Source organism: Mytilus californianus, unplaced genomic scaffold, assembly GCF_021869535.1.
Source record: "Mytilus californianus isolate M0D057914Y unplaced genomic scaffold, xbMytCali1.0.p SCAF_49, whole genome shotgun sequence".
Taxonomy (NCBI): Eukaryota; Metazoa; Mollusca; class Bivalvia; order Mytilida; family Mytilidae; genus Mytilus; species Mytilus californianus.
Window position 1 is genome coordinate 121,443 of NW_026262700.1, and position 72,089 is coordinate 193,531.

At 34.3% G+C, this 72,089-nt stretch overlaps 1 long non-coding RNA gene across 1 annotated transcript; it reads right to left on the reverse strand.

The window, feature by feature from the left end:
* Positions 1–41,758: 41,758 nt before the first annotated feature.
* On the reverse strand, positions 41,759–52,023 carry LOC127700146 (uncharacterized). The gene is made up of 3 exons (XR_007981473.1): positions 51,354–52,023; positions 46,910–47,407; positions 41,759–44,289 (listed from the first exon to the last, which is right to left on the reverse strand). It is a non-coding gene; the product is annotated as an uncharacterized LOC127700146 (long non-coding RNA).
* Between the last annotated feature and the right edge of the window lie 20,066 nt (positions 52,024–72,089).

A 72,089-nucleotide genomic window follows, 5' to 3' on the forward strand; every position in this document is an offset into this window, starting at 1 on the left:
AGTACGTTCTGCCGCGATATCTTTTTCTAATAGGTGGCACGTTCTAAAATGTCGGACCAGTTCACACCTGTATTTAAATTTCCTGTTGCACATAGTACATATATACATTGGAAAATTTTCTAATTGTACAAGTTTCCAATGATTTATGTAACGTGAGTAGTTCCGGAAAAGTACGGTGTTACACCCGGTTACGTCGCAATGCATGCCATTTTGTGGAAATGTTTCTCTCAAACCATCATCTAGACGAAGTATTTCTCTATCTTCCATTACTATCATTTCGTCTGCTTCAGCCATTATGAGTAATGTCTGAAAAATATATTTTTTTATTCTTTATTGAATTACATGTGTGTATGTATGTATGCATGTGTATGAGTATCGATTTGTCTAAATGATATTTGTATACAGAATAAATAACTCAAGCCAACACAGGTACCGGTACTTCTTTGTGTATTTCACATTATTCACAGGTCCCGTATTTTGCTGACTGAACTAAATATTTTGTCATATGTTGCTAACAACATTTACTTCTCTAACACAACTATCAATCTAAGAAGATATGAAATATACTGGTAACCCCTAATAAATTTTCGGAAGTTCCATTTAAGTTAAAATATAACATTTATCCGTGCTCTTTTTTTTTTTTTTTTTTAATTCGTAATCATGCATGATTTCATTTATTATTTATTATCTATTTATTATAATCTCTTGCTAAACCATACACCCCTACTAAATTTCGGAAGTGCTGTTTACATCAATAATTTGATATCTAGCTTTTGATATATAATATTAATTTCAAACATATTCCATAGCAACATACGTTTATCGTGTTTTATTTTAATCTCATTCATTTTCGGAAGCTAAAATTATAGCCCCTACTATAAAATGCATTTAGACCATAGATCTACACACACGTACAAACACTCATTTTAAATATATTGTTTGTTTGTTTGTTTTATTATTTGTGATAATATAATACTTTTCTCATTCATTTCTTATCTATTAACTTATTTGTTCTTTTGCTACCATACTTTGAAACAACATATCTTTAATATGTAATTGATTAATTTCTTACTTCCTAATTTACATTTACTTAGACAAAAATACATATCTGAATTCCAAATATTTACATATATTTACAACATTATCATTTCATTTATACTGAAAATCTAGTCCCATAAATTCTAGTATCAATTCTACAGAATGTATGTTACCTTCGCAGTCAGTCAAATTAAAGATTTGGTACTAAAATCGTATTCCCAAACTTTTATACTCTACTACATGAAGTTAACAATGATAAAATATAGAATTGATAAACGCTATGTACAACTGTGAGTATTTAAGGGGAGTATTTCAGGGGCTCTTTAACTGCACGACCACAACGTGTTCTTTAAACTTCTGGAGTGATCATGAGATCAGAAGCATAACCTGCATTTATTTCATCTTCCCTATTTTCAATTTCAAATTCAATATCATCTACCGGGATTTCATCAACACTTTCATTTGCAATTGCATCACTTTCAATAGTCTGATCTAAAGCAACATTCAACTGATCATTTTCAATTTCTAATGGCAACTCATTTTGCCAAGTTTCTGGCGTATCCCTTCCGATCTGCGGTTTTAAGTGATCTATATGTACTACTAGAGTCTTAGACTTGGGATTTTTTCTTATCTTATATGATACGTCTGAAATTTTCTTTTCAATCTTGTACGGACCTGTCCACCCAAGGCCAAATTTAACATTAGCAAACGGGGGGATACCACCTCCAAACAAAATCGCCTTCTTCTAATCTACGGGGTTTTACACCCCGATCATAGTTTTTCTTTTGTCTAGATGCAGTACGTGACAAATATTTCGTTGCAAAAGAATATGTGTGTTCTAAAGTACATTTAAGCCATTCTACATATTGAACTGGACAAATTGCATTTATCTCGTCGAGCGAATTACCTGCAACGACATCTATGGGACACATCATATCTCTTCCAAACATCATTTAAATGGAGAATAACCTGTGCTATCGTGTATTGTCGCTCTATATGCCATTAGCAAAAACGGTAAATGGTCATCCCAATCGTTTCGATTTTCATTTACAAAAATTGGAAGCATTTGTTTTAGTGTTCGATTCATCCTTTCTACTAACTAAGGGGCAGTTCTAGTTTTCTCTATTTCAAGAAGTTGACATACATATTTGAAAAGATCTGATTCAAATTCTCTACCCTGATCTGAATGAATACTGGTTGGGACTCCAAATCTACACATAACCTCTGTAACCAACTTATCAGCAACAGTTAAAGCCGTATGATTTACAACTGAAAACGCCTCAACCCATTTAGTAAAATAGTCTGAAAGAACAATTATATACTCATTTCCGTCTTTTGTAACAGGACAAGGCCCCATTATGTCGACACCTATCCTGTCAAAAGGGGATCCTCCCTCCGACTGAATCAGGATTCCCTCACCCTGGATCCCCGTTCCCCCACTCCGGAATATTCCGGAGTCAACGTGGATCCCGGTTCCCTCACTCCGGAATATTCCGGAGTCGACCTGAATCCCGGTTCCCTCACTTCGGAATATTCCGGAGTCACCGTGGATCCGGAGTCACTTACCATGCCCAATTTTGAAATTGCCGTCCACTCCGGAATATTCCGGTGCACGTTTTTATGGCCTTTTTGTGTTTCAGGAGAACGTTTAAATCAAAATCAAGGACACATTCGTAAAAATAACAGATTTAAATCACTTCCCATTGCTAAAAATTAAAATTCAGTCTGATAATGAGTTCGTGCAGTGACAAATGTGTGCAGTATTTTCATGAGAATTATACGTAAAATAGATTCCAATAGCTTGTTCGTGCAATGATATATATATAAAAAGTGAGATGAATAAGAAAGAAATATTCAAGTTAAAACTTGTTTAACGATTAAATAAGAGAGATGAATATACGACTTGTCATTTTGGTATTCAAATTAAATATATCTTTCTCGTATTTGTAGACTTGTAAATTGTTTTGCCAATTCATATGAAGACATGGAAATGTATCAAAATAACCAATTATTTAATAGGTTACAATTTTACCTAAATATTTGTGATTTTTCAACCTAAATGTCTATGTAACGAAAATTCGGAAACCCATGCTCATCCCGCCACGATGGCGATTATATATAATCTAACTTCATTCCATTTCATCTACATATATATTTCTTTTTGTTTGAAATTGGATTTCCGCCGTTTGTTATTTATAGGAATTATGTATAGATTGGAACTAGTATAACAGTACTTAATGTATCATACATATATATTTTGTGGCATACGCATGAGGCACGAGAAATTTGTACAAATAAGTAATATAAAACATTGTAACGCAAGACGTCCTTTTAAACCAAAGCAAAACATCTATTTTATTTATATTTTGATTCAAAACATTTTGGAATTACAAAACAATATGGTGTACATGGCAGTTAATTAATTGGTTATTGTTTGCTCTCTGTATTATGGCATATAATTCCGACAAATTAAAAATAAGTCGGACATGTGTATTTATATATGATTTTCAACTACTACAAGTTTATATAAAAAAGAAGATGTGGTATGATTGCCAATGAGACAACTCTTCACAAGAGACCAAATAACACAGAAATTAACAACTATAAGTTATTTTTTGGCCTTCAACAATGAGCAAAGTACATACAGCATAGTCAGCTATAAAAGGCCCCGAAATGACAATGTAAAGCAATTCAAACGAGAAAACTAACGGCCTTATTTATGTCCATGAAATGAACGAAAAACAAATATGTAACACATAAACAAACGACAACCACTGAATTACAGGCTCCTGACTTGGGGCAGGCACATACATACAGAATGTGGCGGGATTAAACATGTAAGCGGGATCCCAACCCTCCCCCTAACCTGGGACAGTGGTGTAACAACACAAAATAAGAACGAACTATAAAAATCAGTTGAAAAAGGCTTAACTCATCAGATGGATAAAAATACAAATACTACAAATACAAGTGGACGTGGCCGGGTACTTATACATCCCAACAACAAAAAGACACTAAGTACAGATCGGAGAGTACTCGCAGTTACTGACAGCTAGTGCAAAGCCACTAACAACTAATGAAAATAATCATGCATCTAAGACTTAAATATCAATCAATACACATCCAACATCCAATGGATTTAGTATAAAGACGTCATAAACAGTCAGAGAAAAACATGACCTCGTGCATTGCCAAGATACAGGTATCGACTAATTGTAATTCCATGAATGTGAATATGTATATAACAATAATATTTAGTTTGCCTTTAATTGACTGATAACAAAATCAATATTAATACCAATAAAAACAATATTCAATGATCTAATTACAGTGTTGAATTGGTAACCTTTTAGAATAAGTTTATTTAAAGGATCGATACGTTTACCAGGATCGTTTCTAAATTTCCGGGCTCGGTAAACAACATTTCAGTAAAAATGAGGATGTGCTATCCCGTTTGAAATAAGTTTTCTACAGGTACAACCAAACTTCAAAACCAAATCTTTATATCTATGGAAGAATTTAGTAAAGGTTTTAAGTAATGTGTGGTAACGAAATCCCTGGCTTAATAATTTACCAGTAATACATAGATTACGTTCGTTAAAATCGAAAGCATCACAACCGACACAGGCATAGCGAACGAGTTGTGAAATATAAACGCCGTAAGATGGTACCAAAGGAACATCACCATCCAAATAGGGGAAAATTAACAATGGGGAACGAAAAATCGTCCCTTTTGTCGTAAATTTAAGGGTGGAGTTTCCCGTTTAAAACCGAAGTATCTAAATCTAGGAAAGGACAGTTATTACCGTTTAAATTTGATTTCTTAAAAGTAAGTTCCTTTGGGTAAATGTCAGCAGTATATTGAGAAAAATCTTGATTATTTAAAGAAAAAATATCATCAAGATAACGGTTTACTTTGTTTTTTCTCTCTCACAGAAACAAACAGAAACAACTCTTGATATAATAAAGTACTAGTTTTACAACAACAAAATATGAAAGATTGTTACTATATTAAATCAAGTACTGAAGTACTGAACATCGGATGACCGTAAGTTCTTGTGGATGGTCACAAATACTTGTCTCAGAAAAAAAAATCACATCTCTATACCTGAAAGTGAGGTTAATGTACAGATATAATTTTTTTCTAAGACAACTTCGTGCGTGGATGATAAATAAATGACATGGAATTCAACCTCACCGTAATAACTATTATATTGTAGTGATACAAATCAGTATGCTCTGGTTTGTTGTTATATATTATATCAATATTTGTTTATTACAGTTACATGTATATATAATTTTATTCCATTTGTATATCATTCTATTCTACTATATTGATAATAGTGCAGTGCAAGTGCATTGTGGACACTCTTCTGTAATCATTCGATTTTTCTAATAGATTGGATTTGAGTAGGCATTCATATTTTCCCGCACAAAATTCAATATCTCATGCAGAGTTCTCGGTCCTTGAGAGAGAGTAAGGACTGATAACTCTGCATGGGAGATTGCAAACGTTCTTGAGATATTCTTCCGCACGCGCTAACACAATTTTTCTGTACGTGTGCATAGATATTGATGATTTTTTTACTTCTATATATATATATATATATAACAAAACATTTTCATATTATTAATTTATCTTTAAAAAAATATTTTATGAGTATTCATTGAAGAAATGAATTTATAACAAGCGATAAGGACTGTTTATTTTGCACTCGATGATGTCCACGTATTTATAGATTATAGATCGGTTATCAGTCAAACACGAAAGTTACGTAATGGACATTTCTCTTGCAACAATACACCGGAATGCCCTCACGGTCATCCGCTGTAAAAACCGTTAAGTCCAGAACAATACGATTTTACCTGTTATGTCAATTTCTAGAGCACATCACTAAGTTTCGTCATTACTTGAAAACACAACTTGTTTATTTGCAAAAATGTCAGTCATACATTCTTATTCATATGAACATTTAATTTTTTTAGGAATTGTTTCAATTATATTGACATATAATTCCGAAATTTCAATTCAATCTTCATTGATGGTTAAAAGAGTAAAAAAAGTTCCAAGCATAGTTATAACTAAGCAACCTCTCGATAAGGTGATAATTAGTCTTTAATTTTTGCCAGGGTGTCTTGGGCTTGGGTGAAGAAGCCATTTCTTTGTAAGCAATCATGGAATGGCTTCTTCGCAATCTTGCCTACAACAAAAGACTAATTAACACATAATCAATAGGTTGCTTAGTAATAATTACGTTTTGAAGTTGTATTGAATAATAAATTTGTAATTGATTGTGAAACAAACATACAATGTAAATTTAGTATGCAGCTTTTTTATAATTGAGGTGAAACATTTACAATAACGGAAATTAAGAAAAAAAGTATATACACAAGAATGTTAAAATTTACAGTAGCGCCACACACTTTAATAAAATAATATAATCTTTCTTTCTGTTTAGATTATCTCGCAATGTATAACGTTATTTCGCAAACATAGGGGAAACAGTTTGTGCAAGATCAAATACGCTTGATAACCGAGCGCAAACTTTACGGTAAAATTTATCAGTATATCTAAACAAATTCATACCGAAATAATAAGATACTATAGAGAAAAGTGGTTTCTGGTTGTGTATACTTTTTTATTAATCTCAGATGGTCTGCAATATGTATTAGTATTCATATTTACGTTGCTTTACTGGGAATCAACTTTAATTCAAACAAAGAATATTAATCGTGTGTGCCTTAACAGCAAATATAGAAATAACAGATTTTCCAAAAACAAACAAATTTATTGAAATAGCTTAAATATGATTTAATTTAATATCAATCAATCAATTTAATGTCATTTTATTTTATTTTGGGTGTTAAATCTTAAGAGTGAAAAAAGTATAAGTGGTTGGGTCTATAAGAAATTTATTAGAATATTGCTCAAACATATTTTATTGATAAAGAAGTACTAGGATATCAAATAAAAGATCGAAGTGTTTTAAAAAGAATGGGTTTAGCTTTTATAAGATTTTGATCTAATGTACAACAATTCGATTCTTTTTTAACAATATTGGTGGCCCCTAAAAGGGTCGTTTTTTAATCAAGAAGACTCTATCTTCTGGCTCTGCGAAGCCTCCTGCTTGTTCCAATGGCCCTGATTTTTAGAATTGCAGCTTTAATGGCAAAGTAATATTTTGCCATACCAAAGTGTGTAAAATGGATGCCATCAGGACAGAACAGGTCTTTGTTCGTAATCCACGACGGAAATTCGTAGATGTAGATTTTTTCTCGCCGTAGATTTTCCCTTGCCAGTAACCGAAGGCGATTATTTATTAGATCTCGTCTTTGATTATAGGATTCTGTCGATGTTCTGTTAGTAGCCTTTCTCGGAAGGATATTGCAGAGAACTATTCTTTGAACACCAGCTTCGTTGAACGTGTCAAGGATGCGCTTAAGCAGTGTCATGTAGCCAGTCTCGTCGAAGTCAGTTGTATCGATATCGTTGCCACCTATCGATAAAACAACGCCAAATGGCGATGTTCTGTGTTGCCTATAAATTTGTTGTAATCTGCTGGCATACTGTTGTACCTGGTTAAGAGTCGACAAGTTACGGCCATTAAACGTCCCGACGCATTCTATCCTGGATGATAGAGCAAATGTTCTGTGAAATGGTCTTGTCCCGAAATTGCTGAGAAGCCTTCTCACAAATGAGTGACCGACCATTACAATTTCTTTTTGCGATAAGTCTGTAAAGTAATAATGTATAATGTACTACTATATAAAACTTTTATATTTATATCATTATACGTTCCGCTAAGTTTTTTCTATTGGATAAAACAAAATTTGCATTTATTGGTCTGAATCGAAGCCACCAGCTATCAATTGGTCAATACAAAAATCAGGACAGATCACGTTATCGTCTCATTAATGATTGGTCAATTAGTTTTGTTTTGTTTTCGTATTTTTTCCCTTTTTTAGGGGTACACAATGGGAAAATGTTATGATTTTATGATGTTTAAATAAAATAGTTGTTTAGTTTTTACAAATAAATTACAAATGTAACACCATTAAAACTGTATTATTTGTTTATAATTTCTATGCACTATATATATATCCAGATTCAACGCCAATAATATGAAGCAATATAGTCTTAGTTAATATTCGGCAGAACAAAAATCATTTTATCAAATGCAAACATAAAAGATTAAGATAATTTATGAAAATAAACTAATATAGGAACTAAAAGATTTGATGTGATGTAAATCTGACAACTAGCAACCAAACAGAACACCCGCGACTTTATTTATTTACATACATTAAAAAAGCATATATGACAAACAGCAATAAACGACCACAAATGACATGCCCCTGACAGACACAAAAAATATCTTACAGAGTCTGTTCCTTGAACTAAAATTAATAAATAGACTAAGCCTTTCTTTATAGCACACTTCGACATGAATATTCTGTTAATATGGGACATCATTTATGTATATTAACACCTTGTATTAATAAAGAGCACAAGCTGTATTTCATCATTTATTTTTTGGCCTTTGGTTTGGTTTGTCTTGCAGGATGGACGCATGGATTAGAAAGGTTCTAATAGCGAGCATACATTTGTGATTATATTGACACCTTGTATAGACCTATAAGAGGCTTCGATTGGTCTGAAGGGTAAAAAGATCCTGGATCGGTATGGTTAATATTAGCGGTCGACTACCCGATAGACGGGGAGGGGTCGAATTAAAAAAAATATTCGGATAACAATCGTACAATTGATAATAACTTTATAACAAGGCATAAAGCAGGGACCTTTAGCATTAGTTGGAGCTATAATATACCCCTATGACATGTCCGAGCGATAACCAGGGAATATTTTGCCCCTACGATATCTTGCATATAGGCTGATTTTTTGGCCTTTGGTTTGGTTTACCGTGCATGTCTGCCTTAAGACGGGCCAGCTTCATAAGTAAAAGACGTATTATAGTTAGACAACCCCATTGCAATTATATTGCGCCTCATATGGACCTAAAGTAGCACTCGATGGGTCTGTAGTGTAAAAAGATCCGGGGTCGGTATGGATATTGGACAATGCCAATTACCTCCCTTTTTATGTTAAAGGTTTTTTTCTATTGCACGGTTTCAATATGAAATTATATAAACATTGCAATGGTCTGTACTCTCAAGTCATGTCTGACCTAACTTATGATTTCAAGTAATAAATTTCAGGTAATGCACAGAACAATAATTTGCTAGCCATTTAGATATTTAATACCAGTCGTCTCAAAGTGACGTATTGTGCCTGCTTTATATACAAATATAAACATATCTCAAGTGTGGAGTTATTTGAGTTTCTTCAAAGCATCATCCTCTTCCTCTTCTCTGCAATCACATCAGACAGTCCGGGGAAACTCAATTTCTTCTTTTTATTATTCATTTGGCTTCCTTACATGCAGAAAGTGAAAGTGTACATAAAAAGAAACGTTTTGTTTTATGTTACGATTGAGATGTGGGGTAGCATCCTGTTTAATTGATAATGGAAGTTATGAAAGAAAGTAGTCAATGAGAGGAAATCTTTTACCATATCTCTATTATTGAAGATGAACTTCATGTCATTTTAAAATGCCCATTATATATATGTAAGTAAATCATGACACATGCAGTTATACTTTTTTTTAAACTTTAAACATACTGTCAGAAAGTGCAAATAATCATATATTTTAATTAATAATGAAAATGTTGCTACTGTAGTTGCCAAAACCTGTAACGTTTAAATGAGGAAAACGGTATTTCGTCTCACTGTAGTTTCCAAAGAACGTATATATTGTGTCTCTCATAATTATTTTTAGATTGGCGCATACATTGCAAATGTTTTAACTGTTTTATGTGTTAATGATCGAATCTAATTTATGATTGAATATAGAGAGACTAAATAAAATATAGAATCTGAATCTTTTGAATATGTTATACTAATGGTAAGACATTACTAAAATATTAATTCATTCTTGAATCAACAAAATTCCAAGCGGCGTAATAAATACTAAGCAACCTCTTGATTAGGTGATAATTAGTCTTTGATTTTTGCCAGGGTGTCTTGCGCTTGGGTTAAGAAGCCATTTTTTTTGTAATCAACAATAAAAACAAATAAATTGAGTATTTATTTTAAATAATAAAATAATATATAAATAAATACTAAGCAACCTCTTGATTAGGTGATAATTAGTCTTTGATTTTTGCCAGGGTGATTTGCGCTTGGGTGAAGAAGCCATTTCTTCGTAACCAATTATAAAAACCAAATAAATTGAGTATTTATTTCAAAGAGCTTTGTAATCGCAGCATTTTCAATCTGTATAAACGTGTTGTTTTTGTGTACAATCTGCAACATCAAAGGGAATTTTCATTCATTAATAAATACTTGGTTAATTGTGATACAAACATAACTTTGAATTGCAGTCATTTTATTTTATTTGAGATTTAAATTACACAAACGGAAATATAGAATATAGAATCTGAATCTTTTGAATATGTTATACTAAAGGTAAGACATTAATAAAATATTAATTCATTCTAGAATCAACAAAATTCAAAGTGGCGTAATAATTACTAAGCAACCTCTTGATTAGGTGATAATTAGTCTTTGATTTTTGCCAGGGTGTCTTGCGCTTGGGTTAAGAAGCCAATTTTCTTATAGCCAATAATAAAAACAAATAAATTGAGTATTTAATTTATAGAGTTTTGTGATCGCAGCATTTTCAATCTGTATAAACGTGTTGTTTTTGTGTACAATCTGCAACATCAAAGGGAATTTTCATTCATTAATAAATAGTTGGTTAATTGTGATACAAACATAACTCTGAATTGCAGTCATTTTATTTTATTTGAGATTCAAATTACACAAACGGAAATAAAAAAAAGAATTCATAAATAATGTTGACATAAACTCATTCCTATATAAAAATGCTTCTGGTTCCCGTCTCACCATATTAAGCTAAAAAGCAAAAAAAAAAAAACACGTAAGTTTATGACATTTGCAAGACCTGTCACAATTTTTTTTAGGAAACTCTTTTGTCTTAGTTATCCCAAATATAGTTGACTTCTGTGACGTAGTTTAAGTCTTTTTGCATGCCGGGAGTGGAATTAATCTCATTTAAGTCTTGTTCGTTAATCATCTAATAACGCGATTTAAAGCGCATCGACGACTTTTGGCGTAGCTATTAACCAACTAATAATTAAGAAAGTAAAGTGATCAGCCGTGCAACTTTTAAAAATAAAATGTACGATTTATATTTTAAGGATTTCTGATATGATTATAGTCATTATAGTAATAAAAGTAAATCATACAATAGAATTTTTTTATGAATTTTTTTCCGACGGATATTTTCAACAAACATATATAACTGATAGTGTATTAAAAATGCATGTTTGTATTCTCACCTTTTACTTCAGTCTAGCAAACATTTCTCGCTAGTACTGTGTAATATTAATACAATGTGTATTGTAGTGTGACACTTAGTGACTACCTGTTGAATGCGTGGTTAAACTAAGGTATTTAAAGGTTTGCATTCTGTAATTCTAATCTTTTGATCTTCACTCAGTGAATTTTAGCCGTCACGGTTCACCGTTCCAGGTGTGAACATCATTTCGTATGAATGATAAACGGGAGTGATAGTTTAAGATAGAAAATAAAAAAAGAAATATAATTATTTTGGGGGAGTAATATGGTGGCACAATAACTGGATAGCCGTGGTATATTTTTATATTTTCCGTAAGCTCAGTTTAAAATGAATTATGACTGCTGAATATTTTTGTAACAATGAAATACTGAATTAATTTAATTGAATAAATAATAATGACATTCTAAACACGAGTGTATGAACTAAAAATTGTACCTTTTTTAAATTAGAATTGGTAACCTTGAATATTTGAAATAGATAATTACCAATTGCAATTATATAATTTGGTCCGTCCAAAGCCGATCTTTATTTACATATTCAGGAATTAATGTCCTTATCAAAATATTTTAAATCTCACAACGTATAAATACTTCAGCCATTTGAAGAAAGATGTTTAAAAAATTGACAGGAAATTTAAGGTCAACTTTGTCTTATTGGAATGAGATCGAATAATTACGAACAAAAATTATTTTCCGGTTTGAAAAAGATAAAAAAAAAAATGATAAAGAGAAATGTGGATTTGAGACGGAAAAAAATAATTATTTGGGGAGGAATATGGTGGCAAAATACCTGAATCGCCGTTATATATATTTTTTATATTTTGCGTTAGCTCAGTTTTTAAATAGATGGGTGAGTATTTTGTTGTAACATCGGAATTCTGAATAACTTTTAATGAAATAATTTTATAAATAAAAATGGCCCACGAAAACTGTGCTATCTTGAATTATCATCGGTAACCTTGCATATTTAAATGTGCAGAGAAAATTATCAGTTACATTAATATTGTTTGGTCCGTCCAAAGCGATCTACATTTAACTTATCGGGAATGTCCTTATTAAAATATTCTACATCTCACAACAAATACTTTAGCTATTTGACCAACGATGTTTAAATTTTTTTTACAGAATCAATCTAACGTCAACTTTCCTTTATTGAATGGAGACAGACCGGCGGAATCAATTTTTAATGTGCTTTATATCTTGTACCTTTGCAAGACTTATTCATTCATAAACCATGTCTATACCGCAGACATATATATACATATAATTATATGTCTGTCTTAACTGACAAGAATACTCCTGGTTTTACACTAGTAATTTGTTGGGTCCCTTTATAGCTTGCTGTTCGGTGTGAGCCAAGGCTCCGTGTTGAAGACCGTACTTTGACCTATAATGGTTTACTTTTATAAATTGTGACTTGGATGGAGAGTTGTCTCATTTGCACTCATACCACATCTTCTTATATCTATAAGCAGTATATTCTTTAAATTTCTGTGATTTAATACCAAGAAAGAAAAAAATCCCGAAATTAATTTGATACTTTGATACTCAATATTTTTCCTGGAAAATATTCACATCCTCATTCGGTCTGAAAATAAGATAAGAAACTGGTATACAGAACGTGCAGAAGTGTGAATGTCATAAAACCTTGTTATATCAGAAACCATTATAAATGTGAACCTGTATACGTAAGACCTCATGGGACGATGTACCTAACCACATACAGGTAATATACAAGTAGCTCTGTTATACCCGGAAATGTCAAGGTTAATCACTACCGATACAGAATGTACCAATGCAAAGTAAATTCTGATGATTGTGAAGCATGACCATTCATGATTTTAGAGGAGTCTTAGGTGGGGGATTGCCGGAACGATTTAAATTCTGACTAGATTTATTCTCAATTTAAATCACTGAACTAAAAAAAAAAAAGAAGAAAACTACGTCCAAGAACATAATTCTTCTTGTAAATTCATAAATACAACGTTCTTATTTTGTAACTTTCGATAGACTTGACCTCCAACCCCCCTCAAACCTGGGAACATTATATCTAACAATGTTTATGTTCCTGCCCAAATAAAAAAAAAAGAAAAAAAAAGACGAAAGAGATGAACCACTAGATATGAACGGTAAGTCACATCAGATTCAGTTATCTATATAGTTGATTGTCGTTAACTAGAGATGTATAGTTACATGTCTCTGCGTTAACTGATAAGAATAACAGGAAAGTATAAACTTGAAATAGATTTATGATGAATAATATGCAACTGCGGCACCCCTTTTTATCAAAGCGTACATGCACGTATTCTAATGACTGTCCGTTATTTCGATTATAATGACAATTGTACGTGAAATCCTATAGTTGGTGCAGGGACAGTTTATACTAACGTTAGTATAGAAAGTCCCTAGTTGGTGAGACTTTTTTTTTTACCAGATATGCGACATTCGTATTTATATTTTCTCTTATATTACTCTTATTTAATATTTTATGCATAAGTGCAATATTGGGAATGGTTTATTCCCCCACAAGCTAACGTAATAAATTAATCAACCCTCAAGCTGATCAGACGTTAATACAACTACTATCAGTCTATCCGGATTGAAGTTTCTTTATTTCTTCAAATAAACTTTTTGGGGATCATTAGTGTACGTCCAGTGGCATATATATTACATGCATGTCGGAACAGGAAAATTGGCATACGGTTCTATTAGAACCATGTTCACATTAATATACATTATACCCAACTATTAAGGTGATGACGAATTTCTTCAACTGTTCGAAAACAATCTAATTGAAATATAAATCTGTGATTTTACTATGTCCATAACTTCGATGAACCAAAGCAAGTTAGATATCGACCTGTATTTAAATCAAATTGGTTCTGGATGTTCTTTCTTATATTCAATATACAATTTTAAATTGCGACTATCTATAGTTCCGTAACTTTCTATCTAGGCGTATAAATCAATGATCGACAAGTGCGTACATTTTGTTAAATCAATAGTCTTTCATGTGTCCATCATTATTGACAACGAGTATATAGTTACATTTTCCCAAATTTACACTTGGAAAAAATATGTAAATAGATTTTTATTTTATCAAATCTTTTTTTGGAATTATTAAGATTTTCATAAATATCATTCTTTACACCAGAAATGTTATTTATAAACAAGCGTATGAGTTTAGTAATGACTAGTATATCACTATCGGACACGCAAGACAGAGATGTATATTATACACCTGATAGTTTCAAAATGGAAAGTTACAAGTTATCGGCTGTGTACACTGATCAATACCCTCAGAAGTGAAGCGATGCATGAACATGCTTTATGTAATTGTGTAATAAGAGTTTTTAAGCCCGACAGGAAATCGCTTGAATACCTGGACGTGTCACCTCACAATACCTCAGGGAATAATTCCTTTAGCCATGCTGGTGATCAGATAAGAGAAGGTCCGAATTTATTTAAATAAGTTTATTACATAAAAAAATTATGAACAAATTAGATTTTCGAAAACGATTTTACACAAAACACTTATTTATGACTTTGAACTTTTGACTTTTTAACTAATTCCCATATAATTTCTTGTTTCAAAAACTTCGTAAAGAAAAAAACAGTTTAAAAACGACAGACCATAGTTATTTAAAAAAATAATTACATTTTCCGTAGCAAGTTTGTTAGTCGGATAAATGCGACTACGTTAGGTTACTGCTGGTTTTGGTCCTTTGTGGTTTATAGATATATCGTGGTTTCTAAACCGAGAAGATGTCAAAATGGCCGCACGCAGAGAATTGATACTCTAAATTTAAAATCGATGGTGATCTCTTATCTAGCAGAATAAAACTTTAATATTTATGAATTTGTGCTTTTTTATACAGAATGGACATAATATCAATTTTTTATTTTTTTGCGAAGTTTCCCTTTAAGAACATCCGTTGTTCGACCTGTTAGTCAAATGCGTTTTGTTTAAATATACCTTTTCACTATTTTGGTCTTTTGGAAAATGTTGTTTGTGCTGTATATAGACCCCTCTACCAAGAAATGTATTTTGCATGCACATGTGTAAAAAAAAATTATCTAACGCAATCATAGGTTTGAACGTTGTTTAGACTTGTATAATATATATATATATGTACAACCTTTAAACCTATGTAACATCAATTATTATTAGAAAAAAATATCGTTATTGCTATTTGATAAATTTTGAAACATAAACGAGACAAATGTGTTGCAAACAGAATCATTTGCCAATTGCACTTCAATTTATTCATTTTGACAGAATCCGTGAATTTTTCAGTTTTAGTACGCGTATAATTTTAAAATACTGATAGTAAATGTAGGTTCAGTGAGAATTTATATAATAAGACATTTCTAGAATTTGAAACCATGCAGTAAATGCTATAGGCTGGTCTTCTATCTTGCAATATACGGGTATCTTAGATATCCTTTAAAGGACAGGGAACAAGTCTTTAAATGTAAGTATTTTGATTGGTTAATCAAAATACTTTGGTTAAAAACAAGTACCGTCATATGTAGTTTTTCAATTGAACTTCAACAGTGCGACAGTTTTTCATCCAGCAAAAAGAAAATTAGTAATGGCATATCGTCAAAGAGAGAATAGAATACGGTACGTATATTTTGGTACTTGTTTTGGTTTTAACAGTTATAATTAATCAAATTAAATGATATTCTAATTTAAGATAATTTTTCGTTTATAAACAAAAACTCAGTTCTTTAATGACCATTTTTTTCATAAATAATTATTGGACATGTTACAACTTAGTAAACAAAATGTATTTCTAATACTTTTAGTAATGGAAGTTAAATAAAAGTATCTATCTAACCTAAATATATGTATTCTATTTTCAGAAAAAAATTTCACCTTTTCCTTAATTATTTGATCATTGTTGATTTTGATTTAAAATGAATTGTGTTCACAATTTTGCTTTATATATTAAAGTTTAAGAACAATACACAAATGTTTTTTTTTTTAAATAAGTGTTTCTAATCTAAAGAAAAAAAATTCAAAGCTAAATTGTGATCTTTTTTAACCTGTGTTTTTTTCAACTATTAGAGTGGTGATGAAAGAGGTTTATAACTACCTTGACCTCCCATGGTGGCAAGGTCGGTAAGCATACATAATCATTTCCAAATTTGTTAAAAGTACAAAAACCGGAAATCTCAAGTTAAAAATTCGAACAGTTTAATACAAAACAAGACATCCATTATATCAATTTTCTTTAATAGTAATTTAGAAAACGTAACCATTAACTTCTAGTCGAATTTTGAAGAAGGAGAACATAGAAAGGGTATTTCTTTTTTGCACTCTAGACATTGAGGATGAATTTCATGTCATTATAAATTGTTCACATTTTATAGAAGAGAGAAATAATTTTATAAAATAAAATTTACATAGAAGGCGAAAAATTATTCTATTGACTGAAATTATGTCTACTACAGATAAGACAGGTATCATAAATGTTTGTAAGTTTAAAAGAATTATAAACAAACGAGTGTGTCCTCCTGGGTAAAATGAAATAGTTTGTGTTGCTATTTCATTTATATGTTGATGTACTTAATGTATAAATGTATTACATGTTGTCTCTTTATCTTATAGATGAATTTGGTGGTGAGAACAAAAAAATATGTATATTTGCACAACTTTGTTTTTAAGGAAAAAAATATTTAACTCCAATATTTACTTAATTTATACTAAAACAAAAATAACAGAGCACGACTATTAAAGAAAAAAAGACAATCTTAATGTGAATCATAATATTTAGAAGAAAATTGAAAAACTAATCTGTTGCTTCTATTTAAATAAGGGAAACCAATAAAAACGATAAGTCTTGATAAGTATAATCATTAAAGTCTGGAAAGGTGTAGAAGCATATCCATATAATCAAGGATTTAAAAGATATTCATCTATATATCTTTATTCTCAATAAACCATATACAGGTACATAGGTATAGAGAAGACATTTATGTACAATATTTACAATAAGACAGAACAAACAAAACAATTGCTAAGACAATATATGAGGTACATTTTAGCCAGGAGCACATATACCTGTGTTGATAATCTTTATAAATTTACAAAGTTTAATCAGTTCTGATTTGTGTTTTGAAGACATAATCTGCTTGTATTTAACAGTATTTGCATTTTTAAAATAATAATGTGACATGCAATGTTTCCTGTTTTCTTCAAAGTATTTGCATTCTAATATGTAATGAAACTCATCACCAATGTCATGTCATTTTTATTACAAAGAAGACACAGTCTATTATTTCTAACTATATTATTCAATCTATCATCTATCCTGCTCAATAGGGAGCTTGTGATTTGTGGTCCTAAATCTACAAAAATCAATAGACAGTTTGTTCCCAAGAATTTCAAAATAATCTTCTTTTCCAAAAAATTCTTTAAAAAGTTTACAATTAAGTGCTTTTGGTGAGTTTTCAAGCAAAGAATGCCAGACTTGTACAAACTGATCTTTAAGTCTGAGCTTGATGATTGCGTTTCCCACACATTGGGGATACCACATTCATTTAAAATAGTCTATTCTCTGTTTAACCATGAAAAGTGCACATTGTCATTAATAGACATGTGATAACACAATTTATATAAAGAATATGATAGTTCAAGTCTATAGGATATCTTCCAAGCTCCCCATAAATCATGTAAGAGGGAGTTGATGTAATCAGATCTAATAATAATTTACAAAATTTTAAGTTGTACCCTTTCAATTATCTCATTATTTCCAATACCCCATAATTCACAACCGTACAGTAATATTGGTTTCACCATTTTATCAAATAAGTCCAACTGACTACATATAGAAAGATTATGTAGACGTTCTAGACTTAACACTTCGTAAAGAGCCTTAGTAGCCTTCTCTACATTAAATTGCTTCGTTTAATTAAAATGACCTGTTCTTGTTAGAATTATGCCCAAATAGTTAAATTCATCAACGATATCCAGTTATTTTTTCGTAAAAGAAAAATTGAAAATTACATGATGGTTGTCTCCTTGAAAAAACCACGACCTTTGTTTTATCAACATTTACTTTTTGCCTCCATACATCTGTGTCATCTAGAAAACAATCAAATAGTTTTTGGAGTTCAGTTGCGGATTCGGCCATCAACACAGTAACATCAGCATACAGAATAATAAAAAGTTTTAAAAATATGTCAAGTTTTTCTTCAAGCTCTGTTAAGACTGATTTTAGGCCCTCTATATTACAGGTTTGCAAAAATAAATCAATATCATTCAAAAATAGAGAAAAAAGAAAAGGCGATGAATTTTCGCCTTGTCTAACCCCGTTGTTACATGGGAAAAAATCAAACATGGAATTGTTATATGAAATCCATGACTTAGTACCTTGATACATATTTACAATAACATTATACATACATCCATTTATATTATTCAAAAGCATTTTATACCACAGTGCGTATCGCCAAATCGTGTCAAACGCTTTTTCAAAGTCGACAAATACACAAAATATTTTTTTCTTTTTTTATTTTAAAATTTCAAACAATGAATGAATTACAAATAAATTATCAATTGTTGAATAACCCTTTCTAAAACCACATTGGTTTTCGTTTAAAATCACAAATTCTTCAGAGAAAAGATTTAGTCGCTCGCATAAAATTGCGGTAAAAAGTTTCCCCATACAACTCAAAATGGTAATAGGTCTAAAAAATTTGGGGTCCAACTTGCTACCTTTATATTTTTAAACAGGCTTAATGTAACCAATTTACCAACTATCATCGATAGTAGATACACGTAAATATATTTATTTTTAGTTGCTTTATCATATAGAAATACATGTCACAATGATGACACATAATTGATATAATTAAGTTGAAGGGTGTGATTTTTTTTTATTTACCTTTTAATCTAAGTTGTCATTTCAATTTTTTTTTTATAAAGTTTAAAATTGTAAAAATAAATATACGAATTTACACCATAATCCTGATATGGCCGGACTTTCATCTCGGGTCAAATGGAACCTAGCAAAATTGCTATTTATGTAAGTCCGGAATACCCGGATTAGGGTTGGGAATCTCAATAGGTTCCATAAAGACCGGTGAAAGAAGTCTGGAAATATTCGGAGTGGTATTTTAACAATTTCGTTAATTTCCCTTTCACCGGAGATGGAAGTTCCGGAAATATCCGGAGTAAAGATGGAAATCTCATTAGGTTCCCTCAGACCGGTGAAAGAAGTCCGGAAATATCCGGAGTGGATTTATAACAATTTCGTTAATTTCCATTTAACCGGAGATGAAGCTCCGGAAATATCCAGAGTATAGATGGAAATCTCATTAGGTTCCCTCGGACCGGTGAAAGAAGTCCGGAGATATCCGGAGTGGATTTATACAATTTCGTTAATTTCCCTTTAACCGGAGATGAAGCTCCGGAAATATCCGGAGTATAGATTGAAATCTCATTAGGTTCCCTCGGACCGGTGGACTTCGTGTTTCACGAAAAGATGACACTACAAATTCATCTCTGATTTCAAAACAAATTGTTTTCCAGTTTGAAATACAATCCTTTTTTATATTATTTTATAATTATATTTGAAATCCTGCATTTAATTATAAACATGTAGTTATAAGATTCGTAAACAATTTTATTGATTTTTATCGTCATTAATAAATGTTTTATCAAAAAAATACTTTAACAATCTAAATTTCGCACTTAGGATGTGTTTAGGACGTCTTAACATAAGATGCATCTGAGATTGCTTCGAGACGCAACTTGAGAGTGTCCTAAGATGATACTAAGTCCATATGTCTTAAGACGAATCTTATGATACTTTCGAGAACACCACCCCTGCTGTCAAATTTCGTATATATAGGTTCCATAGCATAGCTTAACCTTATTAAAAAACGAACACGAAAGTTTGATCAAACGGAGTTTTTTGCCGAATATAAGTAACATATGCATAACATTAAAACAAAACAAAAAATGCAGATAAAATATAAAATCAGCAATTATTATTTCAAATGAACAGATACAGCATAGGCATCTGGAAATACATTCACAGCACTGATTAAACTACACAATTAGACATGCTCAAACTAAGGCACAACTAAAATTTAAGCACAACTGAAAATTAAGCACTCATGGAGAACTAGAGCATAATGTAAACATTTAGAGCAAAGAAGTTTATCCATATGCAGAATACACCATTCCAGATCATCCAATAAGAACCGTTAAATTTGCTAGTCGCTCGTGTAAGCTTTCATTTCATATAGAAAAATGGTAAACTTGCATGGCGATTGGTCTGTCAAGTTTGTTTGGAATATAATGAGTTAACTGTTAATGGCTTATATTAAGGCACATACTCAGAAATAGGTTCTTCATTAAGTACGGTCGAAATATAGTCACTTAAGAGGACTAGCTATTTAATAGTCGAAATAAATTCCATTGTACGGAAGCGTATTAATTAGCGCCACACAACTTTTTTTTTAAATATTTCTTCCTATGTTTGCGTTAAACGCAAACATTTGCGATATAACGCAAACCTTTGCGAAATAACGCAAACTTTTGCGTTATGACGCAAACATTTGTTTTATCTTATTTCTTATTTAAGATTCAAAGGAAGCAGCAGTTATTAATGGAGGAGGCTGCATATATTAAAATTAATCCCCTTTGTTCTCTTTGCAAAGTAAAATGCTTGAATATTTAGAACATATCAATGACTTATAATGAGCAGGATAACAGATATAAGAAGATGTGATGTGAGTGTCAATGAGAAAACTCTCCATCTAAGTCACAATTTGTAAAAGTAAACCATTATACGTCAAAGTAAGGTCTTCAACACGGAGCATTGGCTGACACCAAACAGCAACCTATAAAAGGCCCCCAAAATGATATACATGATAATACATATATATATATAATACAAAGAAAATTGAGTAGATTAAAGTTATACCGAAGAAAATAAAAAATATCAACCTTGCTTACATAGCTATAGCCTTATATAAATATACTTCAAAGTAAGCTTTCGTTTAAGGATTGTGTAAGGTTGGTTAGATTCAAACAAGCTATCTTTTTGCAATAAATGTATAAAATGAAGATTTTTTATTAATAAAATTATGTTTTCTCCATTCAAATTTTCTACCCAAGCATCTTAAAGTTACCTCATTAGATTGAAATAACAAATTTATCAAAGAATCTTTATCATATTCAATATTTAAAAAAAACGATCTCTTACATCAAAATGTAAAGAAAATATTTCTTTCTTAATAATTCACAGCAGAAAGATCATTTTGTCTATTTGACTTGACAGTTTCACAATTGTATGACATTATTTTTTGCTCTTATTTACTTAATCAAAATTTAAAAAAATTTGGCCTTTCAATTAAAATATGCCTATACCATATCTATTTTCTTGTTAAATTATATACTTTTCTGATCCTTTATTCCTATGCATATTTATTATAATGATTTGGCCTTATATTTACGGTTCTTTTCTTAACTAAATCACAACCGAAATGTAATGACAGACGGACATATATACAAAACTTTAAGAATAATTGAAATCACGATATTTGCGTTATAACGCAAATGTTTGGGTTATATCGCAAACGTTTGCGTTATATCGCAAAGGTTTGCGTTACAACGCAAAGGTTTGCGTTATTAAGCAAATGTTTGCAATGCGTTATAACGCAAAGGTTTGCGTTATTTCGCAAAGGTTTGCGTTGTAACGCAAAGATAGGAAGAAAATTGTAAAAAAAATTGTGTGGCGCTAATACGTTTGCGTACCATTGAGCAAACAACACCCTTGACTGAAACCCTTTTAAACCTTTATTTTATGTTATATAATGGAACGATGAAATTTGTTCAACATTGTTAAATTGAAAACTATGTCGTACATGTAAGAGTCCATTTGATTAATGTGATGATTCCTATGACTTTTCCAAAATTACGACATGTTTGATAAACGCACATGTTCTAAGTGAAAAGTCATATCCTACAGTCCTAAGAGCGCTTTGAAAAAAAGTCACGGGAGACTATGTTTCTGCCTCATGTTTATTTTAGCTATCATCTGCTCGAATTGATTCTATCCTATGGAGCCGTTTGGGACAGTTCTAATCTATAATAGACCACAATCCCAAGAACAGATCAGACAGCCCTATCTATTTCTTTGTCCTCGTTTAAATTATTCATGATTTTTTTTTATCTTCGATTAAGTTTTTTTTTTTTTTTTTTCATTCTAATGAATAATTTTGATTAATTACGTTATATTACATTAATTTCATTTAGTTTTTTTAATGGTCTTGTTTCTTTGAAATTGGTCTACTTAGTATTTCAAATTAAACAAAATAAGCATTGATATGGTTGTTATCTATTACTGTATATTGCATGTGACAAATATCCTCATTAATACTAAACCACATAGGTATTATTATGTAAGATTGTATAATGTCAGGTAAAGTCTGGTATCAAAAATTACATGGACAATCCAATTTAAAACATTTACCTGTAATCTTTTCGAAAGAAAATATATTATTGTTTTATGGTACGACCTCTTTACCTTTTTATGAGAGGTTTGGAGTATGAAAGCGGAGACGTTTTTTTTTTTTCTTCAAATACGTTCTTTGCTTCTAAATTTATTGGAAAACACCCCATAGTAAGGGCCGCATAGAATGCCAGGGTCTATAAAGCTTACTTTACGGTGTGGGTTTTGCACATCGTTAAAGGCCATACTGTGACACATATATATATATAGTTGCTTACATCCAAGTCTTTTGGTCGTTCGAAAATTAAAGGAAGTATATTTTTTGCCTTTTGCACGTTTTAAATATGTAATGTATTTATATGCATGTTTCTTTTTCAGTTCAACATCCAATCCAAGACAGGAAGTCTTTCTTTTTTACAAAAGAGACTCACCACTAAGTAATTTTAATGCCGCCCGATTCAAGGTGTCTGGAAAGTGGTACTCTAGTACAGAGCAATTCTACATGTACAAAAAAGCCGGTAAGTGTTTTAGTAGTTATCTTATAACATGTGGACTGTATTTCTCCACTACATAAAACTGATTTGGTAGTAATAAAATTGTGTTAGAAATTTTTTTGCTGATCTGGACTGGGGGCACGTGCCCCCGGTAAATCCTCAACTGAATAATCAAGGGCCATCGCAACGAAGCTGTCCTAGGACTAGGACGTGTCTCAGGATGGTATAGTGACACGTCTTAGTCCTTTGTAAGGATTACGAAAGTCTCCTTAAATAAGATGGTGCTAAAGTTATGATATATACATAGGTGTCATAGGATAGTCCTATTGTATACAAAATCATATGAAAGGTGCATCGATCGTGGCTCTCCAAAAAGTACGAGTGACGATGTCATATTATCACTTTTTGTTTAAATAATTCGAGCTGCCTATTTTGAAGCTTAGACATTCCATAATCATTAGCAACATGTTTGCACCTAACCGAATGGTGCAATATAAATTCAGATGTGGAAAACTTATGAATTTCGTTATCAGAAAAAAATGACTTCTTTTTAAACTAAGGCTGATTACATGTAATGCATTAGAGTGGACATAGGGACGAAACAATTAAATATATGTGTTATGATTGTCTTAGAACAATTGTAGCTAGGACTGTCCTAAGATAGCGTTGTTTTACATCCTAAGACACGTCTTAAACACGTTCTAAGACCATCCTTAGTAATGTCCTAAGACATATCTTAAAACATATACTAGGATACTTTCATTGCCACGGCCCAGGGAATTATATCCTTTTTTTTCTATCGACAGTTCATATATCAAGCAAATGCTAAAAATCTGCAAAATATATTATTAATACAATTTGGCTGATTTATTAAACCTCGTCCGTATTTTTTCTTCTTCAAGATCATTTTAATGACCAAGAAGTTAAAACTCAGATATAAAAGAAACAGACCCAGCCAAGATTAAAAGATTAGGGGAAAAAGTCAAGATAGACGCAGCTGAGTGGGAGCGCGTTTCCTATGACATTATGAAGAGAGGCATTTGGGTAAAGGTAATTAATTACAAAAATATCTTGTTATTTCTCAAGAAATAGAAAAATCTATATACAAAAAATTGACACAATATTGTTTATTTGAATAATAAATTGTCGCTACACACCTTGCGTAAAAGAGCAGATTAGGCGGCTCAAAATTATTAACATGTAATTTTCGTTTTTAATTGTTCATATCTAAAATACGGACACTGATGACATGTATTTTACTATACCTCGGTATATATGTAAAGGGATTGAGGATGCATATTTAATGGGGAAAACATTATCGTTCAATAAAAGTTTCAACATAATAAAATAGATACGTTATTATTTATGAAAATTGAACGTCAACTTCAGAAGAGTAAACACGTGATTATAGGGGCTTATGTGTAGCCGTCGATTAGAAAATTTAATTTCAATATCACGCCAGATTAGGACGTTGAATAGAGACGGGACGACAATCTGAGTCTTAATAATATATGTAGCGTAATATTCATATCGACAAATATTTTGGCACCACAAATAATTATTAAATGCCAAAAGTACGGGTTTTTTTCAACTACGTTACATTTGTTATTTGGTTAATTATATTTTTTTTGTGTTTAGAAATTCGAAAACAATTTGATAATAGCGACCTATGATAGATACTTGTTACAGTTTGACAATACCGAAATATAAAAAAAAATCTTGATGTTACAATACAATCTGCATTTTATGATAATTGTGTGTTAACAAGAACGAATTCACAGACCTGTGTTTCATATTAATAAAAAAGTATCCAGACTAAAGATTGACTGATTTCCATATATCTGTATAAACTAAACATAAAACTGGTACAATAGAAAATGAGTTCCAAAACCGAGAATCACTGAAATCTTCCGACGATCCTGCGAGCACTGGCTGTTGGCTGTTTGTTTCCAAAAACATGTGGTAAAATGCTTTTGTCACATGTTAAAATGCATGTCTTAATGCTAAACCTTCATATCACATTTTATTTGTTTGTTCAAAATAGGTGTTTGAGAAAAATGAACTGCATACATTGATTCATTCTTATTTATTGAGTGTACATTTATATATTTCTAGTTCAGCAGTGACAAGACCCTTAAACGGTATTTAAAGGCGACACACCCACAAATTCTAGCAGAATCAAGCCCTACAGACCTGAAATGGGGTACTGGGTACGGACTAACAGACCCAAATGCACATGATCCAAAGTTGTGGCGAGGACGGAACCTTCTTGGGAAAGCATTAATGAAGGTGAGAGAGGGCATAATGAAGACAGACCGAGTGAGTGTGTGAGTAAATTAGCGAAAATTATAAGAGAGATTATTGTTGGCATAAGAGAGATTGTTTGTGTTATAAGAGAGATTATTGTTGGCATAAGAGAGATTGTTGGTGTTATAAGAGAGATTATTGTTGGCATAAGAGAGATTGTTGGTGTTATAAGAGAGATTATTGTTGGCATAAGAGAGATTGTTTGTGTTATAAGAGAGATTATTGTTGGCATAAGAGAGATTGTTTGTGGTATAAGAGAGATTATTGTTGGCATAAGAGAGATTGTTTGTGGTATAAGAGAGATTATTGTTGGCATAAGAGAGATCGTGTGTGGTATAAGAGAGATTATTGTTAGCAAAAGAGAGATTGTTTGTGGTATAAGAGAGATTGTTTGTGTTATAAGAGAGATTATTGTTGGCATAAGAGATTGTTTGTGTTATAAGAGAGATTAGTGTTGGCATAAGAGAGATTGTGTTATAAGAGAGATTATTGTTGGCATAAGAGAGATTGTTTGTGGTATAAGAGAGATTATTGTTGGCATAAGAGAGATCGTGTGTGGTATAAGAGAGATTATTGTTAGCAAAAGAGAGATTGTTTGTGGTATAAGAGAGATTATTGTTTGCAAAAGAGAGATCGTGTGTGGTATAAGAGAGATTATTGTTGGCATAAGAGAGATTGTTTGTGGTATAAGAGAGATTATTGTTGGCATAAGAGAGATCGTGTGTGGTATAAGAGAGATTATTGTTAGCAAAAGAGAGATTGTTTGTGGTATAAGAGAGATTATTGTTTGCAAAAGAGAGATCGTGTGTGGTATAAGAGAGATTATTGTTGGCATAAGAGAGATTGTTTGTGGTATAAGAGAGATTATTGTTGAACAATTCAATCGAGAAACTAACCAATGCGGCCTAAGTTATACACAAAACAATCAACCAAAAAGCAAATATGTGACTTAGCAACAAACGACACTGAACAACAGGTTCCTGACTTAGTACATGTACATACATACAGAATGTGGCGGTGTTAAACATGTTAGCGGGAGCCAAACTCTCCCCTAACCATTTTCATTATGTTGTGTCCACTAAAAACTAGATGAAACCATATTTAATTACTTCCTTTTAACCTACAGTAAGCTGCGATAATTGCATTTCCAATATGTCCCTACAAAGTTATCAATTAATACCGAAAATTATTAACAAAAAAGTAATATATTAACATAAATTAGAATATATTAATTTATGTGTCATTTGGACCCTTGTAAAGCGTTGTCTCATTGGCACACATACCAAGTCTTCTTTTTAAGATTTGATTAACTTGGAACTTTCTTTGTAGTTGAAAACAGCAATTTCTATTCTGAGAATTTCTATTTCTATTTCTGTGGAAATTTCAATATGTTCTCTCACAGACCGGTTAAAGAAGTCCGGAAATATCCGTAGTGATTAAAATAACAACTAAGTTGGTCACCTTTGACCGGAGTCGAATGATTAATTTAGTTTTGGTTGTTTAACGTGCAGTGGCCAATATTTCATGCATGTTCAGGACGATAAGAGACGAAAAATCGAACCGATCAAGATGATTGGTGTAAATCTAAATAAATGATAGACCGATGAAAAAGTCCGGAAATATGCGGAGTGTCAAAATAAAAATTTTGATATGTCACCTATGACCAGAGGTAAAAGTCCGAACATATCCAGTTTGTGGGTGGAAATCTAAATAAATTCCCTCAGACTTCTGAAGTCTGTGGTAATCTTGTGAGTGTCAAAATAACAATTTCGCTAGGTTTCCCAATCATTTTGATAATAAGGAAATACTACTACTAGTATGTTAGATTTTTAAAATTTTAAAATAACCAGGTTTAGCATGCTAGTAGTTGAACATGTGTTTTTTTTTTATGTTCACCTTATTTCGGTCTATTAACTTGTGTTTTGATGTAAGCCCCTGGTCCAAAAAAACACTTGTGAATTTCTTCTATAGACTTAGACCTGTAAATGAGACTTTTGTTTAAGGCTTTTAAGATTTTGCCGAAATGCTCACAGGAGCAGATTCTGGTGGGGGCATGGCGGGAGTGCGCAGCCCCCTAAAATGCAAAACATGGGTTGTCCTCACCTCAAAAAAGTATCTGAAGAGACGACAAAAGGTATACTGTTGTCGCATCCATTTTAATGTTCAAAGTATATAAAACATTAAGTTTCACAGAATCAACGTGATTAGTAATCACTTTACGGTTTATTTAAGTTCTTTAAATATTATAAACTTCAAAGGAAGGTGTCATACGCGGTACTGCGTTTGATGCCGATTATCATAGGCTTATAGCAGTTAAAGTAAAAAACAATTGTTACATTGTAGTTGCGGTTTTTATTAACAATATCTTTGATAATCAAAGTTCCAAAACATACCTAGCTTACTTTCCCATTAAGTAGGTGAAAGTGCCCTTACCCGCGATCGGGTTGGTTATTTCATCATGGCACGGCTAAGAAAACAGCCCAGGTTATATTCTTTCTTGATGAAAGATAGAAATACTGGTTCAAGCGAAAGGTTAGTTTAATAACTTGTTTCATTTATCTCTTTGTCTATATATGTTTCTCGCTTGCAACCTATAAATTTTGCCAGAGTATGCATAAACGGTCAAGCCCCCCCGACCCGTACTACCGTATAACATTGGATTCCAAGAAAATAAACACATTTTAAGTTAACAATAGGCTGTTTATAATTCCTGAAAGTTATGACGGGTACACGTTTACGTTAAGGTGTGTTTGACAAATGGTAGGGACTGTTTAAACACTTGTTGTCAGGTATGCCCCAATAACAATTAAAAGAGTGAAAATGGTTCAATGAATAAGATCAATACGGACCATAGCACTTCGGCGTAGACTATCGCACTTCTGCGTGACCTTTGCACTTCAGCGTCCCCATCGCACCTCCGAATCCTACAAATATGTGTAGGACTGTGATGGTACTCCGAACCGCGATGGTCACGCTGAGGTGCGATAGTTTGACACGGAAGTCCGTTTTTGATCACGCTGACGTGCGATAGTGTCATTGTGATGCTAACTTGTTGCTAGCTACGCCGAAGTGCGATGGTGGTAACGCTGAAGTACGATGGTCTACACAAACTACATTTGCAAAGCTTTTCATATCGATGTTGATGTCAATTTGTATATTAAAAGTTGATAAAGAGTTTATATTCTTTTAAAACTACGGGAAACAGGAAGGATTGGTGGATATGAAGTTAATCTACTGCAGCGATTTTTTTTCTAGAATTCTACCAAATGTTTTGCTTTACGTACGATTGAGCGTGACATTCTCTAGATACATACGGATAGACTCTCTTCATTATACTACTACGTTAAACGAGGAACTCATTAGAGAAACAACGTTAAATAAAATGCTAATGCAGAATAATTTTCACATGTAGAAAATCAAATGACGATCTATAAAATCTACTTCTCATGATAATTGAACGTCTGTAAACTTCAAACAAGGAATCATGCGTCAAATAGACCATCGCACATCAGCGTACGGACCACCGCACTCGGGCATAGACCACCACACTTCAGCGTCCCCATCGCACCTCCGAGTCCTTCATATATAATTAAAAAAAAAAAAACAAGTGTAAATTTTAAAAGTAACAAATATGCTTATTCCGTTAATAGTCAATGCAAAAAAAAAAAGAATATTATCAAAATACTGACCGTGCAAGACCTTTGTGGGTAGTCAATGACTAAAGAGTTAAATCTAAAAAGTGGTCATTATTTTTCACATCATGTAAAATTCGGTATCGGAATCACATTTGTTATAACCCTCAAGATATTGTTAATGCACAAAATGTTCATTTTTCTTCGGTAGCTCAATTTATTTATTTTTGGAAATAATACTACATATATATGGATTTTTACTTGTTTATTTGAAGGAAATAGACAATTTTAAAATAAACTTGATTTCTGTAATTAAATAACGAGTGTTGATATCAAGCGATATCCAATTTTCACAAGTTGTTAAACCTATTTCTCTTATGGTCAACACTCTGAATGTGTTAAACTAAAAATTCCGCGAAATGTTGATCTTCTGCACATTCCAGTATGACGTCATATGTCAGTGTAAAACTTAAACATCAGACATTTTAAGACTGTTTGTACGCTTCAAAATATAATAAAGTTTGACAAAAAGAAGACTGTCAGGGGAAATTGGCGAGTAATTTGTATATTATTGAAGAAAGCTCATAGATGTATGTTGCAATGGGAAAAATATGCATCGTCTTAAGGTGGCTCGGAAGTCTTCCTCCATTTTGGATTTTGAAATAGCAGATGACGTTGGTCTAGATCTTTGATGAAATGTCAAATTTTTATGTAGTATGTAATTTATGTGTAAGAGTTTTGATGTAAATATAGAAAATTGTGGGTTTTATCATAATAATCTAAAACTATTATTAAATTTGTGTATCAGATATTGTATTTTCTCGATGAAACCTGCCTGCTACTTGAAAAAAAAAACGGAAATATTAAAAGAAAAATTATTCAGTCCCAAATGACAGTATTCCCCAAAATACGAGTAATTCTGTAAAATTTCTGTAAATATATGGATATTTGGATTATGTAAAAACATTTTCTTTGATTTGTAGAGATTAAAAAAAAAATTTCTTTCGAAAAGAAATGGCCAATTCACTCGGAAAAACACAATCCGAACAATATAGTGATGATTCAAGAAGCCAGAGCTGTTTGACATTGACTCGGGATTTAAATGGTGTGTAGTATATCTTAGGTAACTTAATTTATGTTGACAGCACACGAAAGCTAATAATTATTTTCACAAACCAGCTTAACTGTACTATTGCAACATTTTCAATATTTCTTACGATAGTAACTAGTGTTTCGTAGTTGGTTTCCTAATAATGAAGTCAGATCGAAAATTTATTCCTATGATACCTCCTTCTTCAAAACACGAAAATTATGCCGTTCAAAATTAATAGAAGAATATATGCCATTAATAATTTTTCAGCTATCAGCTAAAAAATCTATGACGGAGTTATCATCTTCATCTTTCGTTACTCCGTAGTCATATCGGATTTCTTCCAAAGGCTCGATGGTTTTATTGCTAATCAGCAGAATTACTAGCTTATCCTGGATGTGAACAATTTTAGCCTAAAATTAGGGGCTTTCCTCGAATGGTTTATAAGTCTACCAAATGTTTCCGTTTCAGGATGACATGAGCAAGTAAACGATGATGCATCAATACACCTCTGTTTGGATGCACGCGAATCCGTGAAAAATAGAAATAATTTCCCTCGTGCGAGTTTGGAGTATTTGTGTATTCCCGAAGTCATTTCTCACCTTCATGCTTATTTACCAAAATAACCATGACAATCGCAAAGTACTGTTCACCTTTTCAACTTTTATGTTCTTCCACTATCACACCCATTCCGACGTCTTTTACATAGCTAACTGTCAGATTCGCCCATTGCTGGTTCTTAAAATTTTCCTCAATAGCTGGGAGGTGTTCAACTGTTAATCGTGGATTGCTGCTTTTGGGTTTCCAGTGAACGAGACGGTGTTTCAGCTTCAAGATAGATCTTTCTGATAAACAGCATTTCCATCTGAATATTTCTGTAAGAGATCTTCTTTTGGAATACTCGGTACTTCCGTCAGACATGAAATTTTGGTGTTACGCCTCCTTGCCTCAGCTGTGAGAATTCTGTCTGCGACTTATGAATGCACAGCAATCCTCTTATCGTAACTCAATTTGTCATGAAACATTTTTGCCACAGTTTTCGTACATTTGTTTCCCAACTTGATATCCATGATTGTCGGCAAATTGGTTATTGTAGTTATTATACCAAGTGTATCAAGGTATTTGGAAGTTATTCCAATTGCCACTATCTGGGGGAAATGGACCCTTAAACTTTGGGCTTTTCTGTTTCGGACTTTTGACGTTTGCTGGATTGATCTCCCCAACCACTGAACCAACAGCAGTCTTAACTTTTCCAAATAAGCCCATTGATTTACACGTCTGGTGGAGAACAGTCTGTTCTTCCAGATCTAAATTGACTGAACTTAGTCCATCAACTGTATCATCCAACTGACTTACAGTGGGAACAAACAATTTTTTATCTGGCACCTCTTTGTTGTTTTTCGAGCCGATTTACGCCTTTTCCATCATGACAAAAGCTTTAATTGCATTGCCGAATTTGCACCTTTTATATCTTTCGTCGGCCATATCCGAAGAATGACACATGTAAGTTGCGATGCAATCCTTTTTGTCCTCAGGGGCTTTGCTGTAGAATGTTTCAAACGCCATACAAGCTTGTGTTGCTGTATAAAATGGCGACACGTTACATTTCTTATATAGTCTTTTTATTCCTCCTGCCATTTTGTTAAAAGGTTCCCCTCTGCCATTCACCAAGAATGTTTCGGTTGTTTGCTAAACAAATTAGCACGAATGTTTACGTAATCCGAAAGAACAATTTTGCCGAAGCCAGATTTTCCAGATTTGTGATGGGCAATGCTTATGCAATGGACAATTTTTTCATTTGAAATCCTAGTTCTGCCAATTGCAGCGGTATATTCAACAAAACGCATGTCTTCCAAAATTCTAGATCTATGATAATGGCTCATGGACATCAAAAACCAATTAAGATTGGAGTCGAGAACACCCGCACGAGCGGGGTTCGAACTCACTATCTCAGTGTTGACTGGCTAGTGATTACAGTAGTAACTACTTAGACCACTCGGCCACTGTAAAAAAAAGTTTTATTTTACTAGTTTAAACCTATAATAAAGAAACATTTGCAGAAGATTCCTGTACCAAGTCAGGAATATGACAGTTGTCCATTCGTTTGGTGTGTTTTATCATTTGATTTTGCCATTTGAGTAGGGACTTTCCGTTTTAAATTTTCCTCGGAGTACAGTATTTTGTGATTTTACTTTTTGGTCAATGAACAACAAACCAACGCCTATTGTGACCAAAAACCGCTCACATTGGTATACAAAGATATACTACTGACTCAGTTGGAAGTAATAAAGAAGAAAATTCTTATGTTGACTGTTATATTTGATCTGGATGTCATTTGCTGTAAATTACAAATGAGGTATCAGAAATCTTTATACCACTGCTTTTTTTTTAAAACTAAAACAGATAAAAGAAATCCATGAAATAGGTTTTTTTATGCTAGGATAGAGACACATGCTTGGAACAGACTTAGCCTTCAGTTGATTTCCTGGTGCAAAAGGGGGCGGAAGTAAGGTCATTATGGACAATTTTTTCATTTGAAATCCTAGTTCTGCCAATTGCAGCGGTATATTCAACAAAACGCATGTCTTCCAAAATTCCAATTTGGAGTTTTAACTGTTTTTAAATAATTCCAAAAAAGGAAAGTACAAATCTTAATATAATGATAATCAGATCAAACAAAATTCATTGTAAAACAAATATGAAAATAACTGATTTTGGATGAAAAAAGCTAAATTTGGTAAAAAATCGTCAAAAACTGGAAAAAACTGATAAAATTCATAGTTTTTCAGAAATCAATTAAGATGTTAGTGAAAATCAACTTATATTCATTTATATGAAAAAGTGCAATGCTTAAATTCGTACTATTTTAACCAACAAGAGATTTTAAGCGAAAATCAAAGATAACAAATGACAATACATAATGAGAGGTAAAAAGTCTAATTGACCAAAACGGATGATGACTAAAAAGTAGATGACTAAATACATGGAAATATTTTTTTTTTGCTATATTTTACCCCAAATCATCATTTACGCAATAAGGAATCGTTGTTAAGTTTTGGAATGATTAAAATAAAGGTTTTTGTCTTTTTTGAAAAATTAAATAAACTTCTATTACCATTTTTTATATTTTTGCTGTCTGCTTTGGTAATCAATTCACGCTTTGTGAATCTCAAATTACAACAAAAATCTGATGATTTCACCCAAAATTTCATGTTTATAAAAAAAAACATTTTTTTAATTATTTCATTTCATAAACACTGTATAAACTGTTGTAAAACTTTTGGTTTGACATGATTATCTTCAAAAATGAATGTTTAACAAGCTTTTCCCAGTTTCTCACTATTTTCGACAAATTTTGCTATTTTTCACCCAGAAAAAATCCATGTTCCCACTCAGATATCTTGCTAGACTTTTAGTATGTTACAAAGAAAGCCTTTTAGAATTGAAAAATACAAAAAAAAATTGTGTTGCAATTTTTTTTAGGTCAAATGCTATTTTGACTAGACTATTTGGCGGACATAGCGCTACTTTCAATTTTGACTTGAACCCCCTTTTCTTCAGTCAACGCCGTATTCGTTTGAGTAAAGGTATTCCGGGTGTCCGACCAGGGTTGTGAATACATGTGATCCTGTGAAATCATATAATCAGAATCGACTTATTGAGTTTCAACTGATGCCGTAGGTGGATTAACCACATTAAAATCACAAAAAGTAGTTCAGAATTTGGCGGTCCTTCAGTCAGCTGATTATTGTAATCACACGTCTCGGAACTACTGCTTTTCTTTTTCCTGGTTCTTGTCTCGACCGTTTACGTCTACCGGGGGTTGTCTGGATTTTATACCCAAGGTTTAATTTCGGGAAGGACTTTTGGTCCGTCGGAGCTCCGTCTTGAAAGTGATAGGAATACTAGCTTTGGAAGTGTTTATCTATTTAAAGCTTTAATTCACTGCAGCCGTTTTGTCTCAAAAGCGGGCATAAGGTGTAGTTTAAATGGAACCAAACAAGATCAGTCTTCGTGTATTTGTCCATGTACTTCACTAAATGATATTTCCAATCAATCAATTTACGACGATTATTACAACAAATATTAACTGCACAAGAATTACCACCCCTTATCCTATATTTTTCGTTATTTGCCATGGTCATATGTACATGAGATATGTGAAACAAAAACGTTATACTAGTCATAGAAAAATAAATAACCAATAATTATATGTGCATGTGCGTTATTATTCGCGAGTGCTATAACCGACGTACCACGTGACCTTGTAATGGAGGTGCACATGTTTTTGAGATAATACGTGGATAAACCCGGTATTACTGAAATTATAAAGGCTTGTACATATGTTTTTGAAAATGAAGTATTGTAATTTAAAAATAATTTTGTATTCAATGTCTTGAATATATTCTATCACCAAATTGGTTAAAAACATTTCTGCATTTTTAATAACTTTATTTGTTATTTATAGCCCTTTCAATTTCGTTTTTGATAGTAATGCAAGGGAAACAATCCAAATTATACATCATATACATTGCAAACTGTGGTATTTTTATTCTTATTTCACCATCCTCTGAGTTTAACATTTAAGGTATACATCTGTGTCTTGATTTTGTTTTAGAAATTTATCCTGTTTCAAGTTCATGTGACAAATGATAAATTTTCAACAACAAAAGAAGAACCCTGAAAGAAAGAAAAATTGTTTCAAAAGAAATTCGTGAAGGCATCAGAGATTGGAACCTATACTCAGAAGATTCCGATTCTATCTCGACAGAGTTTTGACAGCTGATACGATCGTACGTTAAATGCTAAGGGGAAGAGATTAAAATCAAAAAGAACAGTCGGGTAGCCATCAGATAAAGCAAGGGACTGGAGTGAATGGTTAAGGTGATATGGAGTTTTGGCCATCAGTCATTTCAAATTCTACTAATAAATATTTTGGCATATGTATATGGTCTTGTTAAACTTATAACGAAATAATTTGAACTGTATGTTGCCATCTTGTTTTATTTGGTTAAACCGTGTTTCAATTAAGTTCGGTTACACGCCATTATGCAGACAGCCCATTTAATTTTGTAAATATAATACAATTATCAATAAAGAAAGTGGCTGATTGAAGATTTCATCTGATATAACTATCTATAAAAAATGGCCGATTTGAGGTAACATCTAATACATTATCTATAAAATGTGCTTAAATCTTATCAAGTATAAACTATAAATAAGTATTTATCTATAAAATTAGTTAAATTTTGTATATATAATGGAATTATCAATAAAGTGGCCGCTTGAAGATTTCACCTGATACAATTATTTATAAATATTGTCGATTTGAGGTTACATCTAATAAATTATACATAAAAAGTTTTTGAATCTTGTAAAATATAATAAAACTATCAATAAGTAATTATCTATAAAAATTGGATGAATTTTGTAAATATAATAGAATTATCAATAAAGAAAGTGGCCGATTGAAGTTTTCATCTGATACAATTATAAAAAAATGGTCGATTTGAAGTTACATATAATACATTATTATTTTACTTATATGTAATATAAGATTTGTTTAAACAAACAAGAGTGTAAATAATATCTGGTGAAAGATGCTGACATCATTAAAATGTAACTAATCCTGATAGACAATAGGACATGCACAATCCTTCCAACTGGACTGTACAAAAATTGAGATAAGAATTAGAAAAACGAGGGATAAAGACACCTTTTATTTTAGACACGACGTTTCCCACGTGCTGCCTCATAAAAATATACGACAACGTTTGGAGCTGGGTATCTTATGCAATATCTGGAGCCGCTGCATACAGGAAATTTAGAAAGGAAAATCCTTCAAAATAGATAAGTCTAAATTTGCATCTTTGAGACCAAAAAATGTCAGACTTCTATCTGTTGTTGAATATATTTGCTGTGTAAACGGTATAAACTGTTGACACTGAGAACCCCCTTATAATTCATCACCCCAAACTCAATCCCAGCCTTCCCTTTGTGGTATGGTACCTTGCAGTACAATTTCAGAGAGATCCATACACTTGAACACAAGTTATTGTCTGGAAACTAGAAAAATGCTTATTTTGGGCCCCTTTTTCTTAAACGTTTTGGGTAATTACCCCCAAACTCAATTCTAGCTTTCCCTTTGTGACATGGAACCTTGTAGTACAATTTCATAAAGATCCATACACTTACACACAAGTTATTGTCATGAAACTAGAAAAATGCTTGTTTTTATACCCTTTTTTGGCCCCTATTTCCTAAAATTTTGAGGCAATTACCCCCAAAATCAATCCCAGCATTCTCTTTGTGATATGGAACCGGTGGTTGAGACATACTAAAGTTAGAGAACGGAAACTAAAAATTTAGCAACATACATACGTACGTACAGACGGACAAGGGTAAAACTTAATGCCCCCTCCGCTACGACAGGGGCATACAAATATTTTTAATCCTCTATAAATATTTTTATCCTCTATATAAAAAGGAATTTTCTTGTGCTTAAAATTTTTTACTAAGATATTTTTAATAAACCTTCAAAAAAATATGACAACAACTTTATAAAAAATGAGAGGAAAATTCATATTTACAAAATAATTATTCCACACTTGTAACAAATACTTTAAAACAATATTTATATCAACACCTTTATATATATTGAGGCAAAATATACCAATTAAAATAAACTCATAAAGAACCAGTGTATTAAAAAATTAACTTACCTTATCTTTCCCTCAAGAACTGCATGGTCATAATCTCAATTCAAATTTCCAATGGACTTTGCAACCATAACAACCCATTTAAATACTTCATAAACGTATTAAAATAGAAAATGACATCATAGTCATGGCTGGCAAATTTCCAATATACATAATTTAAAAGCAGTTTAGGTGAGATAAACAAAAAAGGTTCATCAGCAACATTTTATATTGGCAAATTTCATTAAACTAAAGTTATTGGCAAATTTCCAATGGAATTTATTAATAATAAAGTTTTTGGCAAATTTCCAATATACATAATTTAAAAGCAGTTTAGGTGAGATATTCAAATGAGTTTCAATTACCAACCTTACACTGCCTTTTAAATTATGTTTTGTACTTAAGTAATTGTCCATTAACCTGGAAACCCTCCCCCCCCCCTTTTTTGCACCTTATTCCTTAACGGTTTGAGCCATAACTCCCAAAGACAATTCTTACCATCCCTTTGTGATATAATTTCAGAGATCCATACACCATTCCACAATTTATTGTCTGAAAACTAGAAAAATTCTTATTTGGGCCCTTTTTTGACCCCTAATTCCTAAACTGTTAAGACCATAAATGTCAGAGTATCAAATAACCCCCATAATTCAATTTTTAATGAAATCAAACAAAGTTTCATTTTGGACCTTAAGGACCTTAATGTGGATAAATTTAAAAAAAGGCCCAAAATCCAAAAATCTATATACACAGTTAGATTCAGGATATCAAAGAACCCCATATATTCAATTTTTGTTGAAATCAAACAAAGAGTGATTTTGACCCTGATTTGTATCAACTTAATACTGGGCCCATAATCAAAAATCTAAATACATGTTTATATTCAGCATTTCAAAGAACCCCAAGAGGTCAATTTTTATTAGAATCAAAATAAGTTTAATTTTGGACCCTATTAAAATAGAAAATGACATAATAATCATGGCTCAAAATAAACAAAAAAACTTCATCAGCAACATTTTTATTGGCAAATTTCCAATGAAATTTATTAAACAAGTTATTGGCAAATTTCCAATGGAATTTATTAATAATAAAGTTTTTGGCAAATTTCCAATATACATAATTTAAAAGCAGTTTATGTGAGATAAACAAAAATCGATCCCAACAACCTTCCTTTTGTGGTCATAAACCTTATGTTTAAATTTCATAGATTTCTATTAACTTATACTAAAGTTATATTGCGAAAACCAAATGTCTTCGGACGACGACGACGACGCCAACGTCATACCAATTTACAACCGCAAAATTTTTGCGGTCGTATAAAAAGAGCTGTGTACACATCAAATGCTGAAACAGATGATCACGTTTCCGGACCTTGATGATAAGCAAATGTGTGCCCTACTGGATGAGGAGTGTCGGGATATTATAAAAGTAACTTCGTCATCACAGAAAGTGGACGCAGTAGAAAGACAGGATTTCAAACTCCTTGAAAGGTTCCGTTTACATGACGACAGGTTGTCGCTACCATCTCATGGTCTAGTTAGTATATAACTTAAATATTAAGACAGGCATTCCTTTACCTACATGGCGAAATAAAAATTAGAAAAAAAAGTGCCATTGCTGTCTTTTTCGTCTGGTAAGTACTTGACTTAAATATTAAAAAAAAAAAAACAGGTATTCCTTGACCTTTATAAGGAATTAAAGTAGAACATGAAATGACATTTCTGTCTGGTTAGGTTAATATGTCATTAAAACATTATAAAACAAAAGATGAAATCCTTTTCCTAGATACAAATTAAAAAAAAATGTTTGGGAGCATAATAAATTCTTAGTTTATTGACTGAAACTAACACAAAGACTACTCATATAGAAAACTGTTTTTATCATATCATGTTTTGGACCTTCATCCCTATACAACATCGACACAGCTAGTAGCATTAACTAGAGGCTCTTAAGAGCCTGTGTCGCTCACCTGATTCTACTTTGGTTTTGGAAATCATGTATAAATAGATTAAAATCATAACAGATACCCTAATAATGAGTGAGGCCAAATTTGGTTTAATATTGGTCCTGTAATTTAATAAAAAAAATCCTGGTGGCCATCTTGAACAAAATCGGCAACAAAGTAGCAACACTTAATCAGCACCTCATAAGGAACATTTATGCCATGTTTTGGTTTCATTCCATTCAGTGCACCTCTAGAAGAAGCATTTGTATGTATTTCCCATAGGGTCTTATGTTAAAGGAAGTCCCCCCATTGGCGGCCATCATGGATGAAGGATCAGCTTAAAAGTAACAAAACTTAGTCATCACCTCATAAGGAACATTCATGCCATGTTTGGTTTCAATCCATTCAGTATGTGGTTCTCTAAAAGAAGACATTTGTATGTATTGTGCATAGGGTCCTTTGTTAAACATTGTCCCCATCTGGTTAAAAAAAATTCTGCATTTTTAATAACTTTATTTGTTATTTATAGCGCTTTCAATTTCGTTTTTGATAGTAATGCAAGGGAAAAAATCCAAATTATACATCATATACATTGCAAACTGTGGTATTTTTATTCTTATTTCACCATCCTCTGAGTTTAACATTTAAGGTATACATCTGTGTCTTGATTTTGTTTTAGAAATTTATCCTGTTTCAAGTTCATGTGACAAATGATAAATTTTCAACAACAAAAGAAGAACCCTGAAAGAAAGAAAAATTGTTTCAAAAGAGATTCGTGAAGGCATCAGAGATTGGAACCTATACTCAGAAGATTCCGATTCTATCTCGACAGAGTTTTGACAGCTGATACGATCGTACGTTAAATGCTAAGGGGAAGAGATTAAAATCAAAAAGAACAGTCGGGTAGCCATCAGATAAAGCAAGGGACTGGAGTGAATGGTTAAGGTGATATGGAGTTTTGGCCATCAGTCATTTCAAATTCTACTAATAAATATTTTGGCATATGTATTTGGTCTTGTTAAACTTATAACGAAATATTTTGAACTGTATGTTGCCATCTTGTTTTATTTGGTTAAACCGTGTTTCAATTAAGTTCGGTTACACGCCATTATGCAGACAGCCCATTTTATTTTGTAAATATAATACAATTATCAATAAAGAAAGTGGCTGATTGAAGATTTCATCTGATATAACTATCTATAAAAAATGGCCGATTTGAGGTAACATCTAATACATTATCTATAAAATGTGCTTGAATCTTGTAAAGTATAAACTATAAATAAGTATTTATCTATAAAATTAGTTAAATTTTGTATATATAATGGAATTATCAATAAAGTGGCCGCTTGAAGATTTCAACTGATACAATTATTTATAAATATTGTCGATTTGAGGTTACATCTAATAAATTATACATAAAAAGTTTTTGAATCTTGTAAAATATAATAAAACTATCAATAAGTAATTATCTATAAAAATTGGATGAATTTTGTAAATATAATAGAATTATCAATAAAGAAAGTGGCCGATTGAAGTTTTCATCCGATACAATTATCTATAAAAAAAATGGTCGATTTGAAGTTACATCTAATACATTATTATTTTACTTATATGTAATATAAGATTTGTTTAAACAAACAAGAGTGTAAATAATATCTGGTGAAAGATGCTGACATCATTAAAATGTAACTAATCCTGATAGACAATAGGACATGCACAATCCTTCCAACTGGACTGTACAAAAATTGAGATAAGAATTAGGAAAACGATGGATAAAGACACCTTTTATTTTAGACACGACGTTTCCCAAGTGCTGCCTCATAAAAATATACGACAACGTTTGGAGCTGGGTATCTAATGCAATATCTGGAGCCGCTGCATACAGGAAATTTAGAAAGGAAAATCCTTCAAAATAGATAAGTCTAAATTTGCATCTTTGAGACCAAAAAATGTCAGACTTCTATCTGTTGTTGAATATATTTGCTGTGTAAACGTGCGGTATAAACTGTTGACACTGAGAACCCCCTTATGATTCATCACCCTAAACTCCATCCCAGCCTTCCCTTTGTGGTATGGTACCTTGCAGTACAATTTCAGAGAGATCCATACACTTGAACACAAGTTATTGTCTGGAAACTAGAAAAATGCTTATTTTTGGCCCCTTTTTCCTAAACGTTTTGGGTAATTACCCCCAAAATCAATTCCAGCTTTCCCTTTGTGACATGGAACCTTGTAGTACAATTTCATAAAGATCCATACACTTACACACAAGTTATTGTCATGAAACTAGAAAAATGCTTGTTTTTTTACCCTTTTTTGGCCCCTATTTCCTCAAATTTTTTGAGGCAATTACCCCAAAAATCAATCCCAGCATTCTCTTTGTGATATGGAACCGGTGGTTAAGACATACTAAAGTAAGAGAACGGAAACTAAAAATTTAGCAACATACATACGTACGTACAGACGGACAAGGGTAAAACTTTATGCCCCCTCCGCTACGACAGGGGCATACAAATATTTTTAATCCTCTATAAATATTTTTATCCTCTATATAAAAAGGGAATTTTCTTGTGCTTAAAATTTTTTACCAAGACAATTTTAATAAACCTTCAAAAAAATATGACAACAACTTTATAAACTAGAGGCTCTCAAGAGCCTGTGTCGCTCACCTGACTCTACTTTGGTTTTAGAAATCATGTAAAGATAGATAAAAATCATAACAGATACCCAAATAATGATTGAGGCCAAATTTTGATTAATATTGGTCCCGTTATTTAATAAAATAGCCTGGTGGCCATCTTGAACAGTAAATCGGCAACAAAGTAGCAACACTTGGTCAGCACTTCATAAGGAACATTCATGCCATGTTTGGTTTCATTCCATTCAGTGGTACTCTAAAAGAAGACATTTGTATGTATTTCCCATAGGGTCCTATGTTAAACTAAGCCCCCCCCCCCCCTAGGGGCCATCTTGGATGATGGATCGACTGCAAAGTAACAACACTTGGTCAGCAACTCATAAGGAACATTCATGCCATGTTTGGTTCAATTCCATTCAGTGGTTCTCTAAAAGAAGACAATTGTATGTATTTCCCATAGGGTCCTATGTTAAACTAAGTCCCCCGCTGTCAGCCATCTTGGATGATGGATCGGCTACAAAGTAACAACACTTGGTCAGCATCTCATAAGGAAGATTCATGCCATGTTTGGTTTCATTCCATTCAGTGGTTCTCTAAGAGATGACATTTGTATGTATTTCCCATAGGTCCTTTGTTAAACTAAGTCCCCTGCTGTCGGCCATCTTGGATGATGGACCGACTGCAAAGTAATAACACTTGGTCAGTACCTCATAAGGAACATTCATGCCATGTTTGGTTTCATTCCATTCAGTGGTTCTCTAAGAGATGACATTTGTATGTATTTCCCATAGGTCCTTTGTTAAACTAAGTCCCCTGCTGTCGGCCATCTTGGATGATGGCCCGACTGCAAAGTAACAACACTTGGTCAGCACCTCATAAGGAACATTCATGCTATGTTTGGTTTCATTCCATTCAGTGGTTCTCTAAAAGAAGACATTTGTATGTATTTCCCATAGGGTCCTATGTTAAACTAAGTCCCCCGCTGGCGGCCATCTTGGATGATGGATCAGCTACAAAGTAACAACACTTGGTCAGAACCTCATAAGGGACATTCATGCCATGTTTGGTTTCATTCCATTCAGTGGTTCTCTAAAAGAAGACATTTGTATGTATTTCCCATAGGGTCCTATGTTAAACTAAGTCCCCTGCTGGCGGCCATCTAGGATGATGGACCGACTGCAAAGTAACAACACTTGGTCAGCATCTCATAAGGAACATTCATGCCATGTTTGGTTCCATTCCATTCAGTGGTTCTCTAAAAGAAGACATTTTTATGTATTTCCCATAGGGTCCTATGTTAAACTAAGTCCCCCGCTGGCGGCCATCTTGGATGATGGATCGGCTACAAAGTAACAACACTTGGTCAGCACCTCATAAGGAACATTCATGCCATGTTTGGTTTCATTCCATTCAGTGGTTCTCTAAAAGAAGACATTTGTATGTATTTCCCATAGGGTCCTATGTTAAACTAAGTTCCCCGATGGCGGCCATCTTGGATGATGGATCGGCTACAAAGTAACAACACATGGTCAGCACCTCATAAGGAACATTCATGCCATGTTTGGTTTTATTCCATTCAGTGGTTCTCTAAAAGAAGTCATTTGTATGCATTTCCCATAGGGTCCTATGTTAAACTAAGTCCCCCGCTGGCGGCCATCTTGGATGATGGATCAGCTACAAAGTAACAACACTTGGTCAGAACCTCATAAGGGACATTCATGCCATGTTTGGTTTCATTCCATTCAGTGGTTCTCTAAAAGAAGACATTTGTATGTATTTCCCATAGGGTCCTATGTTAAACTAAGTCCCCTGCTGGCGGCCATCTTGGATGATGGACCGACTGCAAAGTAACAACACTTGGTCAGCATCTCATAAGGAACATTCATGCCATGTTTGGTTCCATTCCATTCAGTGGTTCTCTAAAAGAAGACATTTTTATGTATTTCCCATAGGGTCCTATGTTAAACTAAGTCCCCCGCTGGCGGCCATCTTGGATGATGGATCGGCTACAAAGTAACAACACTTGGTCACCACCTCATAAGGAACATTCATGCCATGTTTGGTTTCATTCCATTCAGTGGTTCTCTAAAAGAAGACATTTGTATGTATTTCCCATAGGGTCCTATGTTAAACTAAGTTCCCCGATGGCGGCCATCTTGGATGATGGATCGGCTACAAAGTAACAACACATGGTCAGCACCTCATAAGGAACATTCATGCCATGTTTGGTTTTATTCCATTCAGTGGTTCTCTAAAAGAAGTCATTTGTATGCATTTCCCATAGTGTCCTATGTTAAACTAAGTCCCCTGCTGGCGGCCATCTTGGATGATGGATCGGCTACAAAGTAACAACACTTGGTGAGCACCTTATAAGGAACATTCATGCCATGTTTGGTTTCATTCCATTCAGTGGTTCTCTAAAAGAAGTCATTTGTATGCATTTCCCATAGGGTCCTATGTTAAACTAAGTCCCCCGCTGGCGGCCATCTTGGATGATGGATCGGCTACAAAGTAACAACACTTGGTCAGCACCTCATAAGGAACATTCATGCCATGTTTGGTTTCATTCCATTCAGTGGTTCTCTAGAAGAAGTTCAAAATGTAAAAAGTTAACGCCGACGACGGACGACGACGGACGACGCCGGACGACGGACGCCAAGTGATGAGAAAAGCTCACTTGGCCCTTCGGCCGGGTGAGCTAAAAATGAGAGGAAAATTCATATTTACAAAATAATTATTCCACATTTGTAACAAATACTTTAAAACAATATTTATATCAACACCTTTATATATATTGAGGCAAGAGGAAAATTCATATTTACAAAATAATTATTCCACATTTGTAACAAATACTTTAAAACAATATTTATATCAACACCTTTATATATATTGAGGCAAGATATACCAATTAAAATAAACTCATAAAGAACCAGTGTATTAAAAAATTAACTAACCTTATCTTTCCCTCAAGAACTGCATGGTCATAATCTCAATTCAAATTTCCAATGGACTTTGCAACCATAACAACCCATTTAAATACATCATAAACGTATTAAAATAGAAAATGACATCATAGTCATGGCTGGTAAATTTCCAATATACATAATTTAAAAGCAGTTTAGGTGAGATAAACAAAAAAGGTTCATCAGCAACATTTTATATTGGCAAATTTCATTAAACTAAAGTTATTGGCAAATTTCCAATGGAATTTATTAATAATAAAGTTTTTGGCAAATTTCCAATATACATAATTTAAAAGCAGTTTAGGTGAGATATTCAAATGAGTTTCAATTACCAACCTTACACTGCCTTTTAAATTATGTTTTGTACTTAAGTAATTGTCCATTAACCTGGAAACCCTTCCCCCCCCCCTTTTTTTGCACCGTATTCCTTAACGGTTTGAGCCATAACTCCCAAAGACAATTCTTACCATCCCTTTGTGATATAATTTCAGAGATCCATACACCATTCCACAATTTATTGTCTGAAAACTAGAAAAATTCTTATTTGGGCCCTTTTTTGACCCCTAATGCCTAAACTGTTAGGACCATAAATGTCAGCGTATCAAATAACCCCCATAATTCAATTTTTAATGAAATCAAACAAAGTTTCATTTTGGACCTTAAGGACCTAAATGTAACAAAACTTAGTCAGCACCTCATAAGAAACATTCTTGCCATGTTTGGTTTCATTCCATTCAGTGGTTCTCTAAAAGAAGACGTTTGTATGTATTTCCCATAAGGTCCTATGTTAAACTAAGTCCCCCACTGGCGGCCATCTTGGATTACGGATCGGCTTCAAAGTAACAAAACTCGGTCAGCACCTCATAAGGAACATTCATGCCATGTATGGTTTCATTCCATTCAGTGGTTCTCTGAAAGAAGACATTTGTATGTATTTCTCATAGGGTCCCATGTTAAACTAAGTCCCCCTAAAGGCGGCCATCTTGGATTATGGATCGGCTTCAAAGTAACAACACTCGGTCAGCACCTCATAAGGAAAATTCATACCATTTTTGGTTTCATTCCATTCAGTGGTTCTCTAAAAGAAGACATTTGTATGTATTTCCCATAGGGTCCTATGTTAAACTAAGTCCCCCGCTGGCGGCCATCTTGGATTATGGATCGGCTTCAAAGTAACAACACTCGGTCAACACCTCACAAGAAACATTCATGCCAAGTTTGGTTTCATTCCATTCAGTGGTTCTCTAAAAGAAGACATTTGTATGTATTTCCCATAGGGTCCTTTGTTAAACTAAGTCCCCTGCTGGCGGCCATCTAGGATGATGGACCGACTGCAAAGTAACAACACTTGGTCAGCATCTCATAAGGAACATTCATGCCATGTTTGGTTCCATTCCATTCAGTGGTTCTCTAAAAGAAGACATTTTTATGTATTTCCCATAGGGTCCTATGTTAAACTAAGTCCCCCGCTGGCGGCCATCTTGGATGATGGATCGGCTACAAAGTAACAACACTTGGTCAGCACCTCATAAGGAACATTCATGCCATGTTTGGTTTCATTCCATTCAGTGGTTCTCTAAAAGAAGACATTTGTATGTATTTCCCATAGGGTCCTATGTTAAACTAAGTTCCCCGATGGCGGCCATCTTGGATGATGGATCGGCTACAAAGTAACAACACATGGTCAGCACCTCATAAGGACAATTCATGCCATGTTTGGTTTTATTCCATTCAGTGGTTCTCTAAAAGAAGTCATTTGTATGCATTTCCCATAGGGTCCTATGTTAAACTAATTCCCCCGCTGGCGGCCATCTTGGATGATGGATCAGCTACAAAGTAACAACACTTGGTCAGAACCTCATAAGGGACATTCATGCCATGTTTGGTTTCATTCCATTCAGTGGTTCTCTAAAAGAAGACATTTGTATGTATTTCCCATAGGGTCCTATGTTAAACTAAGTCCCCTGCTGGCGGCCATCTTGGATGATGGACCGACTGCAAAGTAACAACACTTGGTCAGCATCTCATAAGGAACATTCATGCCATGTTTGGTTCCATTCCATTCAGTGGTTCTCTAAAAGAAGACATTTTTATGTATTTCCCATAGGGTCCTATGTTAAACTAAGTCCCCCGCTGGCGGCCATCTTGGATGATGGATCGGCTACAAAGTAACAACACTTGGTCACCACCTCATAAGGAACATTCATGCCATGTTTGGTTTCATTCCATTCAGTGGTTCTCTAAAAGAAGACATTTGTATGTATTTCCCATAGGGTCCTATGTTAAACTAAGTTCCCCGATGGCGGCCATCTTGGATGATGGATCGGCTACAAAGTAACAACACATGGTCAGCACCTCATAAGGAACATTCATGCCATGTTTGGTTTTATTCCATTCAGTGGTTCTCTAAAAGAAGTCATTTGTATGCATTTCCCATAGTGTCCTATGTTAAACTAAGTCCCCTGCTGGCGGCCATCTTGGATGATGGATCGGCTACAAAGTAACAACACTTGGTGAGCACCTTATAAGGAACATTCATGCCATGTTTGGTTTCATTCCATTCAGTGGTTCTCTAAAAGAAGTCATTTGTATGCATTTCCCATAGGGTCCTATGTTAAACTAAGTCCCCCGCTGGCGGCCATCTTGGATGATGGATCGGCTACAAAGTAACAACACTTGGTCAGCACCTCATAAGGAACATTCATGCCATGTTTGGTTTCATTCCATTCAGTGGTTCTCTAGAAGAAGTTCAAAATGTAAAAAGTTAACGCCGACGACGGACGACGACGGACGACGCCGGACGACGGACGCCAAGTGATGAGAAAAGCTCACTTGGCCCTTCGGCCAGGTGAGCTAAAAATGAGAGGAAAATTCATATTTACAAAATAATTATTCCACATTTGTAACAAATACTTTAAAACAATATTTATATCAACACCTTTATATATATTGAGGCAAGAGGAAAATTCATATTTACAAAATAATTATTCCACATTTGTAACAAATACTTTAAAACAATATTTATATCAACACCTTTATATATATTGAGGCAAGATATACCAATTAAAATAAACTCATAAAGAACCAGTGTATTAAAAAATTAACTAACCTTATCTTTCCCTCAAGAACTGCATGGTCATAATCTCAATTCAAATTTCCAATGGACTTTGCAACCATAACAACCCATTTAAATACATCATAAACGTATTAAAATAGAAAATGACATCATAGTCATGGCTGGTAAATTTCCAATATACATAATTTAAAAGCAGTTTAGGTGAGATAAACAAAAAAGGTTCATCAGCAACATTTTATATTGGCAAATTTCATTAAACTAAAGTTATTGGCAAATTTCCAATGGAATTTATTAATAATAAAGTTTTTGGCAAATTTCCAATATACATAATTTAAAAGCAGTTTAGGTGAGATATTCAAATGAGTTTCAATTACCAACCTTACACTGCCTTTTAAATTATGTTTTGTACTTAAGTAATTGTCCATTAACCTGGAAACCCTTCCCCCCCCTTTTTTTGCACCGTATTCCTTAACGGTTTGAGCCATAACTCCCAAAGACAATTCTTACCATCCCTTTGTGATATAATTTCAGAGATCCATACACCATTCCACAATTTATTGTCTGAAAACTAGAAAAATTCTTATTTGGGCCCTTTTTTGACCCCTAATGCCTAAACTGTTAGGACCATAAATGTCAGCGTAACAAATAACCCCCATAATTCAATTTTTAATGAAATCAAACAAAGTTTCATTTTGGACCTTAAGGACCTAAATGTAACAAAACTTAGTCAGCACCTCATAAGGAACATTCTTGCCATGTTTGGTTTCATTCCATTCAGTGCTTCTCTTAAAGAAGACGTTTGTATGTATTTCCCATAGGGTCCTATGTTAAACTAAGTCCCCCACTGGCGGCCATCTTGGATTACGGATCGGCTTCAAAGTAACAAAACTCGGTCAGCACCTCATAAGGAACATTCATGCCATGTATGGTTTCATTCCATTCAGTGGTTCTCTGAAAGAAGACATTTGTATGTATTTCTCATAGGGTCCCATGTTAAACTAAGTCCCCCTAAAGGCGGCCATCTTGGATTATGGATCGGCTTCAAAGTAACAACACTCGGTCAGCACCTCATAAGGAAAATTCATACCATTTTTGGTTTCATTCCATTCAGTGGTTCTCTAAAAGAAGACATTTGTATGTATTTCCCATAGGGTCCTATGTTAAACTAAGTCCCCCGCTGGCGGCCATCTTGGATTATGGATCGGCTTCAAAGTAACAACACTCGGTCAACACCTCACAAGAAACATTCATGCCAAGTTTGGTTTCATTCCATTCAGTGGTTCTCTAAAAGAAGACATTTGTATGTATTTCCCATAGGGTCCTATGTTAAACTAAGTCCCCCGCTGGCGGCCATCTTGGATGATGGATCCGCTACAAAGTAACAACACTTGGTCAGCACCTCATAAGGAACATTCATGCCATGTTTGGTTTCATTCCATTCAGTGGTTCTCTAAAAGAAGACATTTGTATGTATTTCTCATAGGGTCCCATGTTAAACTAAGTCCCCTACAGGCGGCCATCTTGGATTATGGATCGGCTTCAAAGTAACAACACTCGGTCAGCACCTCATAAGAAACATTCATGCCATGTTTGGTTTCATTCCATTCAGTGGTTCTCTAAAAGAAGACATTTGTATGTATTTCCCATAGGGTCCAATGTTAAACTAAGTCCCCTAATGGCGGCCATCTTGTATTATGGATCAGCTTCAAAGTAACAACACTTTGTCAGCACCTCATAAGGAACATTCATGCCATGTTTGGTTTAATTCCATTCAGTGGTTCTCTAAGAGATGACATTTGTATGTATTTCCCATAGGGTCCCATGTTAAACTAAGTCCCCCGCTGGCGGCCATCTTGGATTATGGATCGGCTTCAAAGTAACAACACTCGGTCAGCACCTCATAAGGAAAATTCATACCATTTTTGGTTTCATTCCAATCATTGGTTCTCTAAAAGAAGACATTTGTATGTATTTCCCATAGGGTCCTATGTTAAACTAAGTCCCCCGCTGGCGGCCATCTTGGATTATGGATCGGCTTCAAAGTAACAACACTCGGTCAACACCTCACAAGAAACATTCATGCCATGTTTGGTTTCATTCCATTCAGTGGTTCTCTAAAAGAAGACATTTGTATGTATTTTCCATAGGGTCCTATGTTAAACTAAGTCCCCCGCTGGCGGCCATCTTGGATGATGGATCCGCTACAAAGTAACAACACTTGGTCTGCACCTCATAAGAAACATTCATGCCATGTTTGGTTTCATTCCATTCAGTGGTTCTCTAAAAGAAGACATTTGTATGTATTTCCCATAGGGTCCAATGTTAAACTAAGTCCCCTACTGGCGGCCATCTTGGATTATGGATCGGCTTCAAAGTAACAACACTCGGTCAGCACCTCACAAAAAACATTCATGCCATGTTTGGTTTCATTCCATTCAGTGGTTCTCTAAAAGAAGACATTTGTATGTATTTCCCATAGGGTCCCATGTTAAACTAAGTCCCCCGCTGGCGGCCATCTTGGATTATGGATCGGCTTCAAAGTAACAACACTCGGTCAGCACCTCATAAGGAAAATTCAAACCATTTTTGGTTTCATTCCAATCATTGGTTCTCTAAAAGAAGACATTTGTATGTATTTCCCATAGGGTCCTATGTTAAACTAAGTCCCCCGCTGGCGGCCATCTTGGATTATGAATCGGCTTCAAAGTAACAACACTCGGTCAACACCTCACAAGAAACATTCATGCCATGTTTGGTTTCATTCCATTCAGTGGTTCTCTAAAAGAAGACATTTGTATGTATTTCCCATAGGGTCCTATGTTAAACTAAGTCCCCCGCTGGCGGCCATCTTGGATGATGGATCGGCTACAAAGTAACAACACTTGGTCAGCACCTCATAAGGAACATTCATGCCATGTTTGGTTTCATTCCATTCAGTGGTTCTCTAAAAGAAGACATTTGTATGTATTTCCCATAGGGTCCTATGTTAAACTAAGTTCCCCGATGGCGGCCATCTTGGATGATGGATCGGCTACAAAGTAACAACACATGGTCAGCACCTCATAAGGACAATTCATGCCATGTTTGGTTTTATTCCATTCAGTGGTTCTCTAAAAGAAGTCATTTGTATGCATTTCCCATAGGGTCCTATGTTAAACTAAGTCCCCCGCTGGCGGCCATCTTGGATGATGGATCAGCTACAAAGTAACAACACTTGGTCAGAACCTCATAAGGGACATTCATGCCATGTTTGGTTTCATTCCATTCAGTGGTTCTCTAAAAGAAGACATTTGTATGTATTTCCCATAGGGTCCTATGTTAAACTAAGTCCCCTGCTGGCGGCCATCTTGGATGATGGACCGACTGCAAAGTAACAACACTTGGTCAGCATCTCATAAGGAACATTCATGCCATGTTTGGTTCCATTCCATTCAGTGGTTCTCTAAAAGAAGACATTTTTATGTATTTCCCATAGGGTCCTATGTTAAACTAAGTCCCCCGCTGGCGGCCATCTTGGATGATGGATCGGCTACAAAGTAACAACACTTGGTCACCACCTCATAAGGAACATTCATGCCATGTTTGGTTTCATTCCATTCAGTGGTTCTCTAAAAGAAGACATTTGTATGTATTTCCCATAGGGTCCTATGTTAAACTAAGTTCCCCGATGGCGGCCATCTTGGATGATGGATCGGCTACAAAGTAACAACACATGGTCAGCACCTCATAAGGAACATTCATGCCATGTTTGGTTTTATTCCATTCAGTGGTTCTCTAAAAGAAGTCATTTGTATGCATTTCCCATAGTGTCCTATGTTAAACTAAGTCCCCTGCTGGCGGCCATCTTGGATGATGGATCGGCTACAAAGTAACAACACTTGGTGAGCACCTTATAAGGAACATTCATGCCATGTTTGGTTTCATTCCATTCAGTGGTTCTCTAAAAGAAGTCATTTGTATGCATTTCCCATAGGGTCCTATGTTAAACTAAGTCCCCCGCTGGCGGCCATCTTGGATGATGGATCGGCTACAAAGTAACAACACTTGGTCAGCACCTCATAAGGAACATTCATGCCATGTTTGGTTTCATTCCATTCAGTGGTTCTCTAGAAGAAGTTCAAAATGTAAAAAGTTAACGCCGACGACGGACGACGACGGACGACGCCGGACGACGGACGCCAAGTGATGAGAAAAGCTCACTTGGCCCTTCGGCCAGGTGAGCTAAAAATGAGAGGAAAATTCATATTTACAAAATAATTATTCCACATTTGTAACAAATACTTTAAAACAATATTTATATCAACACCTTTATATATATTGAGGCAAGAGGAAAATTCATATTTACAAAATAATTATTCCACATTTGTAACAAATACTTTAAAACAATATTTATATCAACACCTTTATATATATTGAGGCAAGATATACCAATTAAAATAAACTCATAAAGAACCAGTGTATTAAAAAATTAACTAACCTTATCTTTCCCTCAAGAACTGCATGGTCATAATCTCAATTCAAATTTCCAATGGACTTTGCAACCATAACAACCCATTTAAATACATCATAAACGTATTAAAATAGAAAATGACATCATAGTCATGGCTGGTAAATTTCCAATATACATAATTTAAAAGCAGTTTAGGTGAGATAAACAAAAAAGGTTCATCAGCAACATTTTATATTGGCAAATTTCATTAAACTAAAGTTATTGGCAAATTTCCAATGGAATTTATTAATAATAAAGTTTTTGGCAAATTTCCAATATACATAATTTAAAAGCAGTTTAGGTGAGATATTCAAATGAGTTTCAATTACCAACCTTACACTGCCTTTTAAATTATGTTTTGTACTTAAGTAATTGTCCATTAACCTGGAAACCCTTCCCCCCCCTTTTTTTGCACCGTATTCCTTAACGGTTTGAGCCATAACTCCCAAAGACAATTCTTACCATCCCTTTGTGATATAATTTCAGAGATCCATACACCATTCCACAATTTATTGTCTGAAAACTAGAAAAATTCTTATTTGGGCCCTTTTTTGACCCCTAATGCCTAAACTGTTAGGACCATAAATGTCAGCGTAACAAATAACCCCCATAATTCAATTTTTAATGAAATCAAACAAAGTTTCATTTTGGACCTTAAGGACCTAAATGTAACAAAACTTAGTCAGCACCTCATAAGGAACATTCTTGCCATGTTTGGTTTCATTCCATTCAGTGGTTCTCTAAAAGAAGACGTTTGTATGTATTTCCCATAGGGTCCTATGTTAAACTAAGTCCCCCACTGGCGGCCATCTTGGATTACGGATCGGCTTCAAAGTAACAAAACTCGGTCAGCACCTCATAAGGAACATTCATGCCATGTATGGTTTCATTCCATTCAGTGGTTCTCTGAAAGAAGACATTTGTATGTATTTCTCATAGGGTCCCATGTTAAACTAAGTCCCCCTAAAGGCGGCCATCTTGGATTATGGATCGGCTTCAAAGTAACAACACTCGGTCAGCACCTCATAAGGAAAATTCATACCATTTTTGGTTTCATTCCATTCAGTGGTTCTCTAAAAGAAGACATTTGTATGTATTTCCCATAGGGTCCTATGTTAAACTAAGTCCCCCGCTGGCGGCCATCTTGGATTATGGATCGGCTTCAAAGTAACAACACTCGGTCAACACCTCACAAGAAACATTCATGCCAAGTTTGGTTTCATTCCATTCAGTGGTTCTCTAAAAGAAGACATTTGTATGTATTTCCCATAGGGTCCTATGTTAAACTAAGTCCCCCGCTGGCGGCCATCTTGGATGATGGATCCGCTACAAAGTAACAACACTTGGTCAGCACCTCATAAGGAACATTCATGCCATGTTTGGTTTCATTCCATTCAGTGGTTCTCTAAAAGAAGACATTTGTATGTATTTCTCATAGGGTCCCATGTTAAACTAAGTCCCCTACAGGCGGCCATCTTGGATTATGGATCGGCTTCAAAGTAACAACACTCGGTCAGCACCTCATAAGAAACATTCATGCCATGTTTGGTTTCATTCCATTCAGTGGTTCTCTAAAAGAAGACATTTGTATGTATTTCCCATAGGGTCCAATGTTAAACTAAGTCCCCTAATGGCGGCCATCTTGTATTATGGATCAGCTTCAAAGTAACAACACTTTGTCAGCACCTCATAAGGAACATTCATGCCATGTTTGGTTTAATTCCATTCAGTGGTTCTCTAAGAGATGACATTTGTATGTATTTCCCATAGGGTCCCATGTTAAACTAAGTCCCCCGCTGGCGGCCATCTTGGATTATGGATCGGCTTCAAAGTAACAACACTCGGTCAGCACCTCATAAGGAAAATTCATACCATTTTTGGTTTCATTCCAATCATTGGTTCTCTAAAAGAAGACATTTGTATGTATTTCCCATAGGGTCCTATGTTAAACTAAGTCCCCCGCTGGCGGCCATCTTGGATTATGGATCGGCTTCAAAGTAACAACACTCGGTCAACACCTCACAAGAAACATTCATGCCATGTTTGGTTTCATTCCATTCAGTGGTTCTCTAAAAGAAGACATTTGTATGTATTTTCCATAGGGTCCTATGTTAAACTATGTCCCCCGCTGGCGGCCATCTTGGATGATGGATCCGCTACAAAGTAACAACACTTGGTCTGCACCTCATAAGAAACATTCATGCCATGTTTGGTTTCATTCCATTCAGTGGTTCTCTAAAAGAAGACATTTGTATGTATTTCCCATAGGGTCCAATGTTAAACTAAGTCCCCTACTGGCGGCCATCTTGGATTATGGATCGGCTTCAAAGTAACAACACTCGGTCAGCACCTCACAAAAAACATTCATGCCATGTTTGGTTTCATTCCATTCAGTGGTTCTCTAAAAGAAGACATTTGTATGTATTTCCCATAGGGTCCCATGTTAAACTAAGTCCCCCGCTGGCGGCCATCTTGGATTATGGATCGGCTTCAAAGTAACAACACTCGGTCAGCACCTCATAAGGAAAATTCAAACCATTTTTGGTTTCATTCCAATCATTGGTTCTCTAAAAGAAGACATTTGTATGTATTTCCCATAGGGTCCTATGTTAAACTAAGTCCCCCGCTGGCGGCCATCTTGGATTATGAATCGGCTTCAAAGTAACAACACTCGGTCAACACCTCACAAGAAACATTCATGCCATGTTTGGTTTCATTCCATTCAGTGGTTCTCTAAAAGAAGACATTTGTATGTATTTCCCATAGGGTCCTATGTTAAACTAAGTCCCCCGCTGGCGGCCATCTTGGATGATGGATCCGCTACAAAGTAACAACACTTGGTCAGCACCTCATAAGAAACATTCATGCCATGTTTGGTTTAATTCCATTCAGTGGTTCTCTAAAAGAAGACATTTGTATGTATTTCCCATAGGGTCCAATGTTAAACTAAGTCCCCTACTGGCGGCCATCTTGGATTATGGATCAGCTTCATAGTAACAACACTTTGTCAGCACCTCATAAGGAACATTCATGCCATGTTTGGTTTCATTCCATTCAGTGGTTCTCTAAAAGAAGACATTTGTATGTATTTCCCATAGGGTCCTATGTTAAACTAAGTCCCCCGCTGGCGGCCATCTTGGATGATGGATCCGCTACAAAGTAACAACACTTGGTCTGCACCTCATAAGAAACATTCATGCCATGTTTGGTTTCATTCCATTCAGTGGTTCTCTAAAAGAAGACATTTGTATGTATTTCCCATAGGGTCCAATGTTAAACTAAGTCCCCTACTGGCGGCCATCTTGGATTATGGATCGGCTTCAAAGTAACAACACTCGGTCAGCACCTCACAAAAAACATTCATGCCATGTTTGGTTTCATTCCATTCAGTGGTTCTCTAAAAGAAGACATTTGTATGTATTTCCCATAGGGTCCCATGTTAAACTAAGTCCCCCGCTGGCGGCCATCTTGGATTATGGATCGGCTTCAAAGTAACAACACTCGGTCAGCACCTCATAAGGAAAATTCAAACCATTTTTGGTTTCATTCCAATCATTGGTTCTCTAAAAGAAGACATTTGTGTGTATTTCCCATAGGGTCCTATGTTAAACTAAGTCCCCCGCTGGCGGCCATCTTGGATTATGAATCGGCTTCAAAGTAACAACACTCGGTCAACACCTCATAAGAAACATTCATGCCATGTTTGGTTTAATTCCATTCAGTGGTTCTCTAAAAGAAGACATTTGTATGTATTTCCCATAGGGTCCAATGTTAAACTAAGTCCCCTACTGGCGGCCATCTTGGATTATGGATCAGCTTCATAGTAACAACACTTTGTCAGCACCTCATAAGGAACATTCATGCCATGTTTGGTTTCATTCCATTCAGTGGTTCTCTAAAAGAAGACATTTGTATGTATTTCCCATAGGGTCCCATGTTAAACTAAGTCCCCCGCTGGCGGCCATCTTGGATTATGGATCGGCTTCAAAGTAACAACACTCGGTCAGCACCTCACAAAAAACATTCATGCCATGTTTGGTTTCATTCCATTCAGTGGTTCTCTAAAAGAAGACATTTGTATGTATTTCCCATAGGGTCCCATGTTAAACTAAGTCCCCCGCTGGCGGCCATCTTGGATTATGGATCGGCTTCAAAGTAACAACACTCGGTCAGCACCTCACAAAAAACATTCATGCCATGTTTGGTTTCATTCCATTCAGTGGTTCTCTAAAAGAAGACATTTGTATGTATTTCCCATAGGGTCCAATGTTAAACTTAGTCCCCCGCTGGCGGCCATCTTGAATGATGGATCCGCTACAAAGTAACAACACTTGGTCAGCACCTCATAAGGAACATTCATGCCATGTTTGGTTTCATTCCATTCAGTGGTTCTCTAGAAGAAGTTCAAAATGTAAAAGGTTAACGCCGACGACGGACGACGGGTGATGAGAAAACCTCACTTGGCCCTTCGGGCCAGGTGAGCTAAAAATGAAGACCGTGCAGGAAATGATGCTTTAAATGTCATGGTTAACCGTTCACAGGAATTAGAAGTGATAAAAACTGGCTTCTATGTCAACAAAATGTGGATGTAGTCCTGATGGTCTGCTTGTATGATTCAAATAAAAATAATGATATTGGCTTGCGCCTCAGACGCATGAAATTCATAAAGTGTGGTTTTCATTTTTTATCACACCTGCCAAATGCACCAAATGTTTTAGGCTTTGTAGATGTAGATTCACAAAATTTAAGCATTGAAAGATTGTCTATTTCTAGAATTCATGTCATTGATGAGAATAGCTTAAAGGCTCAAAAAGCATCTTACAGAAAAATAACGACCCAAGATTTAGATTTAGATTTAGATTTAATGGCGAAAATATATATCGTCAGCTGACTGGAGATGAAGCACTGTTTCTTGGTGTAAGCCGAAATGAAGACACTAACTCATTTGTCAAATCAGTAATTATCATAAGGTGGACCTGAACAACGCCTCAATGGACATAAAGAAATATGCAGATATGACAGTAAAGAACCAAATGGAACTATTGATTTTGATGTCCATACAACTAAGATAAAAGACGAACATTTTGAGTCATAACTTTTCCTTCGAGATGGTATTTGTTAACAGTCATTAACTTCCTTTAAAGTTCAGATTCAGGAGTTGACCCCGACTATGATGCCTTCCCGTTAAACCTCTACGAGTAAACATTTGATACTTTGGGGGAATCAACAATCTCACTTTGACTTTTGATGATTAATTATATAGAAAGAAATTATATGTCTCGAGAGAAGCGGATATCGTCATATTATCATATCTAATAAATTTAAGTGCAGGCGTCACGTGGCATATTATATTGCAAAATAATTTTGTCGTTTGTGTGTAGGATTAAATATTATCAATTGTGTCTTTGGTCTTATTATAATAGTTATCAAAGGTACCAGGATTATGATTTCTTACGCCAGACGCGCGTTTCGTCTACATAAAAGAGGGACGAAAGATACCAGAGGGACAGTCAAACTCATAAATCTAAAAATAAACTGACAACGGCATGGCCAAAAATGAAAAAGAAGAACAGAAAAACGATAGTACACATGACACAACATCGAAAACTAAAGAATAAGCAACACGAACCCCACCAAAAACTAGGGGTGATCTCAGGTGCTCCGGAAGGGTAACAAATCCGGTAAATAGTATAATTCGGTAAGACAATCAGTGACGCTCGGATCAAAAACGTTGTAAAGCCATAATAGTACGAAGTGAAAAATTGAGGACCAAAAATTCCGAAAATTTAACTTGTCCATCATGTAAAGGACAGTATTCAATCGAAAAAAAAGGTTAGATCTTGATCGAATTTTCTTCGTTCGAACGAACATTATTTTTTTATATACTAGTCTATAAAATTTCTGTCTGCCCATTCTGTTTCTTATCGCATTCATGTATAGAACGACCCAGCAGACATTTGACGTTGTATAAACATCAGTTCGACGTCAGACCCTAACGTTGCACCTACGTTAGATTTTGGTTGTATATGATATTTTTAGACGTCAAAAACTGACGTCAACCCAACGTCTTGACATACGTCCGATCAACGTCTGTACAACGTAGTAACAACATCAGTACAACGTTGGTACAACATCAGATCAACCAACAGGATGAACCCCAATAAGGATGTTCCACGTCTGTACAACGTCTAATGAACGTCATAACAACCACCATTAAACCTATTTTACTATCCTCAGATGTCTGTACAACGTCATAACAACCACTATTAAACCTCTTTTAATATCCTCAGATGTCTGTACAACGTCTAATCAACGTCATAACAACCACCATTAAACCTCTTTAAATATCCTCAGATGTCTTCACAGCTAATTAAAAACCAAAGTAAATCCGTATTAACGTTCTTAAATTGGACAACTTAAGGTCAACGAAACACTAATTCATACAAGTTAACGTCCTGAATAAGTGCTTCAACATCTTTAAAACCTCAGAAAACCATTCCTTCCAACAAAGGTTGGTAATCTTATAATTCAGTGCTGGTGGACATGTCTCCACAACTACTTTGCACATCAATCTGCTGTTGACCAGGGGTTAAAAATGGCCGCATTGTCCGGGCTTGACCAGTAAATTATATTGCTGACTTGATATGCAGAGCCTGAAGTGGACATATAAGGTTTTGCAAGTAAATATAGGAGAAATCAACAAATATCTATCAGCTAAGTTCTAAAAAGCAAAACTATGAGCTTTGAACACTTGAAATGTGTGTTAAAACAAAACAATAAATAATTGAATGAATCTACATATTTTAATGTTATATTTTTTTAAAACATCAATGTCAATTTTCTTGTCCATCTCTATTGGTGTCTTCTGCTCCATCATTTGCTGCCCCAGCTTTCTTCCAACCACTCCTCCATTTCTGTCAGGTGGATACTTCCGGTAAGCTACTGTTACCTGAAGTATGTCATGTTCCCTGACCGGGAACATCTTTTTGGCACTTTCTAAAATAAAAAATATATAATTTATGTGAAACCAAACAGTTTAGTGTTAACAACATAAGGGAGCTACCATTTGACTGATTGTTGGTTGCTTAACGTCCAGTGGCAAATATTTCATGCATATTCAGGACGAGAACAAATTAACAATAAATACAATAGGTAGATTCTGTAATAGGGGCGTCCGGGATTAAGGTCGGAGAAATTTAGACTACCATGGGAAATGAGGGTATATTGGATAGGCACAGAAATTTAGCCTTGCAGCAGGTCACCTACGGACCCCTCAAAGAGTTGTTGCAAGGGTTCTTAACGTGCAAAGAGTGTGGCACTCTCTTTACACGAGGCATCGGATTTAACGTCCCCATTCTGACCGGACGTGGCTGCAAATTTGTACATCCCGCACAGCCAAACGGACGCCCCACGTTAGCACGGGTTTTACTGCCGGTCGGAGGAATACCAATGGTGACCATACTTCTATTCCCCAGTCACCCTTGGGGGGAGCTACCATTTGATTTTTAAGGGGGGCTAGGATTAAAAATTTTGTCCTACATTTTTTTTAGTTGTAATCTCTGTCCTGCCTTTTTATTTTTAGTTTATCCTGACTTTTTATACATAAATTGTCATCCTGCCTTTTTTCTTGGACAAGTTGCTATTCCTGCCTTACAGTCGTGAAACTGCATTTATAAAAACTTTTAGAATAAAATAATAAGTCTTACCTCTTATCTGACAGCCAGATGTTGTAATGCCAGTCTCCGACTCTACTTGCAAAACAGTAACGTGGGACTGGCATATCATATGGGTTGTAGCGGCTAGGATCTTCACACATTCCACTCCTCTATTTCCAATATTTCCAATAAATCCAAAACTATGAAATGCTAATTGAGATGCCTCCAAAACACCTACACAAAAATTTTCAAGATCAGTCTGTAATCAAGGAAACGAAACAGGTGGTTTCTATTTAGTAAATACTTTAATTAGCCTTGAAAATAGAAAGGCGAACCATCATTTGATTACCAATAGACATAGTTTCTCTCGGGGTGAATACGATGTGGACGCTTTTCACCTCACCTTATCCTTTTAGATGGACATTTTTATTGTTACAGCTAACCAAGTTCTATTCATACAATCAGCTCTGACTGCATGTAACCAATTCATATGTGGACAGGTAACCACCTCAGACATGGGTAATAAACCATCTCAAACATGGACATGCATGTAACCACACTAGTCATGGACAAGCATTGGTCTGAAGAGATCCTCTTAGAGAGTTATGCACCTTACTTCCCCCCCCGCATAATGCACGGCATGGCCACCCTCATCACCTGTATGAGGTGGCTAAGGCAGTGGAGATGTGAGGGCAGACTCTCCGAGGGAGATTCTTCGGCAGGCCCGCCTCAATGGTGGCCGTCTGTACGGAGTTAAAACGTAGGCAGGCATCTCTCCCTTGTAAATAGGGCTGACTTTAGAGCCCGTTGGCTATCAGTTAATAAATTAAGAGCCCGTTGGCTATCAGTTAATAAATTAAGAGCCTGTTGGCTAACTGTGAATGAATTTCAAATTTAATTTGAGTGTGTTTATAGTATGCTCGAGGGGAAATGTCTAGGGGGTTCCATGGTCGTTGTGATACCGGAGGGTTCGCTTGTTGTTAATTAAAGGGTCCCCATTTTTGTAGTATCCCACACCCTTTGATCCACCCCAGTGTAATCGTCACCGGGATAGACCCTCCCCCCCGATACACTCTTTTATAAAATATGGGGGGGGGGGGGGGGTGTGTGTAGTACATTGGGGGTACGGTCGGTGGTGCTCCACTAGCGGAGGAGATAGGTTCGGACGACATACTGCCTCGTTTCGGATCTGTCCTTCGAAAAGTTTAATAAAAAAAGATAACACGCGTCGTCGCAGTGATCAGACGAAAATAGAGCAACCGACAAAGTTACTGCCATGATAAGTTTGATAAAAGCTTACAGGAATATAGAATTTTGTCAAAATTCAGGTTTATTGCCTAAACTGTGAAATGCAATCAACGTGGAGATACTCTTAGTAAAAATATACAGAATTAATCGTAGTGGAAGGAAAATACAACAGTTGACTTGAATTAATTATTTTACGATAAAAATGAAATATTAATGTTAATAAAATATAAATCTTATTTTGTTTCACTTTCTCTTATATCAAGTTTTAAGGCACATATACCTATTCCAAGAAGTGACACCCCTAATTCTGTTTGACACCCCCATTTTCCATGAGCTCCAACTTTTTCCTTGGTGTAGAAATCTTAAAAGGATCCGTCAAATTCAATGCTGGCAGTCCATATTCATTTAACGACTTATAAATAATGAATTTACGGCATTATCAAGTCAGGAAAATGGCTATTGTTATATTATAGTTCGTTTCTGTGTGTGTTACATTTTAATGTTGTTTTTCTGTTGTGTCGTAGTTTTTCTTTTTTATTTTGATGTGTTTCCCTCAGTTTTAGTTTGGAACCCGGATTTGTATTTTTCCCAATCGTTTTATGAATTTCGAACAGCGGTATACTACTGTTGCCTTTATTTATCTTTGACATATGTCTGATGCAGTTGTACTGTTTCCTCTTGCGTCTACTGGGTTACTCTTTTTACTATGGCACCATCATAAATAGATAAATGAAGGAACCGAAATCTTAGAAAATGAAGAATATTTTAATTTAAACCTTAATATATTAACAATTGCTTTCTCTGAACGCCCAGCTTTCGAACAGACTTTCTGGAGGTTGGTTAGTATAACAAATAAAAGAGTCACACTTTGTGATCTGAAGTGTCTACCCCCATCAAGACCATTGAGTTGGGTTCCTTGTATTCTCGTTATAAATTTAATATCTATCTAAAATTGGTACAAATATCATCTGAAAGTAAATTATGTACCCAGAATGTCACATTCTTTTTGTCTGGATTTACCATAGTCTCAGTGCAGTTATCCAAACAAAGTTGGCTTATGATGACAGCTTTGCTGTCCTCTGTAGATGTTGCTGTTAAAGCCACTACTGGTGCATGACCCCCAACAAGTGAAAGAATTTCGTCAAGTCGGCCATAAAATGTTATATATGCCAAAATACTTCTTTTCATCTTTACTATTCATATGGCCAATTTACTATTCATAATAATCTTCAAATCCCTGATAGCTCCGGATACCATCAAAGTCCCTTGTCCGTCTTGTCCTCCTCCCGTTTTGGTGCCGACGAAATATTTGTCAAAGGAAAAGACAGGTCAAAATCTTCGGTATCAATAGGGTCATTGAGGGCGTCCCGTGTTGAAGGAATTTCCTCCTTTTTGGACAGTTTACTCATCTTTTCCAAAAAAAAAAATGGGGGTGCGATACATTAAGGGTTCAAATTTCATATGACTATGGTCTACTAGTTCCAAAAATCACTAGAATGACAGGAAGTCCATTGTCTCAATGTCTGTAAATAAACTCATCATAGATACCAGGATTAAACATTTATATTTACGGCAGACGCGCGTTTCGTCTACAAAAGACTCATCAGTGACGCTTGAATCAAAACATGTTTAAAAGGCCAAATAAAGTACGAAGTTGAAGAGCAATGAGGACCAAAATTCGTAAAAGTTTTGCCAAATACAGCTAAGGTAATCTATTCCTGGGGTAGAAAAGCCTTAGTATTAATCCTAAACACACACAAACACAAAGGTACCAGGCACATGTATACCCTTCAATTCGTAAGTGGTGAACCTTATGTACAATATTTAATATCCCTAATTTAATTATACATTTAAAAACCAACGAATGTCCTCTTCGACAGAAGAAACAAGAAGATCACTTATATAACTCGACAGGCAGAGATTAGTCATTGTTTACTGAACACGAAAATAGTTCATATTGTTCTGCTATATGGTACTCTCAATGTAAAAAAAATATTACATATAAAAAATCCGTTTGCAAGCCTACCATTTATGTCACCAACTGTCTTCAAAAATATTCCTTTAATTCCAGGATATCTCGACTTAAACCGATCTCCGATGTCATGTCGGTAACTTCATGGAAATTGGATACAACAAACTGGGACATCCTTGGAGTCAACTAAAATGAACATTGCTGTTGCGAAAATAATGTTGTAACTTGATCTCGTTTTCAAATAAATTATTCTGTATTCTGTTAAATTTAAAAACAGGCGCGGGAAACAAGATATGTATGCGCGGTAAAATCTTCCTTATTCTTTCGAACAATCGAACATTAAAACGGTAAACGGAAATAAATGAAAAATGTCTTTGATCTGTATTGTAAAGAAATTACTGATGCAATGGCGTTGTCAGTTTATTTTCGATTTATGAGTTAGACTGTCCCTCTGGTATCTTTTGTCCCTCTTTTATGAGACATTCCTTATCATGCCATTGAATCAAAATTATAGTTTGCTGGCTTATTTTGGAAGTCCTATGATAAGAAAGTCTGATGTTGTTTTCGAGACAGCGAAACGATATGCAAGATCTTCATGTTGAAGGTTGAGTATCAATTTCATTAGTATTAATAGCAGAACATTTATTGGTGATATTACTTTACATGATGGTTATATGTAAAACTAAATGACAACAACCACATAAATAGAACTTTAGAATGCACACCGAAAAATCAATTGGTATTCTTGTCTCAACCATTGAAATAAGAAAGTAATCTGTTGTACAGTAAATGTATTAATAAATCAGCTGGAACCATTTTTCTGCATACATTTCAGCATTGATTTAGTACTAATAGCCTTGACCTTTCGGACATATGTTAGCATATATCCAATTAATCCCAAATATGGTTGCCATCCAATATAAAAATTTGAGTTTCTTCTGAAAAAAAACCCTATAAATTTCATGAGCAAGTAAATTTTCAGGTTCAAATTCAAATTGTGGTTTAAAAGCAAACAATTTATTTTACTTTTGTTGTTTAAAAAAACCTATAAATTTACTCACTGCATTGCTTCTTTTTTTCGTCTATTATTTATGTTCTTCCTTTCTGCTTCCCTGATTTTACGAAGAACATCTCGCTCTCTTGAAAGGTTAGGAATGTATTCTTGAAGCTACGAAAGTAAAATAAAGTTAAACAATAGCAATTAATTCAAAGTAGAATATCTGTAGATGTAAAAATATTCAACCAAAAAATAGAGAATGGTACTACCTATCCATTTTACCTTTTTTTTCTAGAAATTATTAATGAAATAACACCGCTATTGTCTGAAATGAAGATCTGTTTTGCTGATTGACTTTCTATCCGACAGTTTCAGAGTCAATTAATGATTGCTTAAACTCAACATTTTTGCCATTGTCGGGTTTTATCTTTCAAAACAGCTTCAAAAGGAGGACTGAAGTACTTAGGCAAAGCTGTTTTCCTTACTCGTTTGTTCCATTATTCTTTTTCTGTATCAGGATCTCGGCAATTGTTCCTTTTCCGATTAGATGATAGTTTGATACCGTCTCTGAATTCATTTATCCTACCTTTCAAAGTCTTATGCAGCTTTCTTACAAAGACACCTGGTCTAAATCTTTTCTGTTTTTGAAGAGTACCCTGTTAACAATCTTAAACCAATTTTTCAACACAGGCATTGGTACCTCGTGTCTCATCTTTTTTCTGTATTTTTTTTTTGATTAGTTCTTTTGTGTATCGTTGGAGATCCAAGTAAAATACCTGTATACAAAGGTACTAAGTACATGTATTTATTTAATATGTAGAGCCATACTTATAAGACGGACATAGATTTGCTCATAACAAAAAAAAAATGGACTCAGATTTAAGGCCGTATCTTTTTTTAACAAACATAGATTTTTGCGAATGACGTCACTATAAGACACAGATTTGCGAAACGGACATTGATTTTTCAAAGGTAATACACAGATCTGAGGCTTACCAATTTACTGCCTGACAACTTAACGTACTAAAAATTCACAAAGAAGACAATACAGATTAAATTAAAATAATTTTTATGCACATTTGTGCTATTCATGTTATAAAATAATTAAGTTAAATAGGACAGCATTTGTTTCATGAATGAGACAGCTGTGAATCGTTTGAAGGTTTGTTTGTGAGAATAAGTCAGTCTATGTCTGTATCAAAATTAATGTCTTTGACAAAGGTAGTGTCTCTGTGTTTGTCTTAGGTACTGCCACTGTGTGTGTTCCTGTATGTGTCATGGGAACAGTAAGTGTGTTTGTCATAGGTGCTCTCAATATATATTTGAGCACTAGGTCTTGGCAGTTCGTCTGTAATATGTTTCGTCAGTGGATGTGTCAGTGGTGAAGAATGTGATGGTTAAATAGTATCATGTAGTATATCTGCTGTGCTTTCTGTCTTATCAGATCGTTTGTTTCAGGTTTCGTTAGTATATGTGTCAGTGGTGTAGAATGCTATGGTTAAATAATATCCTGTAGTATATCTGCTGTGCTTTCTAAAAATAAATTGAACGAATTACTGATTTATTACATTTATTACCTTGTGTGATATATGAGGAAAATAAAAATAATTTTAAACCTTATTTATTTATGAATCCTGGAAGAAAAATTGTTATACACAAAACTGTTATAATGTCTGATATTATTGTTAGATAATTAAATGAACTGACTTTGGTTCTAATTGGCCATGTAGATTTACGTAAAAATTTTTAAATGATCCCCCCTTTTTTCTTCATTTCTATGTCCATTAACTTGTCTCAAACATTTAGGTATAAAATGGCCAACAAAGACATACATTAACTGATAAATCAGCGGTTTTCTGATGATTTTTCCTTCCAGTTTTCTTAAAGGAAAGAAAAAAGATTGTGCTTAAATGTTATCAAGTCTTGATTGAGGTATTACATGTAACTTTGCTACATGTAGGTTGAAGGACTATGATGTTTAAATTACCTTGTTTAGGTATGATAGGCTCTACTTCATCAAGCTCCTCTTCACTGATGTCATCACCATATATGATTTGATTTGTGTTTGCATATTTTGAAGATCTCTTGTTCCGACATTGATTAGCACATTCTTGGGGTTAATTTTCATCCCATTGTTTTTGTGAAATCATCACATGTCATTGTCCTGCCTCAAATAAAACGTTATATTTTTTTCTCATAGGCATAAACATATTTTGGCATTATACGACTGAGTATGGAATCTCTCAATATTAGGCAATCACAATCTGCTGTGAAGAGTGGTGGATTGGATGTTTAGAGCTAGCATGTTCATGTGATAGTTTGGGATCTGATTGTCAAAAACCGGAATAAGACTTGACTGCGTTAAAGATTTGACCACATGCGGAACAACTAAATTCGGGTATTTTTTCAAGCATCATTGATTTGAAGTCGTAATTACTTGACTTTAGTTCTGTTGGTAAAGTTTCCTCTGACAAATAATCTGGATCGTCAGCATTTGACTGGCAAGTTGCTATACATTGTCTTCACTGTGGTGTGTTCATCACTGTCTTCATATCTCTGTATACTTGTGCCATGCATTTCAAGCATATAGTTGCATTCTTAATATTCCTTTTTAAAGTTCTGGTAAGAAGATCTATGAATTTTTCATTTTCATAGTTCTCCTGTTATTAGCTGTTAGATATACCCTCATTTTCCAGTGGCAGTCCAAACTTCCCCGACCATCATCCCGAATGGCCTCTAGAAAAAGTGACTGATTCAATGTAAGTATCTATTAAAACATACAGCAACCATAGATAAGAATTAAATATTTAACAAATTAAATTAAAAATTGTATATTAAGGAAATGTTGAAAGCATAAATGGTGGAAACCTTGGTTGTTGACTGTACTTGAATAATTAACAGTTGCTGTTATATTTATAGATATCCCAGAAAACAACATTACTTTTCAAATCAAAATACTGATAAAAAATGGTCTGAAAGAATGGCGTCATCATCTGCCATGTTGAAAGATGATCAGTATTTTAAAGGGGACAAAGTGAGATGTGAGATTGAAGGGGAGATTATTGGGAAATTAAGAAATTTTACCATAAGATTATGATTTCAAAATGTAATGCGATTCATTTTCTTTTATTCCTGTTTTGTTAAAAATCCGAGTAAATCAAATATGGAGTAGGCCATTGATAGATTACTATGGAAATACTTTTATATTTACTAAACAGGAAAAATAATTATAACTTGGAATACACCACAGTTTTTCTTAGCAACTGCTGTCTTGGTATGCTCTTGATGTAAATTGGGTATGCAGCTTCAGGAAGGGGTAACATACCGCAGTAATTTCAGGTCGATTACACATCTACTTCTTGTTTACACATCAGAGAGAAAACAAAACTAATTCAAGATAGTGTGGGTAAACTGAGTAAACAGTTGCTCATAAATATCTTGTTTAATTGATTGTTGGTTGCTTAATGTCCAGTGGCAAATATTTCATGCATATTCAGGACGAGAACAAATTAACAATAAATACAATAGGTAGGTTCTGTAATAGGGGCGTCCGGGATTAAGGTCCGAGAAATTTAGACTGCCACGGGAAATGAGGGTATATTGGATAGGCACAGAAATTTAGCCTTGCAACAGGTCACCTACGGACCCCTCATAGAGTTGTTGCAAGGTTTCTTAACGTGCAAAGAGCGTGGCACTCTCTTTACAAGGGTCATCGGATTTAACGTCCCCATTCTGACCGGACGTGGCTGCAAATTTGTACATCCCGCACAGCCAAAACGGACGCCACACTTTGGCAAGGGTTTTACTGCCGGTCGGAGGAAGACCAATGGTGACCATACTTCTATACCCCAGTCACCCTTGGGGTCTTGTTTAATTGAATGATCCATTACAAATTTAACAAAATAAACTATGAAAACATGAAAACGCACCATTGAGACAGCAGGCACAATTGATTGATTGATTGTTGGTTGCTTAACGTCCAGTGGCAAATATTTCATGCATATTCAGGACGAGAACAAATTAACAATAAATACAATAGGTAGGTTCTGCAATAGGGCGTCCGGGATTAAGGTCGGAGAAATTTAGACTGCCAAGGGAAATGAGGGTATATTGAATAGGGACAGAAATTTAGCCTTGCAACAGGTCACCTACGGACCCCTCAAAGAGTTGTTGCAAGGGTTCTTTACGTGCAAAGAGCGTGGCATTCTCTTTACACGAGGCATCGGATTTAACGTCCCCATTCTGAACGGACGTGGCTGCAAATTTGTACATCCCGCACAGCCAAACGGACGCCCCACTTTAGCAAGGGTTTTACTGCCGGTCGGAGGAAGACCAATGGTGACCATACTTCTATTCCCCAGGGGGTGAGGCACAATTGAACAATACCAAATGATAACTGGAAATATGTCTAATAATTTTCAATCCGTAAATTTCGAGTAATAATTTGAAACATTACTCGCTTGTACATGAAATTTTCCTTTTTTTTTTATTAAGGCGTCTTACCTATATGTATACTTCCATTATGTCGTTATTGATGGGATAACAATTATACCTTCAAATAACCGATTTGCTTATGATATGAAATATTACACCTTTGAATGAATATTTGATCCTCTTTTTTTCGTTTTAGTATTTACATGATTATTTAAAATTTTGAATAAATGGATAACTACTGTACAACAACCACCGAACAGCAACAACCCCTGATCCCCTATGAACTACAACTACCAGACGGAGAAGAACAGCAACCGGTCATCATTGAAGCAAGAAGATCTAGTAAATTGGATGTTTATATACATAGTTCCACTCCTACCACTCCTCAACACACATTAGTCTAGTTACTTAACAAATGGGCCTGCACTAGAGAAGCCAAAAGGAATATTGAGCGAGGACCTTTATTTAGAAATTTTCAAACTATTGCATTATCCATAGAACACCAAGTCAGAAATGCTTTGTTTAAACGAAGTCAAATTTTAATTCAAACTAGAAAAACAAATTTTGGATGCCACCAAAATCTGCACTGAAGCAAGTTTTAAAACTTATCAATTGTCATATCGACTACTTGTTTACAACTTAAAGCATAATACAGTTTCGCCAGATTTCAGAAAAGTTCAGAGTGGGAATATTCATTATGGCTTTGTAAAAGATGCACGAATTGAAAACAAATTAAGACAAATTAGCTATATATGACAAAGTATTTAAAAGACAAATAGATCAGGCATCTTCGTGTACTAAACAGAAAAGACTAGCGGCTACTCAAGTAAAAACTAAGACGAAAGATAAAGAATACAAAGTCTCTTCTGTGCAAGTAAAGCTAATGCTATCTTATATTAATTTTTTGTTGTCATGAAATTATTATTTTTTTTTATTTTCATATACACTAACACACAAGATATTGACCGTAAACTACAAAAATGCTTGTTTTGGTCCTTTATCCGTAAATAGATAAGGGCGGAAGCTGAATAAAACGCATCCAACACAAAAGAGATGATTGTGAAATTTAAAGCTGCAATTGAAGACAAATTGAATGATTTACAAAGTGGAACATTAACACTTGACCAAAAATACCAAATCATAAATGATATGAAAGTTCTGCAAAATGATATGGAATACTTAAATAACTTACACACAAATACAGTGTCCGAGGCAGAAATAATTTACCTCAATTTAGAATAGACTCTTGAACTTTAAAGAGTCGAAATAGGATGAACAGATTATAAAACCGGAGGAAAATGCGTATGCTGGGGAAATTTTAAATGTTAAGTCAAAGACGGTACATGATTGGAGGTTAAAGTTGAAAAGAACAGCAGCAAGAGAAAATTAAGCTTTAAATAAAATAAAAAAAATTGAAGAGATTGAAAAAAATGTTGATTGTTGTGAAGAAAATAAACTTAGAACTGCTTACTTGGAAAATGAACTTAAGGATAAAGGGAAAAATCCAAGACCTGGAAGAGAGCTTACAATATTTGAAAGATATCTTGAATGACAATAACAAATGAAAAGGAACTTGTAGTTTTTGACACAAAATCAACGCAGTATACATCTGAATTAATAGTTATCAAAGGTACCAGGATTATAATTTAGTACGCCAGGCAAGCGTTTCGTCTACATAAGACTCGTCAGTGACGCTCATATCAAAATATTTATAAAGCGAAACAAGTATAAAGTTGAAGAGCATTGGGGATCCAAAATTCCAAAAAGGTGTGCCAAATACGGCTATGGTAATCTATGCCTGGGATAAGAAAATCCTTAGTTTTTCGAAAAATATAAAGTTTTGTAAACAGAAAATTTTAAATTTAAATTACATGTGTTTACTCTCAGAAGTTAACATACTAGTTATCGATCCTTTTCTTGTTCTTGTCTTCCTTTCCAAAACTTGTTCTGAAAACTTCCGACAAGTAATTGATACTTTAAATACATGCAGATGAGCTTGGTATGTCAACCATTGGAGATATAACTGGTTATAGAGATGCTGTAAACAACGATAGTGTTAATGAAACCACAGGCGCATGGGTAAATGATACAGATATTTTTGTTGATTAAAATATTCATTTCTCTATATGTATAATACCACCTCTGTGCATGTCTCACCTAGTTACGAGTGATTAAAAGGACTCGGAGAAAAATCCCAATTTTACTATCGATTTGTTTCGTAGTATGGATATGAATTATAAATATAGGAAAATGAATATTTTAATCTGGGAACAGTATAAAATATATGTTTCTATTTTAATCAATCAAAAAAATATGTTCCTATTTCAATAAAAAGAAAAATAATTGTATCATAGACAATCATCCAACGAAGAACTACCAGCTGAGCATATGGAGACGGATGTCAATGGCCAGGATGACAACATTAAAGCCGTTCGTGTAATAACCGCAAGTGACGACGAGTTGAGTGAAGACACTACTGTTGGACGGTCAGGAACATATGTTCAGACAATTATAATATCAATGAGGAAATGAACCACTATGTGAATGGAGAGGAAACAGGCAGCACATATGATGTTGTTAATGCCTATTTTGAACATTTTGAGTGACATGTTTGTGGATGGGAGTGTCGCGAATAGCGAAAAATTCATTATTCAAATTTTTGGACTGTTATTCTCCGCTTATTATTATTTTGAGCTTCGTTAATTGTTATTAGAAATTTCTTTGTTCTTTATAATTTTGACTCCGGTAATTGTATTATATGTGAACATTTTCAGGATATTTCACGTGAATTTCGTGCAACTGATTTATAATTGACTATAAAAGCAATTTGATATTATCATTATATTTTTCTTGATACGTACGTTAATGTAGTTCAAGTGTCGTATTAAATATAAAAAAGGATTATTTTTTTATTATTTTCCGATGTTAGTGTTACCAACTATCTACACAACAACATTTAACAATATTCGACATTTTTTTAAGAAAATGTATTAGATGTTCACTTAAATCGACCATGTTTTTAAGATAATTATTTCAATCGATCACTTTATTTGTTGTTAATTTTATTTTAATTTTACCAGAATAAACCTCTTTTTTACAGATAATATTATTGGTTATTTTACAATGAAATCAACAATTTTTTAAAGATAGTTGTAGTAGATTTTATTTTGTAGTAGATGTAATTTTACGACATTTTAAAGAAAATTTGACCACTTTTAATAATTGTATTAGATGTTACCTTAAATCGGTCAGTTTTCAAGATACCTTTATAAGATTAGATTTAACAAGTGTCAAGCACTTTTTATGATAATTTTATTATAAAACCTAAAATCAGTCGCTTTCTTAATCGATAATTATGTAACATTTTACAAGATTCAACCCCATTTTATAGATAAGGAATGATATATTACCTTTAATCCACTTTGTCTTATAGATAATTTTATCAGATGACATATTTAGTCTGCCACTTTGTTAATTGTACAATAAGTATCTATATTT